Below are 72,089 nucleotides of genomic sequence, written 5' to 3'. Positions count from 1 at the left end.
AGGTGTAAAGACTTCATTTGTTGGCTCTCAGTACTTCAAAAACAGATCACTATCAGATACCGTAGACAAGGCCCTGGGACGGAAGTCTCATTGGTCATTTCTTTCAAGCCCTTTGGTTGCAGTTGTATATCTCCTGATAGTATGAGATGGTGTATATCATCACTCTTTAAATTGTGATGTTGCTGTTCAGGTCATGATCACATTCACAAGCAATTGCAATAATTTTGTCTGCATCATCTAAAATATATTTTGAAGGTTTGTCCTCACTATTCATGGCTCTTCTTTTTCACCAGTGGTTCCCTCTTTCACTGAGAAAGATCGATTCGTCTTCACTATTAGTAGGGACTGCTTTGACCATCATCAATATTGCCCTCCGGTCTCAGCAAACCTAACCCCGGGCCGAGCTCTGGCCCTCCTCCTGCCAGACCCCTCCCCACAGACTGGTAGGCCTAGAAATCAAGAGGAAGTGACCACCCCGTGCCTCTGTCCCTCTTTTAGACCAAAATCAGGGAAAGACTCAGGAGTCCCCTGCCTAAATGGACACAAGCCCACTTCCAGGGCCTGCACAAGTTGGGTGCCACGTGTGGGGTGTCCATGCCACGGCTCTTTGCTAAGCATAGGGTTGGGAGAGAGTCAGTGGATGCAGCTCTGAAGTATGGGCTGGAGTGTCCACACTTATGTGTATGAGATCCCTCACAGCATGGGTTAGAACTGGTGGGGGGTGGCGTGGGTGTGGGTTTGACCCTTCTTTTTACTCTCCTGCAGGCTCTGTAAGTGTTAGAGGTGGTTCTTCCAATGATCCTCAAATTATAAAATCTTACAGTTTCTCAAATTTCTCAAACCATTCCTGACTTGCTTTGAAACTCAGCTCCCCCACCTAATCACTCACTTTCTCCATTGCCTTCTTCAGATCTTTAGGGATGTCTAGAGCCTTCTGCTATTTTGACATGGGTGCAAGGACATCCCATGCTGAGTGTGGCTCTCAATCCAATTACATAAGGCATTTCTCTAGTTATTGAAAAATATTATGCTGGACTCAAGTAACACAGTGAAGCTCTCCAGCATCAACAGCACTTTCACGATATTTATTTTCGTATCATGTGCACAGTGGATACATACATGTGCATGGACAAGCTTTATATATTTCATGCATTCCCTTCACTCAACATACTTTATCACCTCTAGCATTTCTTTTAAGTATATGGACTTTTCTACACAATTCATTCCTTTCTAGTTTTTTTCTAATTCTCTTTGAAAATATTTTTTACTTAAGAATGCTGGGCACATGATAGCAGAGGTACACAAAAGGTTTAAACACAGGAGCATGAGATGCCATCCCAACAGAGCAGTGAAGATATGGAAACAGTGCTCTCTGAATCCTCCGGTAAAGATTCCAACCTAACAGCGAGCAAATGTATGCAGATCCATTAGCATGGATTTCAACTAAAGTAGTAAGTTTGGGCTAAATATTTTACAAGGCGTCACACACAGGAAATATTTGGAGTGAGCATTTCCATAGTGAGGGATGCCTCTCCTCTCTGCTTTGTACTCTCTATGTTGCCAAAAGGCTTATATTTCTAATGTCAATGCTATTCTAATTAATAAGTTTCCCTATTTGAAACCATTAACAGTTTTTCACAAGTATGAAAAAAATTCCAAACCATGAACATGCCATTCGAGGCCGTTCATAACCCGACTCAGCCTATCTTTCCAGCCCCATCCTAACCTCTGCCAGTTATATTCTAAACCATACAAAGGCACTTGCTCAAACAATCCATACACACGTACTGGTTCCTCTCTTTGGAACATCCTTCTCTATTTGGCACCATACGGACTTTCTCTTTTTTCAAACTTCTAATGCCTCCTCTTCCTTCCTCACACACAGCAGATAACTCTGCCTTTTATTTCGCTAAGAACATTGAAGAGATAATGTTGCTTTCTGCTTCGCTAAGAAAACTGAAGAGAATACACCGCTCTCAGCACCATAACTATAGACCCCGTTGCATCTGTACCTATAAACAGTGCCTTCCTTCGTGTTACTATAGATAAAATGCCCATGCTTCTATGCAAGGCCGGCCCCTGTATGTTTGTGCTAGATCCTTATGTTCTTGTTGGCCCAAGGCCATTACTCCACTGAGATCTCCCTTCAAGAAAAAAACTTGTGGGGTGCCTGGGTGGTTCAGTCAGCTGAGCGTCAGACTTCAGCACAGGTCATGATCTCACGGTCTGTGAGTTCAAGCCCCATGTTGGGTTCTGTGCTGACAGCTCAGAGCCTGGAGCCTGCTTCGGATTCTGTGTCTCCCTCTCTCTCTCTGCCCCTCCCCCACTCATGCTCTGTCTCTCTCTGTCTCTCTCTCAAAAATAAAGAAACAGTAAAAAAAAATTGTAAGAAGAAACAAACTTGCTATTCAGTTGCAAGGAGGGCAGTTAGATGATAGCCTTCAACTTCAGAGCTTTTTTGGATCTAGCTTTCAAGGTAAGACTTTGGTTTCCTGTATAGCCCTCAGCTAATCATGGACCATTAAAACACTACTAGGATCTATTTCTCCTCAACATGGGATTCATTTAATAAGAAATTTTGCTCTGAAGTTTCCCTTTGCTTTTTCTGAAGCTCTCCCTACTCAATGCTGCTTCTATCCCCTTTATCTCACAGATGTCAGATATGGATCATGAACTAAAGGTTTCCCCTATTAATCTGCTTCCTTCCCCCTTTACCTTTCAGAGATTCTTATAGGGAACCTCTTGCACTGCTAACTTCATCTCAGTGTCTACTTCCTGAAGGACGAGAACTACCAGAGTTAATACTCTGAATGGGTTGAGAATAGGATTTGAGAACTGAATCCCTTACCTTCAAGCTGCCAGTAAGGGGACACAAGTGGTCAGAACTTTGCCAGGACATCTGTGAAGTAAAAGACAAATTGTTTCAATGTGCATCTCCTACAACAAGGAAGGAACTTCTTTGGTTCCAGGAATAATGCTCTCACCTACACGCTGATTGACATGAAAAGGAGCCAGCTTTGAGTGAGCGTGAAGAGCTATGCAGCAGGTCCAGGCTGTGGTACAAGTAGTCATAGCACTTGGGCCATACATTCTAGAAGATCCTGTATTATTGGAGGTGTCTGTTGTGGAAGAAGACGCAGCATGGAGTTTATGGCAAGGACCATCGGGCGTACTACAAGGCAGTGTCCTGAGGTTCGACAGCAAGGGCACGCCATATGCAGGGGAGAGTTATTTGCCTTTTAAAAACAGCTTCCTGGGAGTTAGTGGGCCTTGGCTGAGATGGAATACTTGACCATGGGACACCAAGTAACCATGCCAGAAATTCTCAAGAGCTGAGTTATATTGGAACTATCAAGTCATCAAGTCAAATAGTCCCAGCAGCAATTCACACTAAGATAAAAATGGTAGATGCATCCAGGATTAAGCACTGGCAAGACCAGAGGGTACAAGAAAGCTATATGATCAAGCATACCAGACCCTCATGTCATCATAATGGCCGCATGCCCCTCCATCAGCTCACACTAATGAACCTATAGGGGAGAGAATCTACAAAACCATCAGAAGCAAGAAGAAACAGCCTGAACTTAGTTAATGAACAGTTCAGTATATGGGTGCAAGCCAAAACTAAATGATAACTGCATGACAGCCACATTCAGAAATGACCTTGAAAGATAGAGAGAGGAAAATCTTTACGCTGGGCTGAATCTTAAACAGCACAACTGGTTTATCCACTTTTAACGGAAAGATAAGTGGCCTAAGGTGAAACTATATATGGAATCAACATCAGTAGCATATAAGCCTGGCAAGTTGGTCAGGAGTCTGAAGGAAAAGAGGCTAGAAGGTTGGAGATGAATTCTTGAAAAAAGACTTCGAGACAAAAATTTCGGTGTAGGAGGGTGAAGATGTACACATGGGAGTGAGCATATATGTATTTGAAATATATTCTTATCACATATTAATAACTCCCAGAAAGTATTCATAATTGAAAAGGCATTGAGTAAACAAGGAGAAAAATTGGCTGAGCCATTTGACATTAGCCAGTGTTTATCATCAGCCACCCTTGTACTGGCATGATGGTTCCATGAATGTAGTGGCTAGAGCAACAGAGATGAAGAATAATCATGGGCTCTCCCTTACCAATTCCTCTGAAAATCTAACCTTTAACAACAGAGCCCCAAAGTGTATCCCTAACATGGCCCTATTCCTTGAGGAGACTGCCCAGCCACCTGGTGACAAGATAACTATATTGGATCACTGTGAATCTCATGTCTGCTGTGCATCTGGCTGCTTCTGTCTCATGAGAATAATACCCTCTCTTTCTCTTCCTAGTCCCAAATCTCCTATGAATGCCTTTCATTGGAAAATGACCCAGGAACCAGTTGAGCAAGAGAATTCAGGAAATACAGTTCTTACCTTCTCTTCTGTGATATAGAGCACCTAGAAGGAGTTGGCTGTGAGACCAAGTTAACCACAGACACTTTACCATGGTCCATCCCTTGTCAGCCTGGCATTTATACACACCCTTGTTGCCCATAATTAAACTTCTGAGTTAAAGCAATAATAATTGTTGATGACTGACTTTGTAACAATCTTCAAGTATGATATGAGTATCAATGAGGAAAATAAAGGGATTTGACCCAGGCAAAATAAATCATTTTTCTCTTGGTGAGAGAGTTATAGGTATTCTTTCTTTGTTGAAAGAATTTATTTATTTATTTATTTATTTATTTATTTATTTATTTATTATTAAATAAATTGGACATCTTAAAGAGAGGCAGGAAAGCATAGTAGTTAAAAAGCATGGACTCCCAAGCCAGGTTGTTTGGGTTCGATCTTATCTCTACTTCTTATGAGCTTTCATTGGACCAGTTGCTTAGCATCTTGGTGTCTCACTCTCCTTCTCTGTAAAACAGAGATAACAACAGTACCTATTTCAGAGGGTTGTTGTGATAATAAACACGTTCAAGTACATTAAAACACCTAGATCAGTGTCTCCCATATAATGAACATCCTGTAAGTTTGGTTGTGATTTTTTTCCCATCTTGAGGACAGTTTATGGTTGTTCTTGCAGGCAGGAGAATGACCCAACGGCCTTTTATAATCTCCTTTAATGCAGAGTTTCAGAGATTTTGTGATTTAAAAGTTGGGGAACGTGCCCAATCCTAAAAGCTTCCCCACCGCTCCTGCCTCATCCTCACCCTCGCTGTCCTCTCCATGGAAGGAATGCTCTTAGCAGCCATGGGAAACAGCACCGACTCATGCTCTGCTCTGCCGCCATGCTCTACCATCAACCAGTCCACCTGATCAAGTCACCTTCTCATCAACCTACCTTATTCTCCCTTCTTTCTTCCATTTCAAAAAATTTTCCATGCCTCTTCTGGTGTTTGAGGGTTTTCTTAAGTCTTCCTAGACAGTAACTCTGGTTTGGTTCATGGAAGAATAACGTCAAGCATACTCCTGGGATGGAAACTGCAAAGGCTCGGAAGTATGCCAGCATTCCAATTTGGAATCCAGAGGGTCAGGAGTTCCATGGCTGGTGCGCACTCAGCACTTTGCTCCCTTATATTATTGGTGCACATCAGATTATAAACTCTTTTAAGGACATGGCTTGTGTTTTATTCATCTTTGTATCTTTCCTAGTATCTGGCACACCATTTTGCTCAATAGAGGATTGGTAAATGGAAATAAATAGAATAAAATGGAATTTAATGTTCTTGTAAAGTCATGAATAGTTTAATTGCCTAGCAGTGAGGTTATTTTCTATTTTCTTTTTATTTGAAAAACATTATTTTTAATATAGAAAAATTGTAAATATAACAAAGATGACAATGCCATCATCCAGAGATAGCCACTGTTGTTACTTCTTTTACATTTCTTTCTAATACTTTGATATTTTTTACTTAGATATCGATATCCTTTTTGTATGTTATAAAGGTTTTTTTAACTGAATTTATTTTCTATTATTTACCTTAAAAAATAATATTGGATACATCAGGTCTAACTTCTTTAATATGAAAAAGGCTAAATGTCAAAAACCTACTCTGAAGCTCCTGTTATTGGAAAAATGTTAGATTAATTCTCTCTTTTTTAATCTAGAACAAGACGAGAACATCAATAATTTAATTTACTCATTTGTTTACTTATCAACAAATGGTTATAGGACTCCTGTATGCCAGAGAGTTACATGCATTGAGGATATTCTAGTAAGCAAAACAGATGAAAAATGTGTCCCCTTAGAGACATTATATTCTAGAGGGGAAAGAGAGAAGTAAAAAATAATAAATCAATATGTGTCACAGAGTGTGTTAAGTAGTTACAAATACTTTAGAGAACAAAGAAAGCAAGACATAAGGCTAGAAAATGCTTGCAGGTGTCTGTTTTAAATGTACTGAGAAGGGGCTATCTGAGCAAGGATTTGAAAAAAGTGAGGGGGTAAGCCATGCAGATATCTGGGATCAGAGCTTGTAGGCAAACACAGATTAAGTGAGAAGTGAAGCTTGGACTAGAGTAAAAGATGCCTGGGTTGTAAAATTTAAGCAAGCCCCCACTCTTGGTTTATGCAAATACTGTTGATCCTGGAAAGGCTGGGAGGCAAACTGTCCCCAGAAGGTTTCAGAACCAATGTGGCCTTTTGTGCCCCATGCAAAGGGCATCCAGGCATCCATCCTGTATGGACAGCACCTCACTAGGTTAGAGGTATAAAGTGGCCAATGCAAGGCCTCTGGGGCACTGCAAAGAGGTTGGCTTTGATCTGAATAAGATGGGAAGCCATTGTAGGTTTTTGAACTGAGGAGTACTCTAATACAACTTAAAAAAGAAAAAGGAATAAAGATATAAAAGAATGAGGGGCGCCTGGGTGGCGCAGTCGGTTAAGCGTCCGACTTCAACCAGGTCACGATCTCGCGGTCCGTGAGTTCGAGCCCCGCGTCAGGCTCTGGGCTGATGGCTCGGAGCCTGGAGCCTGTTTCCGATTCTGTGTCTCCCTCTCTCTCTGCCCCTCCCCTGTTCATGCTCTGTCTCTCTCTGTCCCAAAAATAAATAAACGTTGAAAAAAAAAATTAAAAAAAAAAGATATAAAAGAATGAGATAAAACTGCTCTTATTTGCAGATGATGTAATTCACATTGAAAACTTGAAAAAGATCAACAGAAAATATGTGGGAAAAGTTAGAGATGAGCATGGTTGCTGGATTTGAGGCCAATTTATGAAACAATAGTGTTCCTCTGTGACAAATACATCAACAAGAAAATATTGTAAAAATCAATATGCGATTTATAAGAGCAAATAAAGAAATCTGTACATTGTCTAGGCACTAATTGAACAAAAATGCCCATGGTTCTTACAGGAAAAAAATTTTTAACTTTATTAAAAACATAAGGAAGATTGGAATAAACTGAGTTGAACCTCATGTTAAGGAGTTAATATTTATAGATCTCCAAAGACATCAATAAGTTTAATACAAAAAAATCAAGTTTCCTCTACCAGTAATGACCAATTAGAAAATACAGTAAAAATTAAAATACTAGTCTGCAAGTAGAAACAAATCCTCTCAACAACTCTATAAATATTGATCAAGACTTCATGGAGAAACATTTTAAACTCCACTAAAATATGTAAAAGAAAATTTACAAAAAATAGCAGTATACCATATTCATGAATGAGACCGATTAGCATCATAAGCATGTTACTTTTCCCCAAATTTATAAATCTAATGCTATTCCAATCAGAATTCCATACAAATGCATTCTAAAACTTAGATGAAAATATAAAGTTATGTGATTAGTTGCCATTTTTTAAATAAAAAGGAAAGAGAAGTTCACTTGGTTACATGTGAAGACTTAAAGCCTTAGAAATAGTTAGGGTGTAGTACATAAGAAGAAGTAAATTAAGCAATAAAACATAATAGTCAAAACAGATCTATGTAATATGGGAACCTGATTTATCATGCCCATGCAGCTTAATTGGTATAAACACCTGCAATGTGAAAAATTAACATAGGTTAATATCTATAACATTGAAAGAATTCTTACAGTATACATTTAAAACTGGTGAGTTGGAAAATAGGCGAAGTTTATCAACAGGCAATTCACAAAGAAACCCAAAAAGTTAACGAAAGTACGATGATATGCTTGAAATACAAGTAATCAGAGAAATGTAACTCAGACTAACATTAGACGACTTTATACCCACTAATTTGACAAAAATTAGGAAGAGAGTTGTAGTGTAAGTGTCGACAGTTAGCTTTTTTAAATGTAATAGAAGTACCTGACATTAAGCCTTTGATTGCTGAGGCATCCATTTCAAAGATATCCATCTCAAATGAACACATCTGGATAAAGAGTCAGGTCCCTCCACCCACTAAGTTCCCGTTTTAGAAAGCCCCGGGGGGATTTAGATAACTGACCGCTTCGGTGACCCTGTTTCCTTCTCATGTTTTAATTCTCATACTTTGTTTTAAATTCACCAATAAAGAGTGATCCCCTGTAAAACCCTTGGGACCCCACCCTTAACCTTAATAAAGACACAGTCCCAGGTCTGCGCACACGAGTGCACTCTCTCCCTCTGTGACCTTGCTGTGTGGCCCTGGGTGTGTTGCTGCAATCATAAGAACCACAGGAACAGGTCTGGCTACAACACTGGCTCTGGTAGGGAAATCTCTGTGGGGGCTTGCCACAAGTAGTTAGGGTTCAGGTGAGCGCCCACAGGCATCCCTATAGATAGGCTGAGACTTACACGAAATACGGGCAATGCCACATTTGACATGGGTGGAGGGGAAAGGAAACACACCTGCAGGTGGAACTGTAGGCTGATGCAGTCATCTGGAGAATAATTTGAAATATGAAATGAAATGAAATATTAATAAATCCTAGTAAGCCCCTCCTTAATATATATCCCAGAGAGAATTGTCCACATCCATAAACAGGCTTATCTAAGTATGATCATCTCAGCATTATGTATGGAAGTAGGGGATTGATGACAACCTAGGTATGCATCTACGACGGACACACAAATAGAAAGTGGTGAGTGTGTTCAACGGTTTACTTACTAAGCAGCTATCAGAAGCAACGTTAAATACAAACATACAAAACAAATGTGGATTTAAAAAAAAACCCTAAGAATCATAAGATATAAGTTACCTTGTATTCATGCAAATTTAGAGCACCTATATACACAAAATAATAACACTCATTTTCCAAAGAACCATCTATCTTTAAGGACATCAGAGTGGTGTTCATGCCCCCAAGAGGAGAACAGAGAAAGATGGGGGATTAAGGAGAAAATACTGAAAAGAGATAACAGGAGTGCATTGCTTCTAATAATAATATTGATTATTAGGAAATAGGATTAACCTGATGTTTTATACTTGCAATCTAGGAGAAAGAAAAATCTTTTTTAATAAAAGAAAGAGATAAGGGGCGCCTGGGTGGTTCAGTCAGTTGAGCATCCAATTCTTGCTTTCAGCTCAGGTCATTAACCCCGGGGTTGTGGAGTTGAGCCCACTTAAGATTCTCTCTCCCTCTCCCTCTGCCCTTCTCCCCTGCTCACTCGCTCTCTCTCTAAAATAAAGAAATAAAAGATTTAAAAAAGAGAAAATGAGAGAGAGGACTAGATCTTTACAGTCACTTCTCGCTCTACCGTTCTGGTTTTCTATGATACATGAGATCCTTCCTTACTGAGTAAGCCTTGAGAGTCGATTTGTATCATCTTTCATTAATGGGATGAAGCCAAACACCTGTGAATCCAGTAAATTCAGGCGAACTAGGCTCAGGGGAGCTAGTTTCACATCATCTGTCAACAAGGACATCAAAGGGAGGTGGGAAATCCGAATCATCTGTCTCTGGGCTACAAGCCCTGGCTATGACTCCCCAAACACCAATTATAGTAATTCTCGGTGTTTCTATAACCCTCAGCATCTGTTAATTGTTTAGGGCTCCATATTCTACCCTGGAGGCCTCTTGGTGTTTCCAGTTTAGTTAAGGAGAGAACTGAGAGAATAGACAGGTAAGTGAAAAGCATGGAGTCCTTGAGCAAATGTTCTGTCCCAAGAACCCCCAGTATGGTGTGCAGAGAGCTACAAAAACTGAGTTTTTACAGCTGATTTTAATCCAATAAGGTTTAATTAGGACTCCAGAGAGAAGCTTGTAGGGAGATGAAATCCTTCTCAAAATGATGGAAACAAAAACCAAAAAATCCTTAACAGCTGGAACACACAAAATGAAATTTGCAACCACAGGACACAGGTTCCTATTCCTGTACACCTTTCTGAAAGAATGAGATATTATGAAGGCTCAGAGACTGTATGAGGGTGTTAATGATTCAGTGAGCCTTTCTGGACTACAAGTCTCTTTAGAGTCCCTTCAAGCATGGAGATTGCATGGATCCACAATATGTATGTTGTGTGCTTAAAGACCTCAGACCAACAGAAATGAGTCATTAAGCAGTAAGATGCTGCTTCAGAAGATGCTGAGGGAAGTGACACTGTTCATCGTTACAGAGCTCTTTCCAGCTCAGTAGTGTGGGAGCTACTGGAAAAGTCTCAGGACATGAAAGTCAAAGAGTACAGACCAGAACAGAAAACATTCCTTTGGTGGATTTATAAACTCCAGAACTAGATATCAATGTAACTGGCTATCTTGGGAGGTGGTCCCCTACTTGTCCCCATATGCCTTAGCTTCTAACTGAAGAGGAATGTGAGACAAATTTATTTTCAGTGTGACTGGAATGTATGACTGGAATTTATTACTCAGTGTGTGTCCTTTATAGTTTCTTACATATACAGTGTAAACACTTCACTGCTGTGCTTTTCGGGTGCTAGGTCAGACAGACATTCTCAACAAATATTGATGTCATTTTCATAAAATCCTTAGCCTGAAACTTTTTGAGGTATTGTTCTGTGTACAATCCAACTTTACTGCTCCTTAGAATCAGTATTCTAGTTTCCAAAGAGAGAGATAAGCAGCGCCCATTAGGTCCAAGATTCTGTTTTGAAGAGACATTTGTCTCTCTCTAGATGTACTATAGTACTCTTCTAAGAACTCCATATTCTTTGGCCCCAGAGAGAAGATACCAAGTAGCATTCTTACCTTACTTCTCTGAGTTTCCTTAATATTTCTCTGAATCAGCAAACCATACTCAACCTACAGACTCACTGAGTAGGACAATTACTTACTTTATAGTTGTTATACAGCAGAAGACAATTCATACCTTAGTTTGTAATTTCTGCATATTCACAGCTTCCCAAAACACAACACCTCTTTGAGAGCTGGGTGCCAAAGGGTCTGCATAGCTGCTGCAGATAAATGCAATACCAGAGAATTGAGTGATACAGAGACGTTCTTCCTCTCCCTCCAAAATCTCCTTCGAAAGTATAGTAGGGCGCTCCTGCCCATATCCCCATGGGGGTAAAGGAAAGAAGAAAGGAGAATCCAAGTACTTAATTAAGAATTGAATGAGCATGGTAGTCCCTGATGGTGTGTCCTATTCTATAATACTTCTTTCTTGATGGTTTTGTATAGTCATAAGAATTGGAACCCTGTAGGCATTAATTTTCTGCAAGTCTCCATTCGTGTATAGAAAGCACAATCTATCCTTTATAAATAAGGCTCATGCAAAATCTAGTCTAAACAAAATGAAGTAAGATTCCCCATGATTTTATCGCCGACAGTCAACGTGAAAACATGAAGGTCCCAGGGAGTTGGAGGAGTTTGAAAGAAGGACGTGGACAGGGTACCTTTTAGTGCTGCCTCTGACAACAGCATGGAGGGTATGGTGAGGCCTGGGCTCACCACAGGTGAGAGAACATAGCTCATTAGAAATTAAAATCTACATTCTAGTACCAAAACCATATGTGTTTATTTACTACCACCAAAGCCAGGTTGTCAGGAAATTAGATCCACAAGAAAGCAGCTATGTTGCTTTTGGATACATGGATTAGGTAAATCTCTTCATCTTTCTGAGTTAGAGTATCTTTAACTGTAGTTTAGGGATAATACCTGATCAATGCTGGATTAACAATTGAGGCAAAATGAGATTTTGGAAGACAGATTTGAATACTGCAAGGAACTCTACAAATTAAATGAAACAGGAGACTGATGATTAGGAAATTTTATATGGTATCTATTCCAACACAATCTATTTTAAACTGACAGTTCTGTATTTAAAGGCTAACTAATGTTAGTATTTCGAGGGAAGAAATTTATTGGAAAACAGATATAAATAAATAAAAAAGAAAGACATATATTAAAATGGAATCAGTCTGTATTATCAAACAGTGGAAATGCATATGGCGGGATTGATTCATTCTGTTCTCTACTTTATCTAGGTCAATCTGTAAATGGTGTAAGACAGTGCCTGTAAGCCAATGCCATAAAATTCAACTTTGTTTCACTTCCATTTCAAATGTAATTCAAGTGCCTTTCAACAGAGATTTACTTTGAAGCTGGCTCTTTCACATCCCATTAAGTTAGTGTATTTTATTTGCGTGAAAATCCAAATTGATCTGATGTTGATGTCCAGCCACTCTGCAAACAGGAGAAAAGATCTGTTAAAGATAAAAATTGCCAAAGGGGAGATGGACATAATTTTTTAAGTTTTGCTGTAAACAGCACCCTTTTTCCATTATCAGATTGTCATTAGACTTTCCAAAGAGCTGCCTAAGACCAGACCTGTGTCCGGCTTGGACTGCAACCTTTCACCCTGCTTGACATCATTCTCTGAGAAATGCTCTGCCCTACCCTTCCCTCCCCCAGTTTCATCAGCTGCCACAATGAGGGAACATATTAATAACAGTGTATGGAATATTTCCACACAATCCCAACATTTAAAAGCTTCCAGGGTAAATTGCAAGGAAAGCTTGGAATTCCAAACTCCTGAGTAAATTGTCTGTCACCAGTTATTCTGCTTTTAACTCTGTTAGAATCTCATTTCTCAACTTCATTGTTTGGATGTATAATAATGTAGGAGTTTGGTTTGAGAACGTATAAAGAGAGACTAGAATGTGTCTATAAACCACACTTATTTTTTTTTTCATCTGTGTCTATTCAGTAGTACAAATATTTCCCAGTATTCCAAGCTATAGCTCAGGACATGGTTCTAAGAAGTTGAGAAAATGCTAGAAAGAACAGAAATGGGTTCCCAGATAGAAATAAACATTTATTGAGAGGTTAGCATATGCTAAGTACTTAATTGGATGATTTGTCTACACATGCTCAAATAATTCTCATAATTATTCTGTAAGGTATAAGTTATCTGCATTTTATGAGGACAAAAGAGGCTCAAAGAGGCTGTGTCAAAAGTCCAAGGTCATGTAGCCATTCAATGGCAAAGCAGGTATTCAAAACATAGACCTTTTTACTTCATATCTCACATTCCTTCCACCTAACTCTCTACCTTCAATGATCAATAGTCCAGATTCAATGATACAGCGATCAGAGGTCCCCCTTCAGACAACCAAAAGGAGAAACTGGTAGAAACAAATACTTTAACAATTGGCACCTTGAATTCCCTTGAGGAAAGAATTTTTCTCTGTGAGAAATTTACGATGACTAGCCACTTTAGCTGGGGGAAGGTGACAGCATGGTTTGAGTGAGAAAAGAAGCTTAATGGCTCTGTTTGAGAAGAAAACAGGAATTTGGATTTGGAATAAATAATGAAAATGGAAGGAGAAGAACAAACGAGAGAGGGAGGTAGACGACACTGCAGTGGTCTATTGCCTAAAAGAAATGCTGTGTATGAGAAATCTCCAGTGGCAAATTGCTCCAAAGATTTCTCATAACAAAGGATTACCTAAATTCGGTGTTCAAGTTATTTGCTATACAAAAGCATCTTTTATCTTCCCAAACTTCCAGTAAGATCTACTCAACTCACAACTCTTGCATAAGAAGTATCTGAAAAGCTGGGGCACCTGGGTAGCTCAGTCAGTAAAGCATCCGATTCGGCTCAGGTCATGAACTCGTGGTCCATGAGTTCAAGCCCCACATTGGGCTCTATGCTGACAGCTCAGAGCCTGGAACCTGCTTTGGATTCTGTGTCTCCCTCTCTCTCTGCCCCTCCCCTGTTCTCTCTCTCTCTCTCTCAAAAATAAATAAAAATTTTAAAAATTAGAAAAAAAGAAGTATTTGAAAAGTAAAAGGGATGCTATTCCATATCTATATTGGAACAGGGTGGTGAGAAAGGGGTAAGACATAGGGTTCAGAAAGCACAGGAAATTAGAAGTAGAGATGTCCGCATGGCTGTAGGAACTCAGTGTGCGTCCCATGGATAAGAAAGATGGAATGAGTTAGTTTATATAAATGTGATGGAAATCACACACCTGAATTATAGTTGATCAACAAGATCCTATTGTCTTGGTATCAGTTCCCTCAACCCACCAGGAGTGTGTCAATAGAAGAAATGTCTAGAAAGTTATTGACATCATGCCCTTTCAATAGCCCGGACACACGGCTGTGATCAAAAATGGTAACAAAATTCCTTTCCTACACACCTGCTATTTCTCTTGATGTCCCCATCTGCTCTCCTATATCTTTTTACTCTGTAATAACCATAAGGAATTAAGAGAATTTCCTTAAATAAAAGGCTGGGGATCCATACTCTAGGAAATTTGAGGTTCAGTCAGATATGGTACTATCATTGCACAAGTTACAGCCCCCTTGCAAAAGCCATCCAAATCACTCCTTCCTCCAGACAGCCTTGCACTATGTTCTCCGCAGACTATTGCTTCTCCTATAGGCCTCTAAACACTGTATTCTGGCCAACAAGCTTAGAGAACCCTGATGATAACAATAATAACAGATTTGAGGGAAATAGAAATATCCACTTTGATCTTCTAATGATTGCAAGAATCCTTTCTCCAATAGCCCCAGTGGGATTGTTATTTATCTTCGTGAACATGTCCAATGATAAGGACATTTCAAAAGGAAATTCTTTCTATCTTTGTGTAATATGAACCATTAGAAAACATTTCCTTATGTTGAGCCTGAATTATACTTCTGGTCCTAGAGTAGTTCAGGCATAGGGGTTCTTCTTCCATCTGTCCTTTATTTGATGAAAACTACTTAAGTCATATTAAATGTACTCGGTCCTTTCAATTATTTCCAGATGATTTGCCATGCATACCAGGAACCACTTCTGGGCACATTTCATTTGCCAATGTTCCTCACAAAGGTGTAGCGTGCAGAAGAGAAACTTATGCTTCAGATGTGCTCTTAACTGAACAAAATTCAGTGGTAGTCTTATGGCTCTCTTCTGCAAATGGGTCCTTTAATAAAGCAAACTAAAATGACTTTAGCGTTTAGGGACACTATATCAAGCTCCAGTCATACTGAGGTTGCCATTGCCTCAGTATTCAAACTGATTTTTTTTCTGATGTTTTTAACCGTGTTTCCTTACATACATTTGTTACCCTTTTGAAAAGTTTAACATAACTCAATGGATAATATGTCCATTTGATAATGTTATGAGTACTAGGACCTATGTCATAATACGTCATAATTCTAGGGTAACATAGAAGAATCTAAGATCATGTAGCTAGTAGAACTTTGTAATTTTATAATGTTACTTGTAGCCTAATGGCTTCAACCATGTCATGGAGGTCACAGGGCTCAAGTGCAACTCAGAGAGAAAATTTTTTTACAAAGATTTTATATGTCTAATTAGTATAACATATTGCTAATTCTATGCTCAATTTTGCCCTCTTTTGTGCCATGATTATTCACTTAACAAAAAGGCAGAGAAATAGAAACCTAACACTACCTCATCTAGGAACTTTGTCTCTTCCTTGGAGATTTTTAGTCTAATACTAGAAGTATGGCAGTATGTTTAGAAGATCCCAAGGTAACTGAATTTTCTATATGAGAAGAATTTTTCCTTATCAGAGGAATATTAAGAAGAAAAAGTCATAGTATTGTTAAGAAAATAACTAGGAAAAAAATAGAAAACACTATTATCCAGAAATGTTGAAACATAAACTAGACAGTAGAAGAAGAGAGAAATATAAACTTCTCTGAGTTTGCTTCTAATATTGCTTTAATATTAAATATCTTTGTAAATATTAATACCATACCTCTGAGTCACTAGGCCTCTTTCCACAATACTATGCTTCCTTTTATATCATCTCAAAAACAAGCCCCACCTCTCTGTCATAAATGTTGGAATAACTACGACTCTATCTCTTCCAAATAATCATCTAGATTCTGCTTAAAAGACCCCAGGGTAGGAAACTCACAGATTTTAAGTCAGCTCAGCCCATCACTGAAAAGCTCATACCTCATACTCGTAGGAAGCTATTGATTTATTGTTAAATTCAGCAAGTAAATTTATAGTCACCATAGAGATTACATGTCCACATTAAGAAAGACTGAGAGAACGGGGACCAACGAAAAGAGCAGTGGAACCATACGTCAAATGACTTTTAAGAATCCTATTTAGAATCAATAATGTTGATTATGGAAGAGGGACAGAATGGTATTCTTTATTTTAAACAAAAACTCTATCTCACTGCACTGGAACCCAGTGCCTAAACCTCTGCCCACTACATATCACTCAATACACCTCTCATGGAGTGCATGAAAGGAAGATCTTCCTACTGATATTACACTGAGACTTCACAGAACAGGTGGATTTCCTCTTCCATACAACATGGTACCTACTGAGGGCTTTCCTTGTTGAGAATGAGTATTATGAGTCTTCTGATAGTTATTCAAATATTCATAATATGTTTGAATATATTGAATATATCATTCAATATATATTGAACATATCATTCAATATATATTGAACATATCATTCAATATATATTGAATATATTTGAATATATCATTGATTTCCCTCCCCCAGTATGTAGCACTCAGAAAAGAATATTTCAAGTGGGATCTGGCCAAGGCAAGTATTGTGTAGGGGAGGGCCAGGGTTGCCAGGAAGAGAAGCCAAATCTTTCTGCCATTTACCTGACTTGCTCTCTCAAATCCTCCTGATAGTCTTTTATAGGATAATCCTTCCATATGCCTCTCAACATTCTGTTTCCACCCCCTAAGCGGTCACATGAAGATATTTTGTCTTCTCCCTCTCTCCTGCCACGATATTAGACGTTCTCTCCAGATTCTCAGAGAACCACAGGCTCCCTCCATCTGTCAATTCTTTATCCTGATCTCTCCTTTGAGTGCCCTAGGATGCCGAAATACACAAGGAAATGGGGAATGCTGTTTCAAACACAGATCTTAATTCCTTGATCGTTCGTTTTTAACATCTTTTTGAGACTTGGAGAAGAATATACTGTAAGACTTCTTATGTACCTCCAAAATGAATTTAGCAAATCAATCCTTTGGAGGCCGAATCTTTTCTCCACATTAGAATGAAATACAGCTTCAAGCTTAAGTTATGTATCTAAGAATATGGTTTAGCAAGACAAAACTAAAAGGAAAACACTTTCAGCTAAATTCAAACTACAAAAGCATGGCACCCTCAGTATCTGTGGGTAAACTCTATAGTGATAGCTTTAATTAATCTGGAATTTCACCGAGGCATAAATTTACTCATACCTATTTTTAAAAACAAGAATATTGATTTTGGACCAGCAATAAATTCCTGTAATATCTGTCTTCAGCAAAAAGGCCAAGACAATTCTAGTCCATTTCTTTTTGTCTTGAAGATGTTATGCCAAAACCATCATTTTGTTGGCTGCATACACTCTGATTTATATTCAATGAGAGTTGTAAAAGGCTTTTATAGAGGAGACAGACGAGTGACATTTTCCTATAAATCACGACCATTTTTACTGCCACAGAGTTCTAGGGCTGAACTTCAAATGTAACCGTGCTGTAAACTCTGTGGATGGGACCACATTCTTGCTGAATGAGAAACATGTTTCCCCTTCCACCGTGAGCGACTGCACATTCCAATCAGTCTCTGGCAGATGAGAACATCACAGAAACCCAGGGAACCATGCTCAGCTCTGATGCAGCAGCCCATGAAATGCAGGTCACCCAGGACACCTTTGAATACAGCTATGCTTTAAGCTTCATGAATCACTCAGATTGGTACAGATACTGGGTGTTGAGCTGAAATAAATTAGGCATTAAAGGTACCACGAGGGAGGCAAGAATGAGGGGAAGCTAATTTTGGCATACAGCAGTATTGTGGATCAGAAATATAACCCTATAGAAAGGAATCATATTTCATTCAGTCTGATTCCTCCCAAGAATTTCTTCTGGCCATGGAAATGTCATCTTTGCACATAACTCTCCTAAACACTCCAGTGACCACACCTGTTAAAGACAACTCGCTTCTATAAGAAAGCAGTGTTGAACAGAGCAAAGAGAAAGGTACTAGAAACTAGAAGCTCTGAATTTTCTCGCAACCTGTCTTAGTGAAAAGAACCTGGGTTTGGAAGGCAGAAGAATGGCTTCTGTCATTTTGGAAAAGATACTAAATCTTCTCATGCTAGATTCCTTATCTATATACATAATATATGTCACACCACAACCCCCACCAACTCCATCCCACCAACCTGGCCTTTCTCCTGTGCTACATGCATCTGTGAATGGCACCACCATCATTCAGCCAGAAACATAGGTATTATCCTTGAGGCCTTCCCCTTTCTCAGTTCATGCATAATCAACTACAGGTCCTATTGATTGTACAATCTTAAAATAGCTTAAACCTGTTCACCCTTCTCCTACCATTCCAGGTCATTCCATGACTATTTATTTCCTGAGTTGCTACTACAGCTTCTTAATTGACCTTCCTGCTCAATGTTGTTCTGGGCTTCTTCGCATCCAAACCACATTATGCCCAGAATGCACTCTCTCTCTCTCTCTCTCTCTCTCTCTCTCTCTCTCTCTCTGAGAGATAGCTGCCATGAGCCTACTATAATCTCACAATTATGATTTCTGTCTGATTTTAGCACAGCTCCCCTACTTCCTTCTGGTTCTGTTTTACCTGAAACGTTCCTTTTCCATCTGTATTTTTCAGAATAAACTATGATATGGTAACAAATACTAAATAGGCCAAAATATAATAATCCAATACAATGAAGGCCATTCCTCTCTTCTGCATCCCCTGCCAAATACAGTCCTGAATAGGTATCAGTTCTCTGGGGATGATTCTGTTCCAAGCTGTTATTCAGGGACCCCAGCTGCTCCTATGTTTTCTCTCTGCCATCACCTAGGGTGTACTCCACATTTGCATCCAACCAGATCAAGGTGAAAGATCCTGATGGATGGCACAGGAGGATTAATGGGCCAAGCCTGGAAATAACACATATAGTTTCCACTCATATTATACATGGCCATGCCCAGGTGCAAAGGAGCCTAGTTAAGTGCCCAAGAAGAAGGGGGCATGAATTTTTTTGCAGATGCCTAGTATATGCCCTTTAAGTTAGCACAGAGAGAAGATTGTTTGTCATCATTCTTGCTCTTTGTTAGAAAAGGTTTCCACGTGCACTTGACTTTCAGATGTCTGAGTGGCAGAAGGGGGAATAGTATTAGAATGTGGGTTTCATGGCGTTTAAACCTTGGCTCTGCTGTTTACTAGTTGGATGATTTGGAATAAATTACTTGACATCGCTGACCTTCGGTTGGCTCATCTATAAAAATCAGAGTAATTATATGGCATGGGCTTTTTCTAAGGACTAAGGGAAACTAAATATTTAAAAGCAATCAGCTCAATACTCATCAAAAAGCAGTTTTACCAAATGGAAGTTATTACTGTTAGCTATTGACTAGGAGAAACAGAGAGTAGAAAGAGAGATTAGAAAGAAAAACTTCGTGATTAAGTGGATTCTGCTCTCAAATATATTTTGCAAAGTATTTAACATATTCTAGACCTTTGTTTTTTCATTGATAAAATGATCATAATTCCTTATGGCATAAGGATATAGAATAATGTAGGAATTGAATGAAATATGCACAAGAAGTATTTTATATCATGTTCTGCAAATAATAAGCACATAATAATATATGACAATTATGATTAAAGAAGTAAACTTCTTAGTGTATCAGGAGGAAGAAATTATTTATGTGGTAAAAACATTTTTCTCTTTCCAGAGAGCATAAGTAACAATTTCAAACTCCCCCTCTCTCTTTCAACTTCTATTAAGATTTTTAAAGTTTTCAAACCACAAAACTCAAGTATGCAAAAAATGTGTTTTTCCTAGTTTCTGTCCAAAACTCCTATGGCACCTACAGCAGAAACTGGATTTTGCAATTCAAGAGAAATTCAGTTACTTAAGGGTTTTCTCAGTTAATTCAAAGTAAACTCAGTCAACATATGGTTCAACACCTGCCCTGTCTGTGGTAGCCTCCAACATTCTTCAAAATTACTTTAGCATCCAGAATGGTTCTTGGTCCTCAGCTGTCCTTGCTGACTATACTGAGATTTACAAAGCCCCATTTGATCCGTGGTTTTCCTCAGACGTATGTTGTCTTCATTGCTATCATTTATGTTTGGTCCCTGTCTTTTATCCTCTACTTCCATCCACTTCCATGTTTCTGTCCACTACTACAGTGGTCCCATGGCATGGCTGGATTGTCTACCACAATTCTCTGTAGCTAAAGAGACCTCAGCAGGATGGCCTCATCTCTCTCTGCTCTGGTCTCCATGCAGCCATTTCCTCTACTGTTTCCAAGTCATGTGGTTCTCGGGCTTCAAAGGGAAAGATCAAAGCCTTGTCCCCTTTATTTGAATTTGCCCCAAATTGCTTGGGAGGTCTCTCTTCCTGCTTTTTATGACTAATCCCAGGAGAAGGGAAAGGGCAGAGCCCTTTGGAGAACCATTAGCATCCAACTAATTGACTTTCCCTCAGAGTCTCTCTCCTTCCCCAGCTCAGAGAATTGTCTCAAGTTTAAGATATTCCTTTATACTTCACTTTTGAGACTTAAAATTCATGAATTTCATACATTGATCTCTGTTTCACTGTGACATTTCTTTCTTGAGAAAAAGAAGGCTTAGGTCAGACTTTCCAGGGTGACTATGCCTATATGAGGTTACCTACCTGTCATTGAGAAAAGAGGCACAAAGAAGAATGATATTGTCCCACAGTCATCACAGTCAAGACTCTTTGTGCATCTGTATTCATGCTTAACATCTTTCTTCCAGCTCTACTGATTAAGTGTCCCCGACCCTGTGAGAGGCCAGCCTCTCATTCTCTAGGACCCAGACTCATTCCCTTCACAAATTAATCTCACCAAATAATTCTTTTTTCTTCTACATCAGGGGTCAATAAACTTTTTCTCTAAAGGCCCGGGTAGTAAGTACTTGAGGCTACGCTGGCCAGACATTCTCTGTCATTACATCAGAACTCTGCCACCATAGCTTAAAAGCAGCTAGAGACAATACATAAACCACTTGGTGTAACTGTGTTCTAATAAAAGTTTCTTTATGAACACTAGAATCTGATTTTTGTATAATCTCCACACATCACTAAATATTATTCTTTTTAAAAATTTTAAAACTATTTACAAACCTAAAAACTATTCCTTGCTCATGGACCATCAAGAGTCTACAAAAATGGGCAACAAGCCAGATTTGGCCTACGGGCCATCGCTTGCCCATCCCTGCTCTACATTATTTCTCTCTCACTACTTAAAAGACTATTGACAACTATTTTATATGCTCTGGTGTCTTATATTCTTAAAAACTTTTATCTTCTCTTGATTCTTCAAGTGTTTCTAGCCAGCATATTATTTCTCTGTTGATTTCGCAGCAAAACTGCTTAAATTTTTTTCTACACATTCTTCCATGTATTCATCTCTCAATTATTCTTCATACCATTCTAATGTAGTTTTCATTCTGCCGCTATAAAAAAGAAATCTTCTCTTGTAAAGGTCACCAATTATCTCCATGGTTTCAAATCTAAGGATACTTTTCAGTCTACATTTTTTTCCACTTCTCAGCAGTTTTCAACACAGCTGACCACTCCCTCCTTGAAACATTCTCTTCTTACATATGAAAATAGCTGTATGCTTATATCATTGAAATTACACCGGGTGTAATGCATCGTTCAACTAACATGTTCTTTCATTAACATTTAAAAAAAAAGAAAAAGGAAAAAAGATCACCAGAGATATAATAATATCACAGTCTCAAACCAGGGAAACCTCTCCTCTTGCCACTGCCTGCTTCACTCCATCTAAAGATGCTTCAACCCTGATATCAAAAATCTTCTCAAAAATCTTCTCAATTGGCTACACCCAGAACTCAGAAACTGGTTTATAGTTTGCTACACTCATTAACCATTGTTTTTCATTTACCTCTATAGAAATACCTGTAATTTAATACATGATTACTTGAACCAATGACCTAACTTTGGGAACACACCTGCATCACCACCTCCTGAAATAACTTTAACCAAACTGACCCATTGTCAGGACTAAGAACTGATTCCATGATATAGAACAAATTACCACCACAGCTTTTAGGATGGGAATCTTCCAGGAAAGTTTTAGAGAGGGAACTCTAGGGTCTTTGGGGGAGTGCACCACAAAATGTCCCACAGTGGCATATTGATTATTTTGAATTCAAGTTACTTAAGAAATGTAAGTACTTGTATTAAGAAATGCAAAAAGAACACTTACCCCTCCTTTGTCTCCAGAAAGAAGGAAGTTAATTTCCCATATGAAAGGTACCACTTCACACACCAGAAGGTAGAGAGACATTCCCATTGTCAAAGAATTCAGTTCCAAGAGTTTTGTATAAATAACTTTTGTTACTTTTATTAATTTACAACCCTAGACCCCATCGTTTCTAAAATTCCTTACTAATTTTAGCTCCCAAATATTAAAAACATAATTGTCTCATAAATTATCAAAGATTTATACTTCTTTGTCTAGAAAATACAAAAGCTGCCTAACTTGGACATTTTTTTTGCCTCAATTTCATCACTGAGAATTTGTGTTCAAATAATAAATCTTTGGTGTGTTTCTCCTGTTTGAAGAAGAAGAGGAAGAAGAAGAAGAAGAAGAAGAAGAAGAAGAAGAAAGAGAAGGAGAAGGAGAAGAGAAGGAGGAGGAGGAGGAGGAGAAGGAGAGGAAGAAGGAGAAACATTCTATTTTACTTTTAGCCAACTACCCCACTGGTCATCCCTTCTCAGTCTCTGCAGCTGACTCTTCCACTTAGGCCACAGTTCCTGGGTCTTCTTCTTCCCTGTTTTCACCCACTCTTTCAGCATCCCTGTAGCCTTAGCTATAACCTATATTTTGGCAATTCTGAAAACATATACCTCTTTTGCCCAGACCATACCTTTGATCTCCAGACCCCTCTAACCAATTATCTAATTAGTATGTCCCTGCATGTGTTAAAGAGGTATCTTGAAGTTCACAAGGACAACCTGAGTCACTGCTTTCTGACTCCTCTTCTTCCTCCAACCTTTACCAGTAAATGGCACCACGATCTCATCTCCTTGCTCAAATCATCTACCTTGATTTCTCTTCCCCCCCATCCACCATATGCTAAATAAGTCCTGTCAATAAACCTGTAAAATAGAGATTTTTTTAAAATGTTTATTTATTTATTTATTTATTGAGAGAGAGAGAGAGAGAGAGAGAGAGAGAGCAGGGGAGAGTCAGAATGGGAGACAAAGAGGGAATCCCAAGCAGGCTCCATGCTGTCAGCGCAGAGCCCTACACAGGGCTTGATCCCACGAACCATGAGATCACGACCTGATGAGATCTTGACCTGAGCAGAAATCCAGAGTCTGGTGCTTAAATGACTGAGCCAGCCAGGTACCCCCTAAAACAGATCTTAAATCTACTCACTCTTTTTCATTTCCACTGTGTAACTCTCACCCAAGCCACCACATCACTTAACTAAATTTCTACAACTACCTTTTCCCAAACTCCCTTCTGTACCATGGCCTTGCTACATTCTCTCTACACAGAATTGAGAGTAATTTTTTTAAGTTGATTTATTTATTTTGAGAGAGAAAGAGAGAGTATGAGCAGGGGAGGGGCAGAGAGGGAGGGAGAGAGAGAGGGAATCCCAAGCAGGCTCTGCACTGCCAGCGCAGATCCCAACATGAGGCTCGAGCCCATAAACTGCAAGATCATGACCTAAGCTGAAACTAAGAGTCAAAAGCTTAACCAACTGAGCTACCCAGGTGCCCTGAGGGTATTTTGTTGTTGTTGTTGTTGTTGTTACATGAATTAAAACATGACACTCATCTCCTTTAAAGCTTCTTATGGCTTCCCATTGCCTGTGGGATAAAATCCAAACTGCCTCCCATAATCTGCAATATCTTGCAAGACCTGCTCTGCCCTTGTTTTATGCCTCTTTTCCTTTGATTACTATCTCCCAGCCACTCCCATCTTCTGTCAAGTCCTCAATTGTAGCAAACTCTTTCTGACCTCCGTGCCTTTGCATACGCTACCTTCTCTGCCGGGCACATTGTTCCTATGTCTATTTAAATGTTTGTCTTGAGGCTTGAGGTCTTTGAGGATGAGACTCAAACGAGGCCTTCCATCCTTGATGTTTACTTTTTAATCCAACTTAACTCCTATTACTAGTTGTATTATCTACTTATTATGGATAAAGTGTAATGAGTTATCTATTTAGTGTTTCCTGTTTACTTCTTATCTCTCTGAGCTCCATGAGGTCAGGGATCATATTTGTCTTATTCACCACCTTATGCACAACATCAGACCCAGTACCTGATGAATAGCAAGTAGTCAATAAATGAACATCTGTGCTCATTAAAACAAAACCAAAAAAAAGTTGTTTTAGAATGTTAAATTTGACAAAGACTGATAGAGACCCTCCATCTAATCTGTTCCCCTTTTTACAGATAAATAAACTGAATGCCAGAATGTTGTTGATGAATTGAATAAAGTCGTAGCTTAAACAGGATTAGATTCTAGTTCTGGCATTTCCAGCCCAGGCTGTTGGTTCTACATCACAGAGGGCAAGACCAAGAGATCATGGGAGTAATCTTTGTTCTATATTTCACTCCCTTTTCTTTATTAAGGTTAATGTTTGCAAGTTTTAAATAACTTCCTTTATTAAGGTTAATGTTTTCAAGTTTTAAATAAGTTCCTAGAGGAGGGGGACAATCCTATTAATTTGCCTAATGCAGCAAAAAGAGAGATAGCTGCACAAATTTTTCCAGACATTTTCTTTATAGACCTTAAGTTGGTGTCCAATAGAATTTAAATCGAAGTTAACCTATTTTTAATATTTCAAACCATAGTTGGTTCATGTTTTCCATATAAAATCTGCAGTTGCATCTTCGCCTTTTGCGTTTCCATCCTCTTTTTCCACCGTCAAGTGGTCTGGCTCTTCCCTGAGTGTGGCAGCCAGATGACAGCTGCTCTTCCAAAAAACCCCAGGAGTGGTTTCTCCTTCTGCACTGGGCTCGGGCCGCCGGCTCGGAGAGTGGAAAGAGGGGTTAGAAACTGGGCGCCCCACTTTACAATCCTGGCTCTGCCGCCGATTCCCTGTGTCACTCTGGACAGTTTGCTTAAACACCCTGGCCACGGGCCCCTGATTTATAGAACGAAGAATTCAGAATCAAATCTTCCCAAAGTTTCCAGTCGACTCGAGTGTCCTATGTGTAACTTTCTACATGTATTTCTACTCATAAAATAAAACTTTGTACCATAAGATTAATGCCTCTCATCTGCCTCTTTCTCTCCCGTTTATATCTGGCTTATTTTAGTCCTTTATAGTGTGAACTTCTTAAGGAATCTTAGGATTCTTAAGACTCTTAGAAATCCCTAGAATCCTTAGAATTCTAAGATCCTAAGATTCTAATCTTAAGGACCTTCTTTTTAAAATCCAAACTATTTCTGAGAACATTCAATTCCTTTTCACAGTTTTGCTCCAGCTGCCTCAAGGTGATGCCTTAAGCAAGAAAATGCTTGATGCGTGGGAGGAATTGATTACCCAATAGGCAGCCTCCACACCTGCTCTGGGCAACATTGAGGTCAACCTTTCTCCCCAGGAATTGCAATTTCTAAATATTTCTGGAAAATGCCTAAGAAATGCCTTTCCAGACGCCTGAGGTCAGTTCTTCCACTGCCAATGGCAGTCAGATATATATTCAAACATCTAAGAAGAACGAACATTTTTCCTAAAGTATTCCCCTCCCTCCTTAAACTGAAGGTACTAAAATTACATACTAATCATCCTTATACTTGTCAGGGGCCACTCGATAGACAGGCTGCCATAAAGTGAAGTCATGCATCCTTCCATTCATTTACATATTTAACAAATATTTTGGTAATTACTACGTGTCAAGCATTGTGTTATGTGCTGGATAAAGTACTAATCAATGCCCTCAAAGAAACCTAACCTCCTGCCAAAGCTGGACAAATAAACATGCAACTAAGTGCGAAGTAAGAATTGCTATAATTTCCTTTTACAGATTTTATGGCTATTTTGAATGATGTATTGGGGGTCAGTGGGTCTGGATGGCAACCCAATCTTTTGTCCCATAAGAACTGCAAGAAGGGTCCAGATTGGGAAGATGGGGGGAGTGGTGATTCCCCCATGCTGCTAGAGAGTATCATTACTCCTTGATGAGATGTTTTCCTTTGTTTCAGCCCTCAATTTAATGCCCCTCCCCCAAAAGATTTTGGGCATAAAATAATACTCAACACACCATAAAGCTGAGTAATGAGAGATGAAGAAGCAAAAAATTATTATTTATGGTTATTTAATTTCTTTAAATAAAAAAATGTTTTTTAGGTTCAGAACCAACAACTTGAAAGACTCACTTCTCTTTGAATTAAAAAAAAAAATAATGGCACAAAAACAGACACATAGACCAATGGATTAGAATAGAAACCCCAGAACTAGACCCACAAACGTATGGCCAACTAATCTTTGACAAAGCAGGAAAGAACATCCAATGGAAAAAGGACAGTCTCTTTAACAAATGGTGCTGGGAGAACTGGACAGCAACATGCAGAAGATTGAAACTAGACCACTTTCTCACACCATTCACAAAAATAAACTCAAAATGGATAAAGGACCTGAATGTGAGACAGGAATCCATCAAAACCCTAGAGGAGAAAGCAGGAAAAGACCTCTCTGACCTCAGCCGTAGCAATCTCTTACTTGACACATCCCCAAAGGCAAGGGAATTAAAAGCAAAAATGAACTACTGGGACCTTATGAAGATAAAAAGCTTCTGCACAGCAAAGGAAACAACCAACAAAACTAAAAGGCAACCAACGGGATGGGAAAAGATATTTGCAAATGACATATCGGACAAAGGGCTAGTATCCAAAATCTATAAAGAGCTCACCAAACTCCACACCCGAAAAACAAATAACCCAGTGAAGAAATGGGCAGAAAACATGAATAGACACTTCTCTAAAGAAGACATCCGGATGGCCAACAGGCACATGAAAAGATGCTCAACATCGCTCCTCATCAGGGAAATACAAATCAAAACCACACTCAGATATCACCTCACACCAGTCAGAGTGGCCAAAATGAACAAATCAGGAGACTATAGATGCTGGAGAGGATGTGGAGAAACAGGAACCCTCTTGCACTGTTGGTGGGAATGCAAACTGGTGCAACCACTCTGGAAAACAGTGTGGAGGTTCCTCAAAAAATTAAAAATAGACCTACCTTATGACCCAGCAATAGCACTGCTAGGAATTTACCCAAGGGATACAGGAGTACTGATGCATAGGGGCACTTGTACCCCAATGTTTATAGTAGCCCTTTCAACAATAGCCAAATTATGGAAAGAGCTTAAATGTCCATCAACTGATGAATGGATGAAGAAATTGTGGTTTATATACACAATGGAATACTACATGGCAATGAGAAAGAATGAAATCTGGCCCTTTGTAGCAACGTGGATGGAACTGGAGAGTGTTATGCTAAGTGAAATAAGCCATACAGAGAAAGACAGATACCATATGGTTTCACTCTTATGTGGATCCTGAGAAACTTAACAGAAACCCATGGGGGAGGGGAAGGAAAAAAAAAAAAAGAGGTTAGAGTGGGAGAGAGCCAAAGCATAAGAGACTCTTAAAAACTGAGAACAGGGGCGCCTGGGTGGCGCAGTCGGTTAAGCATCCGACTTCAGCCAGGTCACGATCTCACGGTCCATGAGTTCGAGCCCCGCGTCAGGCTCTGGGCTGATGGCTCGGAGCCTGGAGCCTGTTTCCGATTCTGTGTCTCCCTCTCTCTCTGCCCCTCCCCCGTTCATGCTCTGTCTCTCTCTGTCCCAAAAATAAATAAACGTTGAGAAAAAAAAAATTAAAAAAAAAAAAAAACTGAGAACAAACTGAGGGTTGATGGGGGGTGGAAGGGAGGGGAGGGTGGGTGATGGGTATTGAGGAGGGCACCTTTTGGGATGAGCACTGGGTGTTGTATGGAAACCAATTTGACAATAAATTTCATATATTGAAGAAAAAAAAGAAATATGTAGCAGAGATGATCAGAAAAAAAAATTAATTAAAAAGGGTAGAGTCATGTGGCCATGCCCAGACCACTCAAATGCCAGGCAAGTTGTTATAGCCAGTCACTAACTAGCATACTTTTCCTGATTGCCCTGAGTATTGGTGCTCTCTCCCAGAGAAGAAAAGTATGACAAATCTAGATAATAGTCAATGACTTTTAACCTACTCTGGTAGGTTCAATAATGGTTCCCCAAAAGTGTCTATCTATATCATACTTCCCAGAACCTTGCAAACATATTATTTTACATATATGACAAAAGGGACTTTGGAGATATTTTTAAGTCAAGATGGGGAGGTTATTTTGGATTTTCCAATAGGCCCAGTGTAATCACTATGGTCCTTACAAGAACAAAGCAAGAAGTTGATAGGAGGTAATGTGACCACAGAAGCAGGAATTGGAGTGACGTGGTCATGAGCCAGGAAATTCTGGAAGCCTCTGGACGCTGGACCAGGCAAGGAATGGATTCTCCTTTAGAGACTTTAAAACCGAGCTGCCCAGCTGACACTTTGATTTCAACCCCATAAGATGCATTTTGAACTTCTGACTTCTAGAACTTTAAGAGAACACATGTGTTGAAATATCTGTTCATGCTCTTTTCCATTTTTCTGTTGATTTTCTTTGTTTTCCGCACTTGTTTATTGGAGTCTCTTTCATGTTGCGAATATGAACGCTAAGACATACCACTTGCACATATCATTATAATTTGTTTTTTCTTCTTTAGTTCATTAAGATTTTTAAATAGACCATTTTTCTTATCTTATAAGATTAAATCTTTTATCAAATCTTCCTTTGGTGACATGCTTGGAAAATGTTACTCCAAGGTCTCATGTTCATTTCTACATATTTTCCCCCCAAATTTGATGGCTTTACTAGCTAAGCTTCTGAGGATGTAGGACTGAATCGGGCACAGATCCTATTTTCAAGAACTGTATAGTTTAATGGTGAGACACACAAAGTAGAAACCGCAAGAGATTTTAGGTGCAGTAATAATATTAATATTTACAAAGATTTATTGAGCAAATGCCTCTCACTAAACTTAGTATTTCATAAACATCTCATTTCACCCTCAAGATGATGTAGGAAATATGCTGATTCTCATTTTTCATCATTCATTTTCCATTTGCTAGTGATTAAAGGAGCAAATGTTTCAGATATTGGAATTGACCAGCATGATGCCATTTTTTAGTCCAACCCAGGAGCCTGTAGAAAATAAGAAAACTGAGCCACACAGAGAAAGTTGCTGAGATAAACAGGGTGAGAGAAGAGACCTGTAGCTCATCATTGGTGATGAGCCCCAGCATTAGACGATCTGCAGAGGTTAAACACTCAACCATAGACAATCACAACATTGAGAGAATTGCAGAGCTCTGTGGGGCAGCTGTTTTGCTCCAAAGGTCAGCGTGGGTGCCAGGAGTCACTACATCCATGTGCACTGTGTCCAGCTGTTGCCCATCTTGTTGGCAGGGAACAGCAGGCAGGCCTACAACTCCTCCTTCAGCTACTCAGTCCAATGGTAGGTGTGTGTGCAGCTCCATGGCAACAAGCACCGGCTCCTTCCATTTCACCATCATTGTCAAGGTTGGAGGCAGTGAGGGATGGATGTATGTTCCTGTTTGTCCTCATTTCATCCCACTTCACGTCTGGATTGTGTTCTTGACTGCAATTTCTACTAACCAACAATGACTTCAGGCCCAGATGCAGAGGCTTCCACTTCTTCCACACCTACAACACGTAAAATCAAATCCTCATCATAAATGCCTTATTCCACATCACTTGTAGTTGTTCTGTTTCTCTGCTGGAGAAGTAATGACACAATATGTTTGAATCTTTGAATGTTGAATAGGGGCGCCTGGATGGCTCAGTTGGTTAAGTGTCTGACTCTTGACGTCAGCTCAGGTCACAATCTCAGTTTGTGAGTTCAAGCCTCACATCAGGCTCTGCACTGACAGCTCAGAGAGTGCTTGGGATTCTCTTTCTCTCCCTCTCTTTGCCCCTCCCCTGCTCATTTTCTCTCTGTCTGTCTCTCCCTCTCTCTCAAAATAAACAAGCATTTAAAAGAAAAAAGGGATGTTGGATAACAATTATACGTTAGTGATAGCTTGGGGGGAAAGAAGGAGAATGAGCTGGCTATAATTCACCAAGGTCTTCAATGTTGTTTATGTAATAAACTATAAATTCCTTCATAATTTATTTGTTATAATAAATAGTAAATTGTTGTGTTATATTAAGTTATAAAACTATGTTATTTTAAATTACAAAATTATAAGTTTATTAAGCTGGTAGCTGAGTACACAATGATCAAATGAACAAATGTGTTATGTGGGCATATAACTACTCAACCTCTCTTCTTTTTAATGTATTCATCTATAAAACAATAAGATTAAATCATATTCATATGCCTTGTAGGTCTAAAAATTCTTGAGTTGCTTCATTATGATCTGTTAATTTATAACATAGTGGGAAATAAAGCACCTGTTTGCAAATATTTGAAGGCTATCACAGAAGATGGTGATCTACTCCAACTTATGTTGTTTTTCAGAGCAATGGTTTATATTCAACAGGAGAAATAGTTTCCCACCAATTAGAATTGCCCACCAAGACAAGAAAATGACCTTAGAATTAATGTATTCTGTTTTCCTGGAACAATTTAGGCAAAAGACGATTATTTATCCTGGGGGCTACTGAGGAACTTACCATCTTAGGAGAATGACCAAGCTGGATGGCCTCTAACAACTCCCTGAACTTGAATTGGCTTTGATTTTTGTATAAATATTTTCCACTTAAACTATTAGCTTAGATGGTTACAAAAGAATAGTCCAGTTCCAATTTTTTCAATTATGACAGCTATAGCATTACAGTTTGTAATAGTCGATCACGGCATTAGCAATTTCGTGCTTGTTAATTTGAACATGTAGCCAGGAATAAATAGCATACAGTATGTGTAATACAATCTTAAAAGTGTTTTATTGGAACAATTCTTAGACCTCATACAAGGAAACGAAAAAAGAAGAAATGTAAATGAACGTGATGTCAGACTGATGAAGCAAATCTCTAGAGATCTTAGGAAGTTAGAATGGATTTTAAAATTCATTATGATTCAATTATAAAGTAAATGAAAACCAGCAGGGTTAAATATGAGGTTGCTGAGAGCACAAAAAGGAAGTTCTTTGGATATCCATGACAGGGAGAAAGCAAGTTCAGGTTCACCTCTAGGGCAGGGAGGAATTTTCTTCCAGGTTCATGTCTTTCAGTGTTAACTTTGTATGAGGTACCATACCAGTCACCTGAAATGCCAAGACGAAGAAAACACAGTTTCAACCATTTAAAAGCTCATGCTTTCAAATAGGTGGTAGGCATATACCCTACGTGCATGTAATAATAATAATAATAATAATAATACAGTAAAAACTAAAACTAACCATGTGCCATACTTGTACATTTTACATATTTTACATATATTAACTCATTCCATTCTCACACCAACCCCATGAGGTAGGTACTGTTATAATACCTGTTTTATAGATACTAAAAGTGAGGCACTGATGGGTTAAGTAGTTTACCCATATCACACTGCTTGTACGTGACAGAGCCAGGATTCAGACCTAACCAACTCCAGATTCAGAGTCTGTGCTCCTGACAGTACACCTTATTGCCTCCTCAACATGATGATGATTCAGGGCTAAGAAGTCTAGGGATTGCTACTTTAAATATCTTTACAATTATTCTTATGGTTGTTATAACAACCTTTTGTGTAATAGCTCTGAAAAAGAGATTTCTAGTAGTGGAAATAAGTAGACAGGGACATTCCACACAATTTAACGGAGATTAAGGCATGTGCATGTATGTGTCTGATAGTCAAGGCCCCAAGAAATTTATCAATGATAAAATTCAGGCTCATAACTCATTTCAACTTTATGTTGCAAATATTTATTGAATACCAAAACTGTACCAAACATTGCTTGGGTGAAGGTGGAAGAATAAAAAAAAGAAAATGTGCTTGACCTTAAGAAACTTAAACTCTGATAGGTAAGATGAACCAAGTACACAAATAATCATAGTATACAGCAGGTTGTGGTAAGTGCCATCAAAAAGGTATAAAGTATTTAAGAAGTTAGGAGGAAAAAAGTTTTCATTTAGTGGAAGTATCAGAAAAGTCTTCCTGGAAGAGGAGACATCTTGAAGTGTCTTCAGTACTAGGTAGGATCTTGAGAGGAGAGAAAGAATAGAGGGTTAAAGACATTCTGACAAAGGAAATAGTGGAGTAAGAAATAGAGTGGGAACTGAAGATGTGTTCTTAGTAATGAATGAATCACACTGAATGGTTGGAGGAAGTTGAAGATATGGATGAAAAAGTGGGTTGGGTCACTGCAGAATGACTTCCAGGGAGCTAACAACTCAGAACTTTCATTATAAAAGGTCTCATTTACTGGAGCCAGGTCACATTTAGGCCCATGCTAGTCTATTATTTTTCTAGCATTTGTGCCTAACTAACATTTCTTTTTTCCTTTCCTTTCCTTTCCTTTCCTTTCCTTTCCTTTCCTTTCCTTTCCTTTCCTTTCCTTTCCCTTCTTTTCTTTTCTTCCCTTTCCGTTCCTTTTGTTTTCTCTTCTTTCTTTTCCTTCTTTTCTTTCTTTCTTTTTCTTCTCTCTCTCTTTCTCTTTCTTTCAAGAGCCTAATAAGACCACTAAATACTTCCATTGAAATCTTCTGAAATTACAGTGGTTCCTTTTTTTTCTGTAGAACATACATAAAAAATATCTTTCTCATCAAAGATTAGAACAAAACTTTAAAAATGCACCTGCACATGGTGTGTAAGACCTTAAGATATGTACATAGCTGAAAACAGAATGTCATCTTAGAATCTCATTATTCATTTAATAAATCTTTACTGGAGTAACTATATACACACTGCATAAGAAGCTCTGAGAATATTGAGGTGTCTACATCAAAATTCATGCCTTCTAGGTGCTCATAAAGTGTGGGGTATATAGGCAAGAATGAGTTATTAGAATACCAAAAGGTATAATGGAGCCTTGTGAAGGTGGTGAGGATGGTGGGGGAAAGGCTAGCTGCCTGAGTGACCTGTGAACACAAAAGAAGTTTGCAGGGTATCCACGAAGGGAGATGGGCTTCTTTGCAAAGGGACCAGCATGTGCAAAAACACAGGGAGGAGGGTGTAGCTTATTTGAGAGCCACAAGAAGAAACAGGGGCATAGGATGTAGGAAGGAAAGTACAGGAATATGACTATAGGGGGAAAAGTGGAGCCAACTGGTAAAAGGTCTGGACTGGCAAATGGAGGACACTGAGCTTTGTACTTGAGGCTGTTGGAGGCCAGAAGAAAAAAGGACTGACTGACTTCAGTGTTCAGGCAGACAACTGTGCAGGCAACATGGAGGATAAGTTAAACTGGGGAAAAATGCTAGGGTTAGAAAGTCAAGGTAGAGGTTTATTGGAGTAGTCCACGTCATAGATGACAATGTCTAGGATTTTGAAATGTGAATCAATAAAAAGTTATTTAAAAATAGTCAATGTCCAGGGGCACCTGGGTGACTCAGTCAGTTGAGCCTTCAACTCTAGATTTTGGCTCAGGTCATGATCTCACAGTTTGTGGAGTCAAGCCCTGTATCAGGCTCTGCGCTCACAGCACAGAACCTGATTGGCATTTACTCTCTCTCTCTCTCTCTCTCTCTCTCTCTCTCTCTGCCCCTCACCCCTCTCAAAATAAATAAAAATAAAAAAACTAGTCAATGTCCAATAGAGCGCTAAAGATCCAAAATTAACTACACCTCTCAAGAAAATGAACAGTGAACTTTGAACTAAGCTGTCGGCAGTGGGGAATCAAGTGATCATTCTGGGATGGGAAAGGAGGAAAATTCTTGGGGTTTCAGAGTGAGAGAATGAGCATTTATGGGTACCACTTACCAAGAGAGGAAAAACAGAAAGAAGGATGGTTTGGGGGCAAGGTGATAGGTTTAGCTCTGTATCTGTGCATGCCAAATTTTTATTGCACAATTGACAAACCCTTCTGAAATGAATTAAAACTTTAAAAATGCATCTGTGCAGGGTGCATTGACTGGCATGGCTGATCATTAGAGTAGACAATCCCTCAGTAGTCTTCAAATGCCGCTGTCACCCATAAACTATTATCTGACCTTCAGGATAACACGTCAGTGACAGTAGCTCGAGATTTCATCTTATTGCAAAATTTCTCAGACAATCAAATGCCAACTACCCGCACCTTTTCTTCTCTTTATATTAAAGGTTCTACTTATCTAGATTTCTCTTTCTCTGAAAATTCAATATTCTTCAGGTGTCTTTATGGTCTTTCCTTCCCCTTCAATGTAGGGGTTGTTGTAATAATGTAAGCGAACAATGAGGAAACCTGAAACCAAGTTATAGGACTATAAATATAAACAAAAGGATTGGTAATTTAAAAGGTAAATTCCATTTGCCTTGGTGACCGATGGGAAATATTGGAAAATGCGAAGCAAACAGTCTAGTGTACTTTCAAGGTTTCTAACTTAGATGAGTATGTTGAGAGTAGAATCATTCATCTAAATAAGGATTAATGTAGAGGCAACTTTGGAGTCAGAAGAAAAATATTTAGTTTTAGTTGAGGTCACAGTGACCTTGAGATGTTTATGGGGCCCCCTGGTATCTAAGATACTGAAATATAAACAACTGAAACAGAAATTGAGGAATATAAACTGGGACAATTTTAGGTGGCACCAGAAATTAGTCGCTTGGATCAAATCAACCAAGGAGAGTCTCACAGTGAGATGTCTGGGGTACAAATCCTAAGGAATATAATAATTGACAAAATTGCTGCAAAAATAAGTATCTGAGAAGATTAGGAAGTACAGAGAGATGGGGGGGAGGGGGGGTGGTGGCGGGAATAGGCATAAGAAAGCCAAAGCAGGAGAAGAGCCTCAAGAAGGAAAGAAAAGCAAACACTGTCTGATGTTTTGAAGCATCCATCAATAAAGACTAAAAAGGATCATTGCGTTTGAGAAGCTCCAAATTTTCCAGTGGCTTCCGAAAAGACAGCTGCAGAGGAACAGCAAAGTGAGGTTATGCTGGGGCCAGGAGAAAACTGCAGGTAATAAATTGCAGCCTCAAGTGGAGAGGATTCATTCAATAATTTTGGTTTAAGAAAGGAGGTAAGCGAGAACTGGAATAGCTTAAAGAAGGTATCAGATTTGGTTTCCAGAAAAATAACAGAAACACTGCTTGGAAGCCAAAATGCTTTCGTCCCTTTTCGGCTTTAGGGTCTGTTTGTAAAATGCTATTTTTTGTGCTTATCAAGAGATTTCTGAAGCTTTCTGTAAAATTTACATGAGAGCCAATGGTCACCATTTTGATGATGTAAATTAATATATCATCTCCCTGATTCCCACATGACTGAATTTGCTGGAATCCTAAAATTATATTTGTATTTAGTCAGCATATATTATTTACTTATTTATGTGAAATTTCTGTTCAGAGTATTGTTGAATTAAATATCCAGAAACACAACAGTAACCACCAAAAGTAACATTTTTCTTGAGCATTTACAATATGCCAGGCACTGTTCTAAGTGTATGTATTTAATTTACCTTTACCTCTTCTCCGAGAATCCATGAGGTAGGTCCTGTGTTTTATCTCCATTTCACAGAAGCACACGGGAGGCTCCCTTCCCAACACCGCACGCTTACCAAGTGGCAGATCTGGGTTCACACCCAGCAGCACCAGAGCCCTTGCTTCTAACCATCGTACCATCTTGTATCTTGGTCCTAAATTGTATCATTACATATAAAGAGACATCTCTGGTGTAGTGTCCTGTCCTGACTTCTGTCTTCACTATCTTTCAGGAGCTTATTTCTCCCTTCTGAATTCAACTTGAACAATAAAAAAGGATAGCTAAGTCATTCATGTAATTATACTAGTACTCAGACAAATTTAAACTTGGATATGTTTATCCCTCTGTTTAAGAAGGTTCCTTAGCTACTCCAGCTCACTCTCCAGCTGGGAACTGAGAAAGGATCCAATTGGCAGGAAAAGGTCATGGCCATTAGTACATTGGGCAGGGTATGTAATTGGGAGATTCTAAAATGATTGTCAGAGTTAGGACTGAGGTCCAGGGGGAAAGCAAAATTTATTTCACATGAAAACCATTCAAGACATTTATACAAAAAACACTGTGAAGAACAAAACTCTTCCTTTGGACTTGAAATCCAAATGTCGAGAACGTTTCAATAATACAAGTAAAACAAAGGGGGAGCTACTTCTCTCCCAGCTCATATTAAATGGATGGGTCATAGTGTGTAGCATGATTGCACACATATTTTTTTAATTTCCTTATTATGAGCTACACAGCCAGCAACACAAAATAATATAAAGTTTAAAAATAAATGAAAAAACGCGAAGCAAAATTCTCCAGTGGAACTGGAACAATACACAGAAAAACTGATGTATGGACACTATGATAAGAGGGAGTTAACGGCTTTCTAAGCTCCCCATAATTCCAAACGTACACTGTGCTAAGAAATATGGGTATTCCTATCATCATCCATAGATACACCACATCAAGTAATTCGTAAACCTGACATCAAATTAGCAATGAACAAGATCTAATCTGAATACACGTTTCTCACTAAGTATTTAGAAACTAGTAAATAAAGAAAAAACATTTAATACTTTTGATTCACAGAACAATATATTGGCTTGGCATGACTTCTCACTAAAATTTTTGGAGACAAAGCTAAATGTACTAATTAGAAAAAGGGAAATCATACTTGTTATGAGCCTTTAGGTATCATAGTATACACTAGGAGTATTATGTATGCTGTCTCAGTATTCCTCACTATTCCTCTGTCTCTGAAAGTTTGTATTGTCACTCCCAATTTGAAAACAAACAATTGAGGCTTAGAGTTAAATAATTAGTCTAAGTTCACTGAGCTAGCAAGTAGCAGAGCTGAGATTGGAACCCAGTTCTTCTGAGTCCAAAATTCCTTCCACTTCAAATGTTCCCTCTGTGAGTAATAAAAACCATAGTCTCTCAAAATTTGGATATAATGGAAAGGTAGAAATTAAATAATGGATTTAAATAGCAAAAAGTTGAACTCAACTTTATAATAAGTGGACAATAACAAATTTCAGTAACTTTCTTATTTTACATTGAAAAGTGAAATAAGCCATAAAATAAAAACTAATCTGTATGTAGAAATGTCTTTACCCAGTTATAGCCCCTGAGAACCACAAAAATTATTATAACAGTCACTAATTTTCAAAAAACCATATTGTCCTAGAGTTTAAGTTGTATTGGAAAACATTAATGAATGTACTACTTAATGGCATAACATCAATTGATTATTGCACTAATGGAATTTTTAGATAAAGATTACTAAAAGAATATTCTATTTTTGTCTGCATATTTAACATAAGATGGACATATTGCATTCTTAATAAAAATTATGTGTAAGTTAAGATTGTATATTGTAAGGAACAAAATCCCAACTTAAACCAGTGTAAACAATAAATGAAATGTGTTAGCTCATATAATGCAAAAAGATCAGAAATACAACTAGTTTCAGGCAGGGCTGAATCCAGGGGCTCAAAAAAATATTACCTAGAACTTCATTCTTAAGCCTCTCTCTGTTCTGTGCTTTGCTTGACCCTCAGGATCTCCTTTAGGACCCTCTCAGCCATCCTTCTAGCAGCAGGATGATACAGACCTCACGACCTCACCTCTTATTATTGTGAGAAAAAGTGATGATCTCACGGTTTCCACAGAGGAGAGACAAAAGTCCCAAATTATTGTACATTTCATTGGCTCTGGTTGGACTCCCAGACTCCCCATGATAAGGGGGATGAAATACAAATATTGACATTAAGCCTTTAGGGTGGCTCCCCTGTAACTGGGAGCAAATATCTCACTCGAAACACTGTGGACTCAGAATTAGGAAGGGCTAGTATCTCAAAGGAAAAGTCAGGATATAATTAAGATGGGAAAGGGTGTTTGGTGTCCTTCAACTGACAAATGTCCAGTAAAAATTGTAAGATTTTTGTTCAAGACAAGAACATGAACACAAATAGTCTCGTAGGCTGAAATAATACCCATAACAACAATAAAATTAATAATTACATTAGGTAATAGGTATTGATTGACTACCAAATCAAAAGCTACACACTTTTATGTTTTACTTGATTGAAACATCACAACTACCTATGAAGTTGGGGTTATTATTATACTTATGTTTTACAGATCAGGAAAATGAGACCCAAAATATTTAAGTAATTTTTCCAGTATAAAAATGGATGAAAGCCTGCATTACCTCTGTAAATTATGGAAGGGTGCCATCTAGAGGACAGAGAATTTGAAGGAAAATTGCTAGATAGAGATAAGGCTACATTCATTCAATAAATATTTACTGAGTACCTAATACAAACAGATACTGGCTTGGACATTGGAATCACTCTGCTGAATAAAGAAAAGCTAACTTGTGACTCCAGCCTGCAAATAGTGTGCCAGTCTATACTTCTCATGGTGCCTCAAACCCACCAAATCTCTCCTACTTCAGGGCCTTTATACATGCTGTTCTTTCAATTTTCTAGGAAGTCTCCTCTCTTTACATATGTCCTCATCCTTAATATGCATGGTCCATCAATGTCATTATCTAATACCTAAACTCTTTGTGCCGGTCAATTTTCAGATTTGTACCATCATATACTGAGGTTTATTCATCCCAGTGGGCTCTCAATGTTACCTAAGCTCATACTAAGTCTCTCTCCTCTTTCTGCAATTGCAATTTCAAACCTTAACCAGGCTCTTAAAATCTTTGACTCTACCACTTTCTCTTACTCTCAACAGTTACCTCCTCTACCTCTTTATGAGAAAATAAAAATCATTAGATTTTTAACCCTAACCTTAGCCCCATTCAATATGGTGGGTGCTCAGAATCTTATTTTTACCAAAGAACTTCTCCCAGAATCCACTTAAAAAGTTTCAAAGTGGACTAACCTGGTTCACATCCTTGAAGAATTAGAATTGAAACTAAAGAACCAAAAATACAGTTTTGCATGTTTTCTTTTGAATAGAGATAGAAATGGGGGCAATGTGCTATGGCCATCTTTCACCCTATGTCCATGGGGTAGATTAAACCAGTGCGCATAGATAGAGAAGGTAGTGAAAACTTAGAAATAACACTGAGAGATAAAAACAAGTTGCTTCTACTCCTGCAATCATTATTGTACGATATGCTAACTTGGATGTAAATTTTAATAATTAATTAACTAATTAATTAATTAAAAAACAAAAAAAATACTGTATGAGTTTTCTAAGATTGTCCATTTCTTGGTTCCAAGCACTTTCTAAGCCTCAGCTATGTACCTTCATTTCTGTGGAGGCATCCCCATAATCGTACAATTAGGCTTATTCTTCTAGTTTTGGTTGGTTTCTGTCACTTCTACTAAAAATCATAAATCCAGAGCATTTACTTTGTAATTGTTTCTGAAACATTTTCTCTTATCCCCATCTCCACTGCCAAACTCTGGTCCAGGCCATCCATCATCTCTTAGCTGGACAATTGCAGTGGTCTAACTAGTCTCCCTACATGCCCGCTTGGTCCACCCAGTCAACTCTTGAATTGGATTACAATAGTCACCACCACCTACCCACCCCACCCTCACCCTCTACCCACCCCACCCCCCACTTATCTCCAGTTTCACGTTCCACAGTTTCACTTACCCATGGTTAAGCACCATGGAAGCAGATGGCCCTCCTTCTGATGTAGCATCAGAAGGTCAATAGTAGTCTAACACTAGGTCACAATGCTTACATCATTCCCCTCACTTGATTTCATCACGTAGGTACATCATTCTATCATCTCACATCATCATAAGAAGAAGGGTGCGTACAGAATTGTCAGATATTTGGAGAGAGACGACCTTCACATAACTTTTATTACAGAATGTTGTTACAATTGTTCTATTCTTATGGTTCTGTTCTTATTAGTTGTTGTTAATCTCTTACTGTGCCTAATTTATAAATTAAACTTTGTCATAGGTGCGTATGTATGTGTGTATAGGAAAAACACAGTATATGTTGCGTTCAGAACTATTAGCAGTTTCAGACATCCAATGGGGGTCTGGAAACATATACCCTGCAGTCAAGGGGACTATTGTATTTGTGGATCATTTAATTCCACTGCTTAACAATTATCAATACAGCTTTACTTAAATATAAGTTATTATCTTAAGTGTAAAGTAATACCTAGGATTTAAAAAATAGAAGATCCAACACAGCAGTGTAGCAAAAGGAGGCCCCAGAGGTAAGGAGGTCTCAGTGCAACAACTAATAAGCAGATTTGGAAAGTACCACTCCGATCTGGAATAAAAGATTGCGGGGTCCCAGGTAAGATGTAACCAAGAGGAAAGAAAAGGCAACAGGTCATTTATCTGAAGCTCTTGGCCATTTTTTGAGGAATTTTATAAGTTTATCATAAAATTTGAAGCTTAATTACTAATGAATACAAAGAAAAGCAAAAAGATGAAATAGTAATTCCAGGGAAAACAAAGGGTTTTATAAGAAAGGAAATGTAGTTATAGTACATTGTCACCTGTAACTCATATTACAGTAGTAGATGGTGTAGATAGTATTTATTTAAACAGACATTAGGACAAAAAACTGGAAAAATGAAGAAAGAATCTACAGGGGAGAAGGAAGCATAGGAATATTTTGTGGTCGTGATGTAAGAAACCTAAACCCTCATCTTCCAAACAAGAAAGTCAGTGGGTAATATGAAAATTTGAAAAAGCAAAAAATAGCAGTATAAGCTATATTATGACTAAATACATGGACAAATATTTGAAGATAAATGCAGCTAAAAGATTTGGGGGGGGGGGAACACCTAGGTGCCTCAGTCAGTTAAGCGTCTGACTTGGGCTTAGGTCATGGTCTCACAGCTCGTGGGTTCGAGCCCCACGTTGGGCTCTGTGTTAAAAGCTCAGAGCCTGGAGCCTGCTTTGGATTCTGTGTCTCTCTCCCTCTCTCTGACCCTCCCCCGCTCACTCTCACTCTTTCCCTCTCTCTCTCTCTCAAAAATAAATAAACATTAAAAAAAGATTTTTTAAAAAATATATATAATTTATTGTCAAGTTAGCTAATATACAGTGTATACAGTGTGCTCTTGGCTTCAGGAGTAGATTTCCATGATTCATCGCTTACATACAACCAGCTAAAAGATTTTTAAATGTTTGACTATAAAGAATGAAAATTAATGTAGGGGTAGGGCAGAAGACTATTGTCCCTTACAATTGCATAGCACTTGTCGATATTTTTAGACTAAGTACTGTTTTCATAAAAGCTAACTTTTAAAGACCACAAGATTTTCTGATGAAAAATTGAAATTTTTAAAAACTAATTAAAATAACTACCTGAATGAAAAAACACAAAGAGAATATCTACAAGTTTGTTGACTTAAACTTATAAACCTCTATATGTCAAAAATTATGAAAAATAAATTTAAGGGTACAGGACAAACTAGAAAATTACTCATAGTATACAGACAGTAGGTTTTTATCTATTTTAATATTGAACCTTTCTATCCACCTGGGGGGAGAGTTCCCACTTTGTGTGGTATTGATGGGATAGCAGAGGATGAAGGGACAATCTCTTAGCAAAGTCAAAAGAATCTCATCCCTTCTCCTCTCTTTCAGCTGCAAGGCTGAGATAAACAAAACAAAACCCAATTTTTTCACAGTGGAGAAATGTCAGTGGAGTCAATATCTAAGCCTTAGCAGTATCCTGGAGATAAGGAAAGTGTTGGATGCTGATAAGAGGAATTGAAATGGGGCTACAGATCCCTCTAAGAATAGCTTAGCAACAGAAGGAGCTCCTCTTTCCTTGTCTAATAAAGATGTTTTCCCTCTGACTTAAAGGCAGGCCTCCTCTTTACCTGAGACTCTAACCTTGCCCAGGTGGTCCAATTCTCCTCCTGTCCTAACTTCTTGTTCCTCAGAATCCAGAAGAAGGGAGTACAGATTTACAACTCATAAAATAATTGTCAAGCTTTGGACAAAAATATGGGACTGTGTTCATGAAAATGGATGCTGGTAATATCCAAGGAGGAAGGAAACATCATTTCAGAGCATGCTGAATTTATGGTTGTGGTTGAATTTACCAGAGATTCTGAATTAAATATTCTAGCTTAGGTAACTGGTGGTGAGTTATGAATATCTGGAATCAGGGCTAAGCTGTAGCAACCAAACTGAAACTTCTTGATCCAAGAAAAAGGAAGAAATTCTAAGACGGAGAAAACAGGAATGCAGGAAGAGATTTGTTACATGTTACCATTCACCTCCCCTAACCAAGGAGACACTCCCCCATCACTAAGAAGCTAAAACATGAGTTTATAGAGGATCATGACAAGCTTTTTCTTTAAATAAAAGAGACTAGAAGAGCAAATATCTGGACACAGGGGATGTTTTGTGAAACTTTTTTTCCAATTACACAGCTACACGTGTGAAATGATTTATATAAACTGGTATGTGTGTATGTGAACATGCATTTATGCATATCTGCCAATGATGTAAATTTTCAGTATGTCTTACCAAGTGTCATGGTCAGAAATATTTGAGAACCGCTGTTCTTGCTGGTTTACAAGTGACCTGGTACATATAGGCGAGCACCAACAGGAGGAGTTTCTTCTGAAAGAAGACTCGTAGTGTCTAGCAGGATGCTGGAAAGTCCAGAAAGACCATGAAGAAGAGAAGTTTGCTTGGTGACATCTTTTGGTCCATTTTACCTGGAGGACACATGGCTTGAAGGAATGAACTATAGCAATTCCTGATTCGTGACATGGGGAGGACAAAATGGGCAGGAGTGGGTAACGAGAAAAAAAATGGTTCCCAGTGTTGGCTGGTATTGTTGATCTCAAGCAACAGGAAGGAAAGAGTCTGCTAATACAGGAAGGAGCAAAGAGTAGTGGCAAGGAATGAATATGAATGAGTCCTCCTCATGTGAGCAGCAAATTCAGCAGTAAAACCTCAAGAAAGAGAACAGGTAGGAAGAACCATTAAAAGCATCACAAGTTTGGGTCATTCTAATAAATCACGCCAACTACCCAGGGACTGGCTTTTTGGTAACTGTCCAACATTTATTCTACTATCATACACTGTTAGCAGAAGAGTACATTGACATACTCCTAGAAAGCAAATTGGAAATTTGTATCCCAAACCATAAATTACTCAAACTTTTGCTTTGATAAAACTACTTCTACTCCTCTCAAAGGGGGGAAAAAAAAAAAATCAAAGCTACGCACAAAAAGAAAAAGAAAAAAAAAGAGCAGCCCTGACTACTTAAAACTGTTGCTACCAACTAGGTTGTGAGTTTCTGCTGCTGCAAATAATTAACATTCGATGAGGCCTCTCCATGACAAGACTCTATAATTACGTGTGACAGAAATTAAAATAAAGATATGGTACGAACACAAAAATGATCGAGCTTCCCCTCGCCCAGCTAACCTGAGCAACTATTATTTCTTCCTCCAAAACAATTCTATCCATACTTCGTTTATCCTACTTTTGCAATAAAGATTAAGATAACAAATTGTGAAACTGCTTCTACTTTCTGTCAGTGCCCAATCCAGAACAGAATCCAAGTTCTTTGAACTATCCTCCATATCGTCTAACCCAAGCCCGAGTATTATAAGTCTCTCCTAAGTTCTTTCTGAGGTGCCCTGTGATTCCCCAGTGTGCATTCCATGATAATACTGTTCCAGATGTGGAAGGAGAAGTTAAGTCATTGAAAGGGCTGCCTCATGGTGTTAAGGCTTAATTCTTTCACAGAGCCCCATTAAGAAGGGCCCTAGGGCTTTCCATCTACCCCTTATTCATGCAATCAACAATCCTGGAAAGAAAGACCTATTATTATCATTTCTATCTTACAAACAGAGAAAGAAACTGAGGCACAGACTAGCCAGGTAAATAGTCTAAGATCTAAGAATTTGAACCCAGGTTGTCTGTTGGTAGAGGTGTTTCATCACAGAAACTATTTGTTTTCCACCAAAATGCTGTCACAGCTACTTAGTCATCTAGGGTCAAAACCTAGACTCATATAAACACTACCCCAGCCTTCCACAGCCATCCAGAGCTCCATGGAAAGCAAATCTTCTTTTATCTCAACCTCCACTTTCCATTCCCAGTTCCTGTCTGCTAGGTCCAGTCCTCACTATCTCTCCCTGCGCTGTTGCAAAAATATCATTACAGCATTATTCACCCCTAGTCACCTTCTCCTGTAATCAAGCATACATTTCTGAAGAAAATGTTCCTAAATATGGCTCTGGTCATGTAATTCCTTGCTGACAGATGGCTCATAGATAGATAGATAGATAGATAGATAGATAATATATGGAGAGATATTTTTTTAAAACCAACTAGACTCTATAGTTTGGCATTTATATCCTTCCAAGGGTTGGTGGCTATGGTCCACTTTTCCAACCTTATTTCTCATTACCTTTCTCTGTTCCAGATAAATTAAGCTGCTCTTCATTTCCTGAAGAAGTTCTGAGTTTTTCTATCCTTACACTTTTCTTCCATTGTCTCTCTTCAATCCACATTTCCAGGTTGCAAAATCCCACCCATGCATTATCCAGCTCAATGTTATTTAGTCTTCAAGGCAATGTGGCTTCATGAAAAGACAAACAATGAACATGGAGTGATTAGTTTTCCCAACACTCATTCCCCAGCCTCCACTACTCCCATGACCTCACAGCAATTAATTTCATCCTCCTCTATGCTCCTCTGTTACTTTGCCTATATTTGTTTGCAGAAATTACCACATTCTGCCTTACGTGATAGCTATTTTTTTTTAACCTCATTTTCATACTAGGCTATAAAATCCTTGAAAGCACAAAACATCCTATTCCTTTTTGATTCATGCCATGAAGTATAAAAAGCTATCACTTAATAAATTAGACATTATGAACATTCACATTGTCAAGTGCAACACAGTTCTGTGGTCACGCCTCTCCTAAAAGTCTACATTATTTGTTGCTGTGAATTCATAAACTGGGTAGGAGAGGCTGTACAAACTTTTCTGGCTCTGAGGTATCATTTGGGAATAGGGACTCTCCCAAAAAACAATCTACATTTTTTTTCTTTCTTCAGAAACCATCATTTAAATTTATTCAGGACTTCGCCTATATTTAAGTGATGCTATTTCCCTTCTCTATGCTCACTTGGCCACCAACATTTATGAGTTGGGCCCGTGTCATCTAATATGGAGCCCTCCCGAGAGGCTACTGACTAACCTGATATCCAGTCCATATACATGTGCCTTTGTCTCTGACACAAATTCCTGGTCCAAAGGATTCTGGTCCATGGAGCAGAACTGGTTATACTCTAGCTGGCTATTATAAGCCATAGAGGAGTCACATGGAAAGAACTGCTCGTGGCCACTTTCCTCAGCTGGGGCTGGACATGGGTAGTGTTAGTGCCAGGGGGCAGGGAGTATGACATGTGTATAAGTTTGATTGGCTCCATTCCAGTTCAAAAACTTTAAAAAAAATTATTTCCTTTTCAAAGAGCTCATTTCCCTATAAGGAGGTCATTTAACAGTGGGAGAAATTAACATATTTCTCACATTTCTAATTAATTTCTAGCTTGAGTTTCTTTCTACTCAATCTTCTGGACTTCTGTTTTCTTTAAGAAATACACTAAAAAAATTTTTTTACTAAAAAGCAAATTTTAAAAATGTGGGCAATAGAAAGATGTTTCCAAAAGGGATAACATTAAACATTATATGCTCTCTATTTCACTTCCCATCACTGCCTCTTCTCTGCCCCTCATTGTTTCCAGAAAAGCAAGAACTCAAAAGATCTGTCAGAAAAGCAAGAGGGTGTGATTGAAATTAGCCATGTCACTGTACACCATGTAGAGCTGGACTGCCTAACACATAATGGGAATTACCTTGTGTTCTACCAACTCCCGAGGGCCCCAGAAAAGGGACATATGAAGGAAATTCAGAAAAGAGCAACCAAATTATTAAAGAGCTGTGAGGGTGATTTATGAGGCACATTACAAGAGCTAAGGACATGTGGCTTCACTAAACAATGACTGAACGAAGATGCAATAAATGTCTATGAGTTTATGGAGAATGTAATCACTGAGGAAAGAAGAGGGATAGAGTTGTCCTGGAGGTGATAACATCATAGACCCTGCTTTTTCTTCACTTCATTTTTAATACGAGGTTCTGTGCTTTGTATTTCCTGCTACAGAAACCAGGGCCAAAATATTTTTAAATCTTTTATAAAACTGGAAAATATAAAACAACAACAGTGGAAACTTTTATAGAATGTAGGAAGTTTTCTAAATGTATTATAGGTAGGAGTATTGATTGATAAGTAATAAGAATATAAATCAATTAACAGAGAAGAAGAAATGAGTCTGTGGTGTCACATCTGGGGTGAGGGAAAGGGAGGAGAGAAAGGAAAGGAAAGGAAAGGAAAGGAAAGGAAAGGAATGAATCCACCCAAGTACTTGCACCTCATAACCAAGGAGAGCTGCCATCTTGATAGGCAGCCATGACCAGCCACTCATGAAGAGTTGCTGACCTCCCCTGACCTCCCCAGAGACCTCTGCTGACACAGGGTCTATTTCAGACAGAACAATCACCAGCCTGTATGCCATCGGTTAGACTCATAGTGCCAGGAAAGATTGAGAGAAGGTGCATGTCAGAAACAGATGGTGATGGTTGATAGGCTGCTGCTGAGGAAAAAACAGCCCCCCAGTTCTTTCTTACCTCAACTTATGCAGAGCAGTAACAAGTCACAAAACGTAAAGCGAGATGTGCAGTATCTCAGACTCAAACAAGTGGACTGACCACTAGTCCATCCTTGGGAGTGTTATGGGAACTATGACATTCTCCCTGTTCTCCTGGGCAGGAGAGGGAGATAGACCCAGAAATGGTCATATCATTGTCATTCAATGTATTCAGAGATAGAGGGGGAAAGCACCCAGTGTCAGGCCTACGGAGGACAAAAATCTATCCCAGCATGGAGGATTTGCCAGAAGATGACCTGGACACAGCAAAGCATGACCTGATAATCATCAGATAGCTTCACTTGCAGTTTCCCATTGTTGTAATGTGGAGATCCTTGTCTAGAAGCATTTACAGTAGATGGTAGAGTGGACATGTAAGGCTTTGCCTGTCACACTTGCTTTCTTCTTAAAGAATAATCCCTTCTTTCCTAGGGAACTGTTCTCCCACCCCATTCCAACTATGTGGTGTTGGCTAATCCCCATTCCTCATTTTTCTTGTCTCCTTCACTTAACCCAGGGTGAACTCATCCAACTCCTCTCCTGGAACTTTCCAAATTGAGCCAAGGGAGAGGGACATTCCTTCTGTGGTGATAAGGTCACAATGTAAGAGGTTAGGAAAACTTTAAGATGGACACTTCCCTTATATGGGAGAAGCTGGCCTGTAGTGGGACAGAGTAAAGAAGCTGACACCCAAAAGAACAATGAAAATAGATGGCAGAGACGGAGTCTGATAGTTCCAAGGCCCTGATCCGAGCGGCCCCTGAGGCCTAGTAGCACCCTTCACTCTTCCCAGTTACGTGGGAAATACCACAGCATCCCTGCAAAAGTCCTCTTGCCGAAGCTGGTTCCAATTTGGTTTCTACCACTTGCAGTCAAGAGTCTCACGTTAGCCGCAACTTCTTGACATTTTCATCCTTACCTTTGATTTCACACTGCTCCTCTCCTCTTCCCCCTTTCCAAGAAGAGTCAGCCCCAGCCTCAGTGCTGCCAATTTCTCCTGACTCTGGCTATTTATATTTTGAAAACCTGGCCAATATTCTTGCTTCTAGCTATGCCTCTAGTAATTCTGGATCGATAGGTTTCTCAAAGCCAGCTTCCATTTCAAACTACAACCAGGAGCCCTCACCAGAGAATCCAACTGAGAGTAGGCCAAGAGTAGGGCCCAAGAATCTGTAGTTTTAAAAAATACACGCTGGTTGATTCTGATGTGCAGCCAGATGGAAGCATCACTAGGCCAGATGAGCCAAGAAGCTTGTCAACTTGAAGAGTATAGGAGTGTCTTAGACATGGCACAAATTAACTGCTCAATCTCTCGTCAAGCTTCGAGAACTGCCGAGTCTGGTTTACCTCACAGAAAGCAGAATGACTGCAGGCTTGGAAATAGGTAATAGCCGTTTCCAGCTGCTCTAAGAACTATCCTGTAGGGGCTTGGGATGACGTCACCATGGGGCACAGGCCTTACGGGGGCAGGCCTGGCCCCTTATACAAGCTGCCTTTGATTTCCTTCATGCCGGAGATGGATGATGCAGAGGAAATTCATTTCTTTTTAAAGTGTAGAGTTACATCACAAGACTGCACAGTATTTCTTATAGTGTCTTTCCAATGTGGCTATCTTCAAAGGAGCTGGGCATCAGTATTCCCGAGGCAGCAGCCAAGCTGAAGTACAGGGGAGAAATTTTCTGTTACTCCATGGAGCAGTATCACCTTCGGAGCGGTCAAAACCGCTCTCCACCTCACGAGAGATGCCCAATGATGGAAATGGCACGGCGGCCCTTTTTTGAACGTGGATAAGGGAGAGTGGTGAGGGAGAGACTGGGTTTGCTGCAGGAGTCAGCCAAGTAAAGCAGCGACCGACCGGCCTCACTCCTCACCTGATTCACTGACGTTTGGACAGTGGCTGAGCTGAACCTGCCTCGCCGACTCTCAACTTCTCTTGGATTTTGGCATGTGCTGGCATCAGGCATCTGTCGTGGCATCAGGCATGACACGACAGGTGTTTCAAGGCTTTCTTCCATCAGGAAGAAAGTTTGTATTTACCTCTTACATTTTTATGTTATTATGTTTTGCTTTTATTTCTTCTCAGCCTGCAGAAATCGTGAGTTTAAGAAGAGGGGGCGGGGGGGGGGGGCTGGGAATGATTAGAATCAAAGAAACTTTGCCATTTGGCCAAAAGTATCCCTCAACCCAAAGCTGCGATGCTCTGCTTTGCTCTTTTTCTTTTCTTGCTTTCCCCTCCACTTTCTTGCTTCTCTCTTTCTGCTTCCCTCCCTTCTTTCCTCTCCTCCCCTTCTCTCAACACATTCAAAGAGTGCCCTAAACGGTGACAAACTTGCATGTGCTTCCCTTATGACTAAACCCCTGGGCCTCTCGCCAACCCCCCACAGATGGACCCGAACTGCAGGCACCCCCGGAGGAGAGCCCCACGTGTGCTTGGAACGGCCAGCGCGCAGCGTGGTGGGGAGTGCCGGTGTCTCGGTCCTGGGGGAAGGCAAAGCGGCTTCCAGGAGGAAACGGGCGTTTCCTTCCCACGCGCTCGAGCGAGCCCTGGGTCCCGGCCCCGAGACTCCACCCTGCCCCTCCCGGCGCTTCGGGAAAAGCCAGTCGCCACACACAGGCACACGCAGGCCCCGGGGCCGCGCCCTAAGGAGAGCGGCACCCACGGCCAATTGCCATGGCAACCCCGGGGTTCGTTCCATTCCCCACCCAGCAGATTCCCCCCCCCCCCCCCTTGCCGGCCCTGCAGCCAACCCGAGCGAGCGCGTCCCGGGAACGCGCTATAAAACCTGCGCCGGTGCCGCCGGGGGACAGAGGCGGGCGCCGGACCTGCAGCGGGGCCAGCCGGGCCGATCTGGGGCGCCAAGTCTCGTCTCGTCAAAGCGGGAGGGAAAAGCCCGATCATGCAGAGTGTGCAGAGTCTGTCGAAGCGGTGCTTTTGCCTGGGCTTTCTGCTGCTCCACGTCCTGGGACAGGTGAGTGGCACGCCCCTAAGCTGCGTCTGGTTACTTTGCCCTAATGAGTGGCCCGCGCCCGGTGACCGAGTGGCTCTGCCTTCGATCTTTCCTGCTGAGAGCTTTCTCCTCGTCCCGCCTGCACCAGGTCGCTGCGACCCAGCGCTGTCCCGCCCAGTGTCCCGTGCGGTGTCCCAAGACGCCGCCAACCTGCGCCCCCGGGGTGAGGGCCGTGCTGGACGACTGCTCCTGCTGTCTGGTGTGCGCCCGCCAGCGCGGCGAGAGCTGCTCGCTGCTGGAGCCTTGCGAGGAGAGCCGCGGCCTCTTCTGCGACCGCAGAGCGGACCCCAGCGCGGGAACCGGCATCTGCATGGGTAATCCGGCCCCCTGCGCCTCCTGCCCTCTGCTCCCGCAAGCTGCCTTTTCCTCTCCTCCTCTTCCCAGAGGGTGACGTGCAAATAATAATAATGGTGATGGTGCAGTAGGTGATGTTTGTGGAGCGCTTACTGTGCGCCAGGTATGGTCTGGGGCGGGGCGGGGCGGGGTGCGGGTGCTTGCGGCTTTGGGGAGCCGCCAGAAGCCAGAGAGGAAACCTGCCCGCAAAGGTGAGAAGCATTCGTCACTTGCCTCTAGATAGAGGGGCAGCGGAGCAGAGTTTAGAGCCAGTGAAATCATTTCCTTTGGACATTTCCAAGGGGATGCTTGTGGGTGACGGGATTCTGGGATAACTCACATGCTCACAGTTCCCCAGCACGTTTGTTTTCACACCTGTAATGGTCCTGTTTGAGCTAAAACAGCCCCTGGTCTCCTGGGACCACTATGTAACCCCAGTTTGGACTGTGAATAAAATAAAATGCAGGCAATGGGCCAGTCCAGGCTGGTGAGACCTAATCGATGGGGGGTCATTTTTCCACATGGTGCACCATTTATTCTGAGGCTGCCTGCATCCCTCCAACCCCCACAAGAGGGATTGGAATAGCCTTCTCCTTTCTTCTCTAAGCTGGTGATGATTTATTGTGCTGGAGTGCCAAGGAATCCCAGCACCCTTCCCGATTTGACCAGTTAACCTGTTTGGAGAATACAAAGTGCACTTTTGTCTTTTAATTCTAACCTGCTGGAATAGGAGAGGTCAAGGAGGTTCTAGCTAAATGACTTTATCATTGGGAGCAAGAGCTGTGGCACCTGGGGAGTGTCACTTCTTAGTTGTGCTCCTCTTTCTTCATCTGCAAAATAAGTGGCAGGATGAGATGGGTTTCTTCTTGCTCAGGGAGGCCTCCGAGAGGACATCTCTCTGCCAGAGATAGAGAAGAAACTAGGAAAAGAAGGACCCGAGGTTTGCATGTAGCTTTTCTAGCTGTGTTGTTGTTTATTCTCTCTGCCCTTCCCTCTGTGCCTTGCTCCCCTGACGCCCTAGCTGTAGAAGGAGACAACTGCGTGTTTGATGGGGTCATTTACCAAAGTGGAGAGACCTTTCAGCCAAGCTGCAAATACCAGTGCACCTGCAGAGACGGGCAGATTGGCTGTGTGCCCCGCTGCGAGGAAGACCTGCTCCTGCCCCAGCCTGACTGCCCAGCTCCCAGGAAAGTCGAAGTGCCCGGGGAGTGCTGTGAAAAGTGGATCTGTGACTCAAATGAGAAGGCAGAATTAGGAGGCCTTGCCCTTCCAGGTAAGATACTCAGGATACCTGACGGTGATCAGTGCCCAGGTTAAATGCAGGCAGGAGGCACGTATCCTCTTTGGGGATCTGCAATGAGAAACTGGCCTCAGTTTCTGCCCATTCCAGATTGCCCACTGAGATCAAGCACATCACGTGTTGGAATCCTAGCCAAGTTGCTGAAGTATGCACACAGTTTCTCCTAAAGAGAACCTGCTGCATTCAGTGGTTCTTTTGAGCAAGGGGATTGATTTTGTCTTATTGGATGACTACTGTTTAGATTTTCATCTGCCCCCATTTGACCCTTAAATAAAAGTAAAAAATATAAATTATCACTCTTTTCTGGATTCTGTGTATTACCTTGGGCTCTCAAGTAGCATCCGTAAAGACTGCTACTTTTCCCTGAACCGGTATCACAGAGACATGTCACTTTTCCAGATGCTGGTGGAAGGGTGAAGGGTCTTTGTTTTGCTTTTCTTTTTGTTTTATCGTATAAAGGAAATTGTTTTTTGAAAAGAAAAATTCAAGAGTCAGGAGAGACTATTTTAGAAGCCATTAATCACCCAGATTATTTATACTGGCAGTACATGGAGCTTTACAGTTTTTCTGAGGTCAGAAATGATCAACCATGACCTACAGATAGGAAAACTGCCATGTAGAAGAGAGAGCCCCAAGCCATACATGTTAAGTGTTGGGACAGAACTTTTTGTAATCAAAGTCCAAGTGTCTATATCCCATAATCCAAACAACCCGTTTTACCAGTCTAGAGCAAAGTATTTCAAAGTATTGCCTTGAGTTGAGAGGTTCTAATTGCTCATCTAATTAAAATTCCATCATGATCCTTTTTCTGTACAAAATCGCATGTTGAAAACGCTACAGTTTATGGAATGGCTGTTGATGCTATACTGTTCTACATTCTTGAGACTACCAGACTTCATTAAGACAGCGTCTCCCAAGCTTCTTAAGGACAATTCAACAGTCCTTCTTCAAAGCTTTCTTAAAGGCCTACACTGTGCTGGTATTGTGCTACCTCTTTAGGGTTTATAAATACAGAGATCCAGTTCTGGCCCCCGAAAGCACCTGAGTTTAGTAGGTACAGAATTGAATGAACCCTCTTTCCAATGATGGTTGAAAGGACCACTCAGCAATCCCCATGGTTTACTCAATATGGCCACCTTGATTTGTACATCCCATAGCCTACAGGACAGAAGCCACTGTAGGTGTTGCAGTCTCCGACTCTAGCATCAACTGCATTGAGCAGACCACGGAGTGGAGCGCATGCTCCAAGAGCTGTGGCATGGGTTTTTCCACCCGGGTCACCAACCGGAATCCACAGTGTGAGATGGTGAAGCAGACTCGCCTCTGCATGGTGCGGCCCTGTGAACAAGAACACAAGCAACCGACAGATAAGGTAGGAGCCTGGAGGCAGCCAGAGGAGGTCATGTTGCCTGATGGGCATCTGGGCTCTAGACAGTCACTGTGACACTGTGATACTTGTTGACTCGGAGGTCAGCTGTAGCTGGGAGTGAGCCCCAGAGGAAAGGCAGAGAGGTTCCTGAAATGAGTGAGTTTACCTTCTTTTTCTTCCTTCTCTTTAATGTATTGAAATATCCCAAGCAACTCACAGCCGGTCCACAGGTAAAGAGGGTGGAGCCCTAGTTGAGAATGATCTGGCAAATCTCACTGCATTCCTGGAGAAAAACTGGCGGCTCAGTTGCCGAGCACGGTTGATTTGAGAGAAGTGATTTCTGACCTCAGTTTTCTTCACCCCTTTAGGCTTGATCTGCAGGAAGCACAGGATAGAAACCATGTCTTCCTTACTCAGCCCTCAGTCCCCAACATCCTACCTGTACATATTGTGTGCTTGATACACAATCGTGGACGAATAAATGAATGGGTGTCTGGGAATTATTTTCAGTATTTTAAAAAGTCTAGTGGGAATAGTATATTTGCCAGCATAAGGCGATATGTGCCAAATAAAATAGCACATTTCTTTCCTTTTTTGCTGGAATTATATCAACTCAGTATGTTAACACGGAGTATAAGGCATGTGGATCAGAAGCTCTGATTGGTTCCTGATGACATCACACACCTTGTTACCAGAGCCCTAGATCAGATAAATTCAATACCCAAATTGAACCATTAGTTGGAAATTTGTACAAACTTAATGCTAAAATAAAACAGTTTCTAGCAATGAAAGATTTACATATCTCCACACTGAGGCAATATCATCGAATGCCTAAGGGTGCAACCCTGGAGCCAGACAGCCTAAAACCCTGGCTTACTCCATGAACTAGCTGTGGAATCTGGGTCCATTTTCTTAACCTCTAAGCCTCAATTCCTTCCCCCATATAATGGTACCGTCGACAGTACCTACCTCAAAGTTGTCATGAAGATTAAGTAGAATGAATTTGCAAAGTGTCTGGGCATAGATTACCCTGTTAACATTAGGCACCATTACTTAACATTAGGCCTCATTTCCATTTGTTGCTAAAATGAGAGTCTCTAGTGGTCATATTAGTTAAATAGCTACTTAGCTATATGACTTGGAAGTCCATCCTAATTTATGTTTCTTCCACCAATTTTGAAATAACACCTAGAAGCATCTTATCTCTAAGATAAGCTAGAAGCTGCACCTTCCCACACTTAGGGGAATTCTATTTATTTAGTTATTTGTTTATTTATTTATTTATGTAATGTGTATTTATTTTTGAGAGACACATACACACAGTGAGAGTGGGGGAGGGGCAGAGAGAGGGAGACACAGAATCCAAGCAGGCCCAAGCTAGAGCCTGATGCGGGGCTCAAACTCACGAACCATGAGATCATGACCTGAGCTGAAGTTGGACATTTAACCAACTGAGCCACTTAATTATTTTTTTAATTAAAATTTTTTTTTTATATTTTTATTTATTTTTGAGAGAGAGATAGTATATGAGCAGGGGAGGGGCAGAGAGAGAGGGAGACACAGAATCCGAAGCAGGCTCCAGGCTCTGAGCTGTCAGCACAGAGCCTGACGCAGGGCTCAAACTCATGAACCAAGAGATCATGACCTGAGCTGACGTCAGACGCTTAACCAACTGAGCCACACAGGTGCTCCACACACTTAGGGAATTCTAACATACCTGTTGCACAGTTATGTAGATTCACCCACAAAGCCACCTTTGTCTCTCTTTCTGTCTCTGTTCCCCTCTCCTGTCTGTCTCTCTGCTTCTCTCTCTCTCTCTCTCTCTCTCTCACTCACACACACACACACACACACACACACATCCACACACTCAGATGTTACTGATCTTGTACCCTTTTTTGTGGACATTAGCAAGAATATATGCTACACATTAAATATGAAAAGGTAAGAAACAAGAGACCCTTACTGTTGTCAAGGACACACTTCCTTCTTTATTAAATAAGGCGTTTCCATGTCATGCCTCTAAAATTTTGCTTTTTCTATTGTTTCTTTCGCCAAAATTTATATTTTTTTTAATTGGTTTTTTTCCCAATGTTTTTATTTATTTTTGGGACAGAGAGAGACAGAGCATGAACAGGGGAGGGGCAGAAAGAGAGGGAGACACAGAATCGGAAACAGGCTCCAGGCTCCGAGCCATCAGCCCAGAGCCTGACGCGGGGCTCAAACTCACGGACCGCAAGATCGTGACCTGGCTGAAGTCGGACGCTTAACCGACTGCGCCACCCAGGCGCCCCCAAAATTTATATATTTAATGTAACTTGCACCCAGTTTAATATTAGGAAGTATTATATTTGAGATACATACATTTCATAAAGATTCCAAAATTTATTTGGAATCTAGGGAAATACTAGCATAATAATCATTACTTCCTAACACCAAGAGATGTTTCAGTGTGCTTCTCAAAGACCAGCAGCAGCATCTAAGAACTCGTTAGAAATGCAAATTACTGGGGCTCACATCAGACCTATTGAATCGGAAACCATGGATCTAAGGCCCAATAATCTATGTTTTAGCAAACTTTCTAGAAGATTCTGATGTACAATACAATTTGAGAGCCACTGATTTAAGAGAATCCCAAGCCTCAGCTCTCCATAGCTGTGGGCTCTGCCTAAGAAGGTGAAAAGCAGAAGAGAATTGTGGCAAATTAGTATGTGAAGAAATCTAAGTGGAAAATAACCATAGAGTCAATGTTGTCCTGAGTTATAAATATGGGGGGGGGTCCTTATCAACCATTACTAATGGCATATTGAATAAATTCTCCACTTACCTTGCCTTCATGGAAAATAACCTTAATATCTCATTGTCTTAGACGTTCCTGAGGTTATAGTATATTAGAAATATTGGGCTTGTGTCATTCATTCATTCACTAACTAGATATTTCTGGTGATGTTAACCCTGTGAGACTCCATTTACTCATCTGTGAAACGTGGGTAGTTGTCCCTTATGTGAATAACAGATCCTTGTAGGGGTGAATGTTGTTAATAAGGTTAAGTGAGCTAATGCTGAAAAGTATTTGAAACATTAGAAGGCGTGCAATGTTGCCAGGTATATTTCCTTTCTCTTTATAACACCTAAGAATGCATTGGATAAAAAAACATCAAAGACTGTTTCAGTGCCTTGAAAAAATAGCTTTCTTTAGCCTATATACACTTTTACCTTCATCCTTATCAGCACAAGGTCAAAAGATGGTTGTGTACGATTAGGCCAGGTTTTCACATTCTAGGCAGGAAAGAAAATGAATCCAGGAAGCAATAAAGAACTGTACCTGTCTGAAAGGCAAAGGGTTTCCAAGAATTCCTTGGTTTATATATCATTGGCCAGAACTTTAGCACAAAGCCATTTCAAGCTCCCAAATACTCTGGGGAAGCAAATACTTTTACCTGACCAGATTGTCCAAACAAAACTAATGTATGTCAGCAAAGAAGAAAGCACAATGAATATTGGGTAGGCAACTAGCAATTTATTCCGTATCCCTAAAATGGTCCCACAGAGGAATGGTAGCCATTCCATGAATTGCTCCTTTTCTTCTTTCTTAGAAAGGTAAGAAGTGTCTTCGTACCACAAAGTCACTCAAAGCCATCCACCTGCAGTTCAAGAACTGTACCAGCCTGCACACCTACAAGCCCAGGTACTGTGGGGTCTGCAGCGATGGCCGGTGCTGCACCCCCCATAACACCAAAACCATCCAGGTAGAGTTCCAGTGCTCCCCAGGGCAAATCATCAAGAAACCAGTGATGACCATCGGAACCTGCACCTGTCACAGCAACTGTCCTCATAACCACGAGGCCTTACTCCAAGAGTTAAAGCCAAACACCAGCAGAGGGGAAATGTAAGATGTGTTCCTTGAGGAGGATACCTACAGAGGCAAAGTGTAGCTACCCAACATCAAATGAATATAAGAAAAATTGGGAAGAATTATTACTTTACCCCTGAGTCCTATGTATTGCCTGTAGTCATATGAGGTCAGTTATATCTGTCTTGTTTTTTTAATGAAAGATCTGATTAACTGTAAACTTGAAATCAAGTTAAGCTCAGGATAGTACTTAGGGGTGATTTACTTTTCTGTGGTATTGGCTACAAATGAAAATTTCTATAAATGTAAGAAATCAGATACATGTTTTTACTGTGTAGATGATCACATTACACTCATCTTACTTTGTTATACACTAGTGGAATGTCAAGAAAATGTCACTGTCACAAATGTCAGTGATGTTTAATATCATACTGAACACGTTGTCATACAAATATCTTGGCATATATCTTTGACTTGACAGGCCTCTGTAGAGCGCTCTTTTTGAGCAGCTCAACTCTGAACTTCCAAGTTCAAGATCCGAGGACACGAGTAGCTGTTCAATTTGAAATCCAGAGACCATTAGTCTTCTGTTTCGTTGCATACTAGGAAGCAGACTGTATCTACAGGAATGGAATGTTTGTTAGTTAAGTGGACTGGTGCGATAAACTTGCTCCATTTCACACGAGTTGACTCCTTTCCAAAGAAAGAAGCCAACAGAAAACTCTGCTTGATGCAGAGGAGACCAGGCCGCTCAGCCCTTCCATTTCTACACGCTGGAGGCTGCTGGAGCTCCCCACTTTTTCATTCAGAAGAAGCAGAACATATCAGCAGAGACTTTCTCACCTTACTGATGAGGAAACCGGGGCCCTCTGATGACTTTCAAATGTGCTGGTAGTAGATTTTGAAAAAGAAGAACAAAATCACCATGACCGTGGTGGTAAAATACCATAAATTTTATGGGAGTTCAGAATTATTGTAGACATGCCCAAAACTTATCCTTGGGCCCTAATTATGCAAACTCACAAACAAGATATATGTGTATACATATGTGTATCTAATTTGTCAAGCTATAAGATAGCCTGCAAACTTAAATGTATACATCCTTTTAATGTCACCATATGTGTTCAGCTTTTCTCTTTTAAAGTATTTATATGTAAATTATACATTTTTTAATATTCTTTTTACTTTCTCTATTTGTCAGACATCACTAAATAAACACGATTTTATCAGTGCGTGACTATGCCATTACTTATGGGCTTATGAGTTGTTCATTGAAAATATAAATAATGGATGGACCTAGAGAGCACAGTGCTAAGTGAAGTAACTCAGACAAAGACCAATGCCATATGATTTCACTCACATGTGGAATTTTGGGAACAAAACAAAGAAAAAAAGAGACAAACAAAAGAAGCCAGACTCTTAAATACAGAGAACACACTGGTGGTTGTCAGAGGGGATGTGAGTCCGGGGTTGGGTGAAATAGATAGAGGGGGGTAAGAGCACACTTCTCACGATGAACACTGAGTAATGTAACGAATTGTTGGCCCCTTATATTGTACACCTGAAACTAATATAACACTATATGTTCATTATACTTCAATATTAAAAGGAAAATATAAGTAAAACTAAAATTAACAAATTCAATCAGACACCAAGTGACAGCATCTATTGAAAGCAATGTAGCTATTTTTAGATGAGCTTGCAATGTCTTAGCAGCAGGGAAGCAAAAGACAGTTCTTGCTGAGTTAGGTGATCTCTATTGCTGAGGCCTCGGATATTCTCCACACTGTTTACTCAAGCCAACATCTTGAGCCCTAATATTTTTTTCTGGACAACCTGCTAGACACATCTGTGTATTAAAAATTAAACATGGATCAAACAAAACTTGCCTCTCTGGCTTCATTCTCTAGTCAAAGGGCTCTCCATCCTCCCAATTACCCAGCTTAAACCACCAGCATTATCTCGATCAACCTGCTCTTACCTTGTGCCCAGAAAAGCATATATCCAGGGGCAATGCAAAGCCCAGCAGGAACAGGGGCTGCCATCTGGGCAGGGTGAGGGTCAGAGTTAATATAACCTTTATGTTAAAGTCCTGGTGGATGCAATGGGTCTATAGTTCTCTCATAATTAAAAAAAAAATCATATTCCCAACTTTACTTCCCCTTACCTGCAGCCTCCTTCCTTACCCATTTATCTAGGATGTTTCTATTTGTCCCTTAAGATAGATTGGAAAGACAATTGGATTTCTAGAGTTTAGTCAAAGGAAATTATTGAGGATAGCTAACATTTACTGCACACTTACTTTGTGCTGAGCACTTACCTTCATTAACAGCCTTTAATTTCCCAGTGGCCCTGTGAAGTAGACACTCCTCCCCATGTTACACATGAGTAAACTCAAAAATTTTTAAACATATGGATCTAGAACTCAAACCAAAGTCCTTTTGTTTCTACTTTATCACGTGGATCTGTCAAAGATTATCTACAAGGCTGCTCAGTCCAATATTGTCCATAATGACAAGATGGGGACATTCAAAGATCCAATGATGTAGATTTGTTTAGATAAATCCCAGTACAGCCACTATGATGAAGAACAAAGTTACCTTTAAAATGAAAATGTCAGAAAATACTTACTTCCCCAAAAAAGGTGTAGAACTATGAAAAAAAGTGGGTTTTGTTCAAGAATATTTATGGACACAAATGTAAAGAGAACTAGAGACAATGGGCAGTAAAGCAGTATAGTGTTATGCCAAGTTGGGCCCTTTATTTTCTTGTATTTTCTTTTTTTAACTGAAAACATACCTTTAAGAGCAGGCAGGTGGTGGTCAGGTGGTGAGGGGGAAGGGCAAAGCTAAATTCAGAGATCCTTTCAAGCAAAGTTCCCCTCCTACCTCTACTCATTGAGTTGGCTGCCCTTTCCAGCATCCAAAACACTTGTTAGGGCATTCATTTTGTTCATTCAAAAAATACTTACTGACTGCTTCTGGGTGCCTAGCATTGTTTTAAGTTCTGGGAATATCGCCATCAGTAAAAGAAACAATAAAATAAACAAGTTATCTCTCCTCCCTGGAATTTCCATTCTCCCTGTTGGCACAAGCAGGCAAAAAGCAGTAAACGGTCAAAGAAGATGAGTATCAAATAGTGATAAATAAATCCTAGAAGATCATCAAAACAGGGTGAGCTAAGAATTTCTCAGTGGCCAATTTAGCTGGAGGTGGTAAGGAAGCTCTTTCTGAAGAGGTAACATTTCATCCTAGATCTGAATGACCAAGATTAGGAGAAAGAACCTGCAAGGCAGAAGTAACAGCTAGTACAGAAAACCTAGTGTCAGGAATAAGCTTGTAGCTTCATTACAGAAGATCTGCATGGCTTGAGTGTGCAAGGGGAGATAGGAATGATGTAGGCTTCCCTCTACCATCATAATCTCCCAGTCTTTTACAACCAATTCTTTAAATTCCTTTACACTGAGCATCTTGAGGCCAGCATCTTAGTCTTCTTTGTATCTGCCCCAGTATCTGGCACACGGTAGGACTTCACTATATATCTATTAAATGAATGAATGAATGAATGAACAAAAGGTAGAAATTTTTTTGAAATAAATGTTAGGCTTTTAAACTATCAATTTCATTATTACTATCACTTGGAGAGCAATCCCCCACTCTCTGACACACACAAGCACACATGCAGGCATGCAATCCTGAAATAACTGAAGACATTTGAAAAAATGTGATCTGATCTACAAATATCTGTTAAGTCCAGAATGTTCTAGTAATACAGCAAGGAAAGCAACATTTACTGAGCAGGGTTGAAGGCTGCAGAAAGAGTGCAGGTTTGGGAGCTGTTCAAGCCTAGGTTTGAATACCAGGCCTACTCTTTCCTAGCTGTGGGATATTGGACAACTTGTACATACTCTCTGAGCCTCAGTTTCCACACCTGTAAGAGGAGACCATAATATTGATTGAGTGGCCAACCACCCTTGTTTGTCCTGGACCAAGAGGGTTTCTGGGACTCAGGACTTTCGGTTGTAAGATTGGACAGTACCAGGCAAACCAGGTCACCCTTAGTAGCAACCGCACACTGTTGTAAAATAATACACGTTCATAAGCACTTGACTGCGAGGCACATAGTAGGCCAGCAAATGACAGCTATTCTAATAGTAAGTATCCAGTGGAGCCAAGCTCTGTTCCTTATTCATTGCTTGCATGTTCAGAGGTAGATACTACTGACCTCATTTTTAAAGGGAAAGATGGAGAATATAAAGGAAGCTAATGACCTATTAAGGACACAGTAAATGAAGGAGATGGGGTTCAAAGTCAGGGTCTGCCTGAGCTCAGAGCCAAAGCTCTTTCCCTCTTCAGTGCCGCAGCCATGAGGCCAAGTATATTTTCAGCAACCAAAACAATTCCAGCAGTTTTCATTTTTGTGCTATTTTCCCAAACTATAAATGTTCTCTTTTAGAAACAGCATTGCAAAGTAGTGAGATTGTTGAGATCATTCTGTGAATGTGAAATTTTGAAAGCACTTAATTGCTGTTTAGTGATAAGGCACACTTCATTGAAAATTATTTGGAAATTTTTCTTTTACCACACAAGGGTTCAGTTCAAGAATGTGGCAAGGACGTTTTTGTACAAGGAAATAATTGGCCACAGACATATCTCTGCCTGATGAGATTATCAATAGAACTTTCCACAGAGATTTCTAGGAAGTACTGGATTTTTCTCCCAGGATCTTCCCGCAGGTACACATTGTCATCCTTCCACATGGCTTCGATCCAAAATGCTCAGTATCATAAGTCAAATTATCAAAACAGTATGTCCTTTTGGCTGTGTGCTATCAAGCCTAGTTTGAAGGTTCATTATTATTGGAAATGTATTCATCTTAACCACACTGCATGGCTCTTGCCGGCAGTGCTATGCTGTCTGGACCACAGAGGGTTCACCAAATTCAATTACCACTTCAATAACACTACTGGCACTTGCTGAACTCTGAATAATGATGAATTCTCTGCAGCCATCCAGCTGAGGACTGTGAATTACTGTTACATTAAGCCAGCTGTTCTGGGGATAATCAAGAGGTGCAAAGGGTAAGGATGTCAATGTTGTACCATTCTTCCTAAAGGATGTGTATCTCTCCTTAGGACAAGAAAAGGAGGGTCTGAATTTCAGCCCAGGGAGCTCTACAAAAGAATATACAGTTCCATTCAAATGGCAGTGTTTCACAGAACGAACTGTCTGCTGGCTCTACTGGAAGGATCCTGGAAATGAATATTTTATAATCCAAGAAGAGGACATTGCTTGGACTTCTGTTTTATTAGCAAAATCTGAGAAGCGGGCTCTGCTTGTGGCAGAGGCTCAGAAGTCTGGAAGAGGTTACAGAGTTCTCTGTGTGGGTTAAATAAGGGTCAGTATGCTCCAAAGGGACCCAGATTTGTCCTGCTGAAGCAAGGCCACCCCCAAGATGCTCAGAGGACCTTGGCAGAGTTGATGCCAATAAATGCAAGTTCTAGTTCTTAAAATTTCAGCCATGAGGATCTTCCCTGATACTTTGCAGAGCCTCTCAGCCCCCAGAAAAAAAAAGGACAAAGACTACAAGGATCCTGTTGGGTGGGCTCTGTCATCTCCCCAAACTCCATATCCTTGTTCAAGAATCTACTGCAAGTTCACCTTCTCTAAGATTTCTTGACTGGCACCCATTTGCCGCCAGTGGAACTGACCACACCCTGCTTTGTGCTCAGCTGCTACTTGTCACAATGACTACCGCAACAGCTAAAGCGCCCCGCCCCTGTTACCAGTTTTGAAGTCTGTCCCCCACTAGACTTTAAGCTCCAGGAGGGCAGGGACTTTGTCTGATTATCTCACCACTGCTTCACGCTGTACTTCTCACACTTTTCTGTCACATGATTCCAAGCAGCAAAGCATAATGAACACCTACAGCAGAAATCCAGTATCTCAGGCCAAAGTTTCTATGGCACGCCACATTTTTCAATAAAAAATTCAGGTAAATCTTGACTTCTCTTTCATATATCCATGTTTGTTAAATATAAAAATAACATCTAAAATTTCTCTTTTTTTAAAAAAAATTAATGTTTATTTTTGAGAGACAGAGAGTGAATGGGGGAGGGCAAAGAGAGAGGGAGACACGGAATAGGAAGCAGGCTCTATGCTCTGAGCTATCAGCACAGAGCCCCATGCAGGGCTCAAACCCACAAATTGTGAGATTGTAACCTGAGCCAAAGTCAGACACTTAACAGACTGAGACACACAGGCAACCCCAAAATATTTCTCTTTAAGTAGGTGCCACACCCAGTGTGGGGCTTGAACTCACTACCCTGAGATCAAGACCTGAGCTGAGATCAAGAGTCAGATGCTTAATAGACTGAGCCACCCAGGCACCCCTAACATCTAAAATCTCTAATTGGCTGGTGTATTTGACTTTTCCCACCCAAATCTTCAAGTAGAATTGATGCCCCAGAATGATGCACAATGTCTACCCTGAAGCTTCGTATCTCCTTGTGTACCTCACATAGTCAAATTAGCAGTAATAACAATAATTTCAATTTTTATCTTATTTTAGATGATGTCAATTGTAAAATGTACCATTAATTTGTGTATCAAAAAGAAATAAAAACTATGATAATTTACCTAGGACACACCATCAATTGTGAGATTTATCTTACTTTCATAAATACGAAAATATTTTAAATGTTGATTTTAGAGTATATAAAATTTAGAAATTTTAAGGGAAAAGTAGAGGAAAAAGAGAAATAATACTTACAAGATTATTAAGTGCCAGGCAATAGGCAAAGTGCTTTACATAGATTACTACATTTAGTTCTTATAAATATCCTATGAGTTGGGTACTACTATATCTCAAAATTATAGATGAGGAAAACAAAGCTTTGGGGAGATAAATACTTTATACAGGAACATAAATTTATTATACATCAAAGCCTGGATTCTGAATCAAGAATTTGTGCATTTAATCACTCTGTGTTATTGTCTACATTCTGAGTTACATATAGTCCAGTTGGGAAAGTAGGTAATACATGTTCAAGACAGTCAAATAGATGAAGGGCTACTACTAAGCTTGGAGAAATTGTCCTCTGAGTACTGGTCACCACCTAAGGAATTTCCCTAACAGGAGGCATGGGGGGGTATGTGCAGCTCTTTGCCAAGAAAAACCATTGAATCTGGGTAATAATTCTGAGACCAAGAACTGTGAGGAATGTGGTCTTGAGCTTTTCATCAACCATTGGGATGAAAGCAAGTGTTCCTTCTTCTATGTCTTAATAAATTAAGTAATAAATCAATTCAACAAATATGGATTGATTACCTACCACATTCCAAGTAATGTGCTGGAACTGGGAAGCAGTGAACAAAGCAAATGCAGTGCTTGCCCTTACGAAGCTTATAGTCTGGGGTATTGTGTTAGTTTGTCCTTAGACCTCAGGTTTTCATATTAAATTATCAAGTCTTTCCAGCCTTTCCTCTTCTGCTTGTCATTTTGACTATTTTCATGAGAGTGGACTCTCTAGAGCTCAGTCCCATGTTGGGTGCCCCCAAATTCCAGAGAATTTCCAGAGAAAGTAATGTCCCAAAACTAAGTCTGAAGCAGTTCAGACCTCTGTTCTTACATAAGCCAGTTTCACATCTGAAGGTCAGCTACTCACAGAGATCTCTCTATAGCAACTATGGGAAAAGGGCATCTCTTGAGCCCAATAAGCATATATCTGGAAGATTTCAAGACAGTGATGTAAGAGTTTGTGAGGCCTCCCTGTAACCCCTCAATCATTAAGAGAACTATCTATCCTCCAAACCTATGTTTAATAGTTTATTTAGAGGGATCATGTGTTCTTTTCTCCCTTTGGCATAAGGGCTCAAGTTTTTTTGTGTCCAGACTCTTCTTGTTGCTATATCATCTACCTGGATGTTTCTCCCATTAGCTTTACCTTTTGAAATCTTACCTATGATTCAAGGCCCATCACAAAATGCTATCTATTAAGTTTTACTTAATTTTCTCTTACCCAATCCTCCCTTACACCCTGCCATTGTTTTCACTGATTTTCTACCACTCTTTTAGTTTTGTGCCTTTCTCTTCTTTGGTGAGCAAATAGCTTTGAAAATGTCCAGAGAAGATATTTTATTGTATTCTGGGGGAAAGGAAGATAACATTATTTGGCTTGGATATTCCCTGAACTCTGCAGTCTCACTCTGAAATATATAGTAACAGCGAGGACCTCTTGATTTTTGCTACAAGCCTTCACCCCACCCTGGATAGCTAGGTGTATGTAGCATGTTGTACATGGGCAGTAAGCCCAGAGGCAAATGTGCCTTTATTGGTTATATAGAGCTCTTCTAGGCAATTGGCCAAATTTTAACCTACTCAGGATTTGTGTATTTTATAGAACAAAACCTATGTAGGTGGTCTTTGCAATTTCAGATTCCCCTACTAGTTACATGATTTGGTTTTAAGGAATAGTTGATACATCACAACTCATGAGGAACCACCTAGAGGAATATTGAAAGGGTTCTGCTTTGTTTCCAAGCTTTTATGTTTGTCTCTCTCTCTCTCCAAATTACAAGTTTCTTGCTTTCTTTTCTTCAAAAGATTTTTGGAAAGTGCAGGCGCTCTCTAGTCCATTGGTCCACTGGGGTGACATTAAGTTGTAACATTTGCTCCGTGGGCCACTGATGGCCTCTTTTCTAGGCTAAACTTTCAAATTGCCTTTATTGAGTTTACAAACCCATCTTTGGGATTACCTCTAAACATAAGAGGTGGAAAGCAAACACAGAATAAATCTCTACATAAGCACAACTAAGGAGAAGCCTTTATTCACCCATAATAGAGTCCATTGAGCCACCTCAGCTCCATCTGAAATTATCATATGCATTATTATGGGTCATAGATAATACCTTATGGGCTATGTTTAACTCTCTTCACTCCTCCATGAAATACCAAGCAATAATTCTGCACAAGATGGGTACTCAATAAAATGTTGGATAAAACATAAAAGAATAAGTTGATGAAAAGATGGAAGTATGATTAGATAAAAAGAGTAGATGGGTGGATAAAGTTACTAATTGATGAGTAAACAAATAGAAATGGAATTTTATGACTGCCATTCCCTAATCCTTAAAAAAAAAAAACAGTTTACCTTTGTAAAACTGATACTAAAATTCTGGAAAGTTCCATCATCAATGATGTCAGGAATTTTTCCAACACACCTGCCCACACATACTGCCCTATGCTTCCTTTCCTGGTTCGCAGCAACCCTCCTTTTATTTAAAAAAAAAAAAAAAAATTTTAACGTTTATTTTTGAGACAGGGAGAGACAGAGCGTGAACAGGGGAGGGGCAGAGAGAGGGGGAGACACAGAATCTGAAACAGGCTCCAGGCTCTGAGCAGTCAGCACAGAGCCCGACGTGGGGCTCGAACTCACGGACCATGAGATCATGACCTGAGCCGAAGTTGGACGTTTAACCGACCGAGCCACCCAGGCACCCCAACCCTCCTTTTAGTTATATGCCTTAGTTTGCACTGCTCCTGCTGATTCTTGCTCCCAGCCTTAACCTGGCCCATTTTCTGATATACGTCCTCCAATCATGCTCTCCCTAAATTTGTCCTTTCTGTCTCCTTGAGCCTGGCCAGAGAGTTTGGCCTTCCATCTCCCAAACTATCCATCAAGACATATGAATTGGATAGCTTACTTAAACTGTTAGACTTAAAATGAGCACAGTTTTAAATAATGTTGTTGATTCCCTTTGTCCTTGCCTGAATAACAAAAGACTCTAACATCATTGTGTATTAGAGATTCTTCTTCACCACCAGACACCCAATTTTTATCAGGATTAAGTCAATAGTGTTTTAAAGAAGGCAGTACTCTCTTCAGCTCTAGGGGGGAAATGTGTGTAAAAGTAATCTGTAAATTCTAAATTCCCACTTGGAGTAAGCTATTATTAGGGGTCATTAGCTGTCTATATAACTCTAAGACATTTGAGTATAAATTCAAATTTTTCATCATCCAGATGCTTGTATTTGAAAAAGCCCATTTGACATGCTAGTCCCAACCCTCTGGATGATTAATGGAGCAATAAGGAGGAAAAGTCAATGTTTGTCATCTTGTAGACATTTTCCCTATAAAGTTTAAGTATCTTAACTGTGCTGCAGAGAAGGAAATATTATAGCTAGGTTTTAAAATTTTTGACCATATGCAAAAATGGTCAAGCAATGTGAGTCATTTAGCTAAAAGAATAAATGGCCACTAGCAGACAAAACAATTACCTTGGTTTTGGATATGTTTCTGTACTTTGCAGACGATCATATCAAATGTTTTAGAGTGCAACGCCTATTACAAGTATTTTTCATGATGGTAAGAAGATGATGTGTCACAAATAATACCTCTCTATCTTGATTCAATTTAACAAGACAATGTTTACTAAGCAACCAGTTAGATAAGATTATTCTCATGAAGGTGATAGGCAAAACTACCTGTGATTTTGTTGTTTTGAACTCTAAACTTAATTCCACGAAAACATAGTATATCATTATGTGAGAATCAATTAACCTAACATTTACTGAGCACGTATGAGACTCAAATACAGCAAGATCCTCCTTTCCTATTGCAAAAGATACTCATTGCTAACCTATGTAGGGTACTCAAAGAATTCAATTTTATTTTCTCTCCAGCCTGGAAGGAACTTTTCTGCTGATATTACCAGATTCTGAACCTTTTACCTGCTCCATCATGCCGATACTTAACAATAGCTTCATTTGGTAATCTACCATAGCGTGAGGGATAAAATAGGGGAAATATGTTCTCCCAATTACATTACCACAAGAATCAACAAGATGCCTGGGAAACTAATACCTTCCCTTCCCTGAGAGCCACCTTACCTTTCTTCCTTATACCTAATGTTTACTAGGCTATGATGGAAACATATAAAGGGACAGGTAGAGTAGATCTCAAAAGAAGAGTACAGGGGAATAAAGGAGAGGTTAACTTTGTCCAACTTCAGGCACTCCTTTGTGCCTCACTAGTGAAGGAAATTCTTGAAAGCGTGCTCCGAATTTTTATATTTCCTTAATATTCCTTTTCTTTTTCACATAACATTCTCCCAAGCCCTCTACTCCAAAGTCCAAAACGGTCTCTCAGATAACTTCATCCCTTCCCAATAAAGTCCCTTTAGTGCTACTCAACTCCCTAACTCAGGTGCCTGGGGAATTAGCCTCAGGCTGATGGGAGGCCTACTCAACTGGACCTGTTTGACTTAAGAGATTAGAGCTGGATCAGAGTCCTGCGAATGAGGCAGAGAATGAATGTTTGAAGTTCCATCTTTTGTCATCAAGAGATTCAGCTGATTTCCTCATGAGTTAGCCCAAGGAGGGAGAGTATCTCAGGGCAAGGATTGATTTTTTTTGTCAAAAACAAAACAAGCCCAAACCAAAAGGAAAAAAAAGTCTATTCTGATACATGAAAAATGATATATGTCCTCTCAGCATGATTTTGACCTCACCCTTTGTGGAAACAATTGACCGTGGAATTATTGAGGGAGGAAACTTTGATTCTTAGGTCTGATATATGCTTCTCCATCCTAATGAGATAGCTCCAACTTTAATTAGGGTGGTTTTCATTCCAAATTATCCTTACACACATTATCTCATTCAATTCTCATAACTGCCCACTGAGGTACTGATTTTTCTGCCCATTTTGCTTGTTAAGATCCCTTAGAGTTCTAGTGCTCTCACATTTTAGTTAATGATCTTGGCATTTGAGAAAAATATGCAATCTGTAAGCTCAAAAGAAATAACTTATAATAAGTTCATTTGAACCATCAGTCATGTTTCCCGCAAATGACATAAGCTTTTAATTGCCTAACTTTTCCAAAGGAATAGTTAAGAATCCTGCTGGTTTTGTGGCTTACAGCCTTTTCTAGAAAGCTCTTAAACAGTATCCATTAGAGAACATGGAGAAGACAATCTTTATTAACTGGATGTCACCCCATGATCATACACTGGGAGTTTGCCTATTTCCTATTTTGCCTATTTGCCTATTGTATTGCAAGGGATAGCAAAAAATGTTATACAACACTATTCTCATAGACTTTATAAATCACAACCCATTTTGCAGATGACAGATACAGCCAAGAAAAATAAAGAAATAAGGGTGAGATTTCTATTCTTTCTAAATCATGCTTCATTCCAATTTATCCTCAATATCAGAGAAGAATAACTGATGCTATTTGGATGAGCTCATTTAAACATGTCAACTCTTTTCATAAAGATTAATTAGAGCAAGTCAGCTACCCTGGTGGCAAAGCCATCTTGTTTTAAATCTGAAGGAAGGAATATACAAAGTAGGATTACAACTGCTCAATCTTTAGCATGACATGCATAAAATCAATATTTCAAGTTCCTCTGGGAGTTACAGCCCAACATGCTACTAATGAATCGTCATAATGACCTCAGCCAGCCCCTCCTGTCCAGTGGGGAAATGGGATTACTCAGCCTTCAAGGAGGGACTCAAAGACTGGGAGTTCACAGGGGCTGTGGACAGGCGGATGGTTTTCCAGAAGACAAATATCAGATGTACAAGTTTCCTAGATGCCATGCCATTATCAATCCCACCTGCCTGATCCAATCTCAGTCATTTGAAAGGCTCAGGGGACAGCAAAGCAGGGGCATGTTCAGAGACCATCCTGAAAGACTTCTCACTAAACAAGAGATCTCGATTGCAGGACTTCTAAATAGCCCATACAGAAAAGACCCCAAAATATCCTCTGGGAGATCTTATCTAGTTTCTCACTGAATGAAAGCAGCTCCTGTTGTGTGATCTCTCTGGGTTCATCATCAATGTTTTAATTTCTGAATTTCCTAATTTTGTGAAAGACTGAAGTTCTCCTGTGCAATTTGAAAAATCTATTAATTTCCACAGTTTCTCCCATTGGTGTTTTGAAACTCCAGCTCTACTTGAGGATGCTTTAAGAATAACCTGAGAAGAAATATGGTTTAGCATTTACTAGCACAATGTTTTCAACTGATGATAATTTTGCTACACAGGGAATGTTTGGTAATATTTGAAGACATTTTTGATCCTCATAACTGGGGGGCTGCTACTGGCAACAAGTGGATAGAGGCTAGGGATACTTCCCAACACCTTGCAATGCACAAGACAGCCTACGCAACAAGGAATTATCCATCCAAAATGTCACTAATTCCACTGTTAGGAAGCCTTGCACTAGCGTAATGACAAAAGCCCAAGTTTAATCAGTGACAAAAGCTCAAATTCAACCACAGGTTAAAAACTCCCTCAGACCACATTGCAGGAGGCAACTAAAAAGGCAGGCTAATTATTCCAATGTTGACTAATAAGAAATCTCTGAAAGGAGGTGTTGCAGAAACCACTTCTGTGAAAAGAGCAGGCAAGCCAAAAACTACATGTGGCCTTACACTTGGCCATGAGAACACAATGCAGAACAGTAAATTCCAGGGATAACTGGAAAAGAGAATTGATACCCAGATTTCCCCCTTGTGACATATGCTAGCTGACTTAAGGGCCCCCAAGTCCCCAAAGTGTTAATTTTCCAGAAAAGCTGAAAGAGGAGTTAAGATAAACATCAGCTGTGAGTTGTTCTTAAGCCGCAGTTGAAAAGGGATCTTGAAATATATTTTTCATTCATATTCTCTGTGTCTCTCCCCTATGTGAGAAACATGGCACGCACAATTGGCGCCTATATTATCCTTTGGCCAATACTTTATCCCAGTTGCCTTAGCAACTGTCAATATTTGTCTGGTATGTCACAGTCCCAGTTGGCTGATGTCTGGTTCAACATTTACTTGTAAAGTTTAGGGAAGAGAGACACCCAGTGGTGTAAATTAACTGAGCTACTGGAAAACATCTTCCACTTCATTTTATTTTCACTTGGAAGATGTTTCTTGATTCTTAAATCTGATCCTCTTTTAATGATTAACATTCCCCACTGTTACACATATGGAAACAGCAGAAGAACGAGGTTGGAACACTTACTTTTTCTATAAAGGATGGAAGAGTAAATATTTTAGGCTTTGTGGGGGATGTGGTCTCTGTTGCAACTACTCAACCCTGCCACTGTAGCAGGAAAGCAGCCTTAGACAATACAGAAACAAATGAGCATATCAGTATTACAATATAAGTTTATTTACAAAAGCAGACAGCAGACCAGATTTGGGCCACAGGCAATAGTGTACCAACCTCTGCAAAGGAAGATAGTATTTATGTGCTTTTTTTTTTTTTTTTTAGTGTTTATTTATTTTTGAGAGAGAGAGCAAGGGAGGGGCAGAGAGAGAGGGAGACAGAAGATCCAAAGTAGACTCTGCGCTGACAGCAGAAAGCCTGATGCTGGGCTTGAACTCATGAACCGTGGGATAGTGACCCGAGCCAAAGTCGGACACTTAACTGACTGAGCCACCCAGGCGGCTCTATGTGCTCCTTCAATCTGCACAACAACTGCCCCACCACGCCCACGCCCTCCACAAATTTCAGGAGACTTGAAAGAATCACTGCAAAAAGAAGGAACATCAACATTTAGTCAATAACATTGGTACAACTATTTATTGTATGTGCTCTAGGTTCCAGTCACGTTCTAAATACCAGGGTAACAGCAAGGTACAAGACAGTCAAAAATCCCTGTCACTGTGGAGCTCACATTTACCATCTGTAATATAATCTATGAAATAAAATGTCCTATGGGGCGCCCCTGGGTGGCTCACATGGTTAAGCGTCTGACTTAATATCCAGTCAGGTCATGTTCTCACAGTTGGTGAGTTTGAGCCCCGTGTTGGGCTCTGGGCTGACAGCCTGCTTGTGATTCTCTCTCTCTCTCCTCTTCTCTCTCTGCCTCTCCCCCACTCTTTCTTTCTCACTCTCTCTCAAAATAAATAAATAAACAGGGGCGCCTGGGTGGCTCAGTCGGTTGAACATCTGACTTTGGCTCAGGTCATGATCTCACGGTTTGTGAGTTCGAGCCCCGCGTGGGGCTCTGTGCT

The 72,089-nt window shown here is 40.0% G+C and overlaps 1 protein-coding gene across 1 annotated transcript; it reads left to right on the top strand.

Moving 5' to 3' along the window:
* The first annotated feature begins 49,979 nt into the window (after positions 1-49,979).
* Positions 49,980-58,303, top strand: CCN3 (cellular communication network factor 3). The gene is made up of 5 exons (XM_025922971.2): positions 49,980-50,177; positions 50,305-50,530; positions 51,571-51,822; positions 53,007-53,221; positions 56,815-58,303. Exons 1-5 carry the CDS (start codon positions 50,106-50,108, stop codon positions 57,109-57,111), a joined length of 1,062 nt encoding a protein of 353 aa, XP_025778756.1. The 5' UTR covers positions 49,980-50,105; the 3' UTR covers positions 57,112-58,303.
* The last annotated feature ends 13,786 nt before the right edge of the window (positions 58,304-72,089 follow it).

Source organism: Puma concolor, chromosome F2 (assembly GCF_028749965.1).
Source record: "Puma concolor isolate L17-30 chromosome F2, mPumCon1.1.hap2, whole genome shotgun sequence".
In the NCBI taxonomy this organism is placed as follows: domain Eukaryota; kingdom Metazoa; phylum Chordata; class Mammalia; order Carnivora; family Felidae; genus Puma; species Puma concolor.
The sequence above is the reverse complement of the archived record's forward strand: the minus strand, read 5'-3'. Positions and strand labels throughout refer to the sequence as shown.

Excerpts from the sequence above, each read along its gene's own strand:
- CCN3 (XM_025922971.2), top strand. The coding sequence starts at position 50,106 with ATGCAGAGTGTGCAGAGTCTGTCGAAGCGGTGCTTTTGCCTGGGCTTT. Across the intron at positions 51,823-53,006 it reads AGGAGGCCTTGCCCTTCCAG|CCTACAGGACAGAAGCCACT; the intron begins GTAAGATACTCA and ends TACATCCCATAG. Across the intron at positions 53,222-56,814 it reads ACAAGCAACCGACAGATAAG|AAAGGTAAGAAGTGTCTTCG; the intron begins GTAGGAGCCTGG and ends CTTCTTTCTTAG.